The sequence below is a fragment of the Lagenorhynchus albirostris genome, chromosome 3, assembly GCF_949774975.1.
Source record: "Lagenorhynchus albirostris chromosome 3, mLagAlb1.1, whole genome shotgun sequence".
NCBI classification, from domain to species: domain Eukaryota; kingdom Metazoa; phylum Chordata; class Mammalia; order Artiodactyla; family Delphinidae; genus Lagenorhynchus; species Lagenorhynchus albirostris.
Window position 1 is genome coordinate 151,704,426 of NC_083097.1, and position 69,446 is coordinate 151,773,871.

General features: G+C 53.0%; 3 protein-coding genes across 5 annotated transcripts; 2 read left to right on the top strand and 1 right to left on the bottom strand.

The window, feature by feature from the left end:
• Nucleotides 1-16,102: 16,102 nt before the first annotated feature.
• SNCB (synuclein beta) lies at nt 16,103-25,192 on the bottom strand. The gene is made up of 6 exons (XM_060146579.1): nt 24,956-25,192; nt 24,205-24,334; nt 21,338-21,379; nt 21,009-21,127; nt 17,070-17,159; nt 16,103-16,720 (listed from the first exon to the last, which is right to left on the bottom strand). Exons 2-6 carry the CDS (start codon nt 24,323-24,325, stop codon nt 16,688-16,690), a joined length of 405 nt encoding a protein of 134 aa, XP_060002562.1. The 5' UTR covers nt 24,326-24,334; nt 24,956-25,192; the 3' UTR covers nt 16,103-16,687.
• On the top strand, nt 24,932-39,323 carry EIF4E1B (eukaryotic translation initiation factor 4E family member 1B). Its single transcript, XM_060146390.1, is given in 7 exon segments — nt 24,932-25,035; nt 36,204-36,419; nt 36,717-36,818; nt 37,427-37,478; nt 38,445-38,570; nt 38,705-38,844; nt 39,209-39,323. Coding segments are annotated over 7 exon segments (855 nt in total).
• Nucleotides 39,324-41,490: 2,167 nt separating this feature from the next.
• TSPAN17 (tetraspanin 17) lies at nt 41,491-52,405 on the top strand. Of its 3 annotated transcripts, XM_060144260.1 has the most exons (9): nt 41,491-41,714; nt 45,898-45,948; nt 46,039-46,185; nt 46,979-47,149; nt 48,860-48,985; nt 49,552-49,599; nt 50,070-50,186; nt 50,275-50,336; nt 50,818-52,405. In XM_060144260.1, the coding sequence occupies exons 1-9, from the start codon at nt 41,628-41,630 to the stop codon at nt 50,852-50,854; spliced, it is 846 nt and encodes a 281-aa protein (XP_060000243.1). In that variant the 5' UTR covers nt 41,491-41,627; the 3' UTR covers nt 50,855-52,405. The 3 variants fall into 3 exon arrangements, with proteins under 3 accessions (XP_060000243.1, XP_060000245.1, XP_060000244.1); XM_060144262.1 differs by lacking the exon at nt 46,039-46,185; XM_060144261.1 differs by lacking the exons at nt 41,491-41,714; nt 50,818-52,405 and adding an exon at nt 42,111-42,211 and having other exon boundaries at nt 50,275-50,811.
• Nucleotides 52,406-69,446: the final 17,041 nt, after the last annotated feature.

The window sequence follows — 69,446 nt, forward strand, 5'->3', positions numbered from 1 at the left end:
TCAGCCCACCCCATGCAACATGCTACCTAGAAGTTATGCTTTTCTCCTTTAGGCCATGGGTCACAAATTCTGATGCCATAGGAGCCAGGTAGGTAATTTAACTGAGGGAAACAGACTGGGTACAGAACAGTAGGGAGTGGTGGGGACTAAGGCAAAGTGGAGAGCACATGCCCTGTCTAAAGGGGGAGCCATACTCCATCAGCCAAGTACTGCCCTGGAGAAATGCATCCTAGTAGTATCAGTCAGAAGTGGGAAATATAGAAGTTTACTGTAAAATATCCCAATTAATTCAAGATTAAAAAAAAAAAACCAGTATGTGGCCCAAACAAAATATGTCTGCAGATCACCAGTTTATGTCTGTGTAGGCCCTGGGGAGATGGGAATGGTTTACAGTCAAGGAAAGGACACAGTCTGAAATGTGTGTTTTCAAAGGTTGCTCAGGGATGGTGTGGAGGCTGGAGGGGAGGGGCTGCCCAATCATTTATTCAATCTCTCATTCATCTAATTCTTCATTCGTTTACCCAGCCCCTTCTCTGCAACAGTCTAGATGAGAGATGGTACAGCGAAGGTTGTGGGAATGAAGAGTTGGCAGGATTGAGAGGTCTGAGGGAAACTAACAGGAACCAGCTGGCGGTAAGAGGTGATGGTGGGGGTGGCCTGCAGGATGCTGGCTAGGGTGGCGGGTGCTGGACGACAGATCCGGGAAAAGGGGGAGTTGCATTTTGGACAAGCTGAGTGTGTGGTGCCTGGGGGATATCAGGTAGAGGGTCTGGCAGCAGCTGGATCTGCATGCAACTCTGTTTTATTATACACTCAGCGGCCAAAGCAGAGTTCCCAATTCCCCCCAGACCTCTTCCTCCTGCCATCTTCTCCAAAGCCATATTGCTGGTGCTCAGGCCAATATCCCTTGACTTTTTCTCACACCCGGCATCCCATCATAAGCAAAACATAATGGATCTACCTTCAAAATATATCAAGAATTTGGCCACTACCCTGAGCCAAACCTGCACCTTCTCCCACCTGGATTATCCTTGCTTTTTCCTTCACCCCATATAGTTTTTTCTCAACACAGGAACCAGAGGGATCTTAGTAAAACTCAAGGTAGATCATGTCCCTCCTTTGCCCAGAACCATGCAATGTCTCGCCATCTCATACAATGTAGAAGTAAACTCCTTACCATAGCCCACAAGTTCCTGCATTTTCTGGCCCCGTCACTGCTCTTGGCCTTGAACCCACTGCCTTGGGGCCTTTGCACTCGCTGTCTCCTCTGCCTGAAATGCTTTCCTTCCCAACATCTGCATCTCCCTGAAGCTTTCCCTGACCCAACCTGTGTAAAATAGCCTCCTCCACAACACTGGCTGACGCTTTCCATCCCCCTTGCCCCGATCAGTTTTTCTTCATGGTACCTGTCTCCAGCCACCATATTGCATATGTTTGTTTATTGCTCGTGATTTGTCTCTACCATCAGAATGTCGTCTCCAGAAGTGTGGGGACTTTGCTGTGTTTACTGATGTCGTCTCAGGGTTGAGAACGATGACTGGCACATAGTAAGCAAGTGGCTCCCAATAAATATTCGTTAAATGAATGACTGAATGACCTGTCTATGATGTTAGTCCAACCATGCCACTCCTTGGCTCAAAACCCTCCTTGCTTTTTCGGGGGAAGTAAATTGGTTGTAATGTTTTTGGAAGGACATTTATCAATTCATATCAGTTTACAATGCATACAGCATTTGGGCCAGCAAGCCCACCTCTGGGGTGGTCTTGAAGACAGACAAATGGTGCATTGAGAACATGGCTGGTGATGAGAAGAAAACCAGGAAGTGGGTTTGTAAAATGTGGGACAAGCACAGAGGACCTCCCCTCCCCCACAGCTGTTAGAATGTGTGGAGTGATGAGGAAAGATGCCCAAGATAAATTAAGTGAAAAAAAGCCAGAGGATAGCATGGCTAGTGGGATCCCAGGCGGGTAGGCAAGGACAAGGACAAATACACATCTGTAGGTTTATTTATAAAGAGAAAATTTCTGGAAGGAAACCCATGAAACTTTTAGCAGTGATTGCCTTTGTGAAGGGAGACCAGGGATCTGGAGGTGGAAGGGGCTTTTTTTGAATGCCCCTTTGCGACACTTGAATTTTGGTTGTGTGCACATATTTTTTTAAAAACAGGAAAAAAAAAAACTTTTAATGACTCCCTGTTACTTATAGGGTCAAGTTCCAACTCTTCAATGTGCTTCTAAGCCCCTGTGTATTTACTCACCTGCTGGGCTTTATCTTTCATTATGCACTCCATCCCCCAAAGCATGTGTACACACACACACACACACACACACACACACACACACACGAAACCTCTTTGGGTTCAACCATGGGTTCACATTCTTTCCAATCTTGGCCTCTACACACCTTCCCGCTTGGCTCTTATTAAACCTTCAGTCCTCAGTTTAAATGCCTCCTCCTCCAGTGAGCCTTCTTTGCCTACCAGCTTCCTCAGGGTCCCTGTGGCCTCTTGTTCTGCCCCTAACCAGACTCTTGTCATTCTGCTTGTAGCCCTTTACACCTCTGGGTCCCCGCCTAGCTCTCAGGTCCCTGGATGGGGACTCAGCTGGTATTGTTCACGACTGGGTCCCCCAAGCTTTGGGCATATGAGACTTGGGGGGATAAGGGTTATCACCAAAATGGGGGCATGGGGGGAGGGGCAGTTTGCAGAGGATGGTGCGGGACTGGGTTTTGGGAAGTTGAGCTGGGGTGCCTGGGGGACTTATAGGGGAGATAGCCAGGAGGCTGCTGGGAGACAGGTTTGAAACACAGGAGAGGTCTGCTGCAATTCTTCGGATCTGGTTTTCGTCAGCATAAAAATGGCAGGTGTATGGGGAGCTTGGGCTGGAACTGGAAGGAGTCACCAAGGGCTATAGGAGGTGTGCTCTGAGTCTTCACCACCCTTCTTTTCACCCCTGGTAGCTCAGCCCTGGGGTCCTCTCACACCAGCCCCTCCAACAGGCTCCCTACCCCTGGGTGAGGCATGGGTAGTAAGTTGGGACAGCTCCCTGATTTACCAGCTCTGTGACCTCAGGCCAGTCCCATCTCCTCACTGGGGACCCTAACAAACCTACCCCCTGCTCCCACAGGGCTGCAGGGAGAATTAAAGATGAGGGGTGTGCACGTCTCTGCTACTTTAGGGCTGGGCTATGTACATGCAAGGCCTGTTTTTATCTACTCAGCCTGTCAGAGCCCAGCTGTGGTCCCAGGAGGGGGCAGGGGAGGGAGGGCCAGCAGCACAGGCACAAACTGGCAAAACCTCACCCTTGGACATGCTTGATTAACTCAGAGTGCTTAAAAATTTTTTTTAAGGAATTTAGTCATCAACATTTAAAAATTAGAAGGTTTCATGTAAAAATCAGATTTCTAGCTTCTCTTGGAAAACTAAAACTTGGCAATCTGAGCATGCTTCCTGCATGGCAGCAGTCAGCTGGAGCCAAGCAGTGGCTACTTCCTTAGTTGGGGGTACACTCTCCAATTAGCCACCATCTCTGCCCCTCCCAGTGGTGTCCTGGACACTGAGGTTGACTGCCCGCTGCCACTGATCACTGATTTGCACCATCATTCTTCTTATAGCAGCCCTTCATGCATGCTGCCCACCTGGCCGGTAGTCACCTGAGTTTTGACCCTTGACCTAGATGCCAAGAAAGGTGGGAGGTGACCTCAAGCCCTTACTATGCTTATTATGTGCAGATCCCATACACTTTCCAGGCAGATGTTGTGTTCTTATTTTCCAGAGAAGGAAACTGAGGTTCCAAGAGGCAGGCATGGCCCAGCTGGTAACATACCCCTTCCAAAAGTCCTCCTGGAAGAGGCCGGCTTCTTAGTTCTCAGCTCACAATTCTCTGATACGGGATAAGGTCCCGGATTGGGACAGAGAGCCTGGCCAGGGAGTTAGAAAGATGTGGGGTCAAGCCCCAGCTTAGTCATTGACTTGCTACATGACTTTGGGTGAGTTTTTCCACACCCTGAACCTCCATTTCCCAATCTGTGAAATGGGGGAGAGGATGTAGCTATATTTAGTAGAGCTGGCTGAGCCCTGGGTTTAAGATCTGCCAAGATACCATTCCCAGAGGCTCTGCTGCTCACAGTTCCGCTAGACTTTTCCTGGTTCTCAAAGAAGCCTCGGTATCGGCCAGCCTCTTCTCCAAAAGGCAACTCAGGCCTGGGGCCCTACCTCCTCACCTCCCAACTCCCACTGGAACCCAGCTCCATCACTCTCCCACTGTGCGCTCAGCCCTGGACGCAGCATTCTCAGGCTCATTTTAGCACCTGGACTCCACAACAATCTCACGAGGGGGGCATTATCATCCCATTTCACAGATGACACTGAGGTCAGAGGGAGAAAAGACTTGACCAAGGGCACACAGCTGGGATGGGGGGCTCTAATTCAAAGCCTGTTTTGTCTGAATCCAAAGCCTGGTTCTTCCCACTCATATCAGCTGAGATCCTGGACACTGATGCTTGGCTCTTAAGACCCCTTTCTGCTCTTCAGGGTCATGCCAAGGGTCCTCCCAATCCCCTGGACCTAACAGGCAACAGTGTGAGGGAACGTCTAGGAAAGGAAGCAAGAGTGTCCTCCGTGCGGGAACCCGCCTTTGGGAACACCATATGAGCAGATAAGCCTGCGCACTTCTCCCGCCCGGTTGAGGTAAAAGATTGAAATGACCCCCGGTTGTATGGACTGGCTCACCCAGCATGCAGGAGAGCACCTAGGTGGCTTGTGGACATCTGCACCAGCTTAGGCCAGCCTGGGGAGCCAGGGCCTGGCTCCTACCTTCTGCTCAATAACTTGGTGTGCACATGTGCAGAATGCCCTGTGTCTCATGGTGGCCACTTGGACCCTGTGGGTATGCACATGTGTGGCCACATGGCCTCAGAGCCTCACTCATAGGAGGGATGGCCTGGGTATGTGCACAAGTGATTGTGCCCTGCCCCCAGGCAGAGAAGCCCCTGTGAATGCTCACTCAGGCCCAGAGACCTGACCAGCCAGTTATTTTCCCTTTAGGATTTCTTCCCTAATTGGAGCCAGGGCGCCAGGCACCTGCAAACACCTCCTCCCATGGTGATAAGACTGACAAAGGCTTGTGGTACTTCAGCAGGTGTGTGAGAAAGAGTGTGTGTGTGTGTTACAATCCTAGTCTGCTGTACTTCACTCTCTCATCCCCTTGTCTCCTACAACCCTCAGAGCAGCAAAGCTTCCTCCCTGGGGCTGGAGGGGAGATGGAGTCTAGCAAAGGGTGATAACCAGTCTTCCTTCCAGAAATGGCCTCCAGACCATCCGTCCGTCTATCCACAGGAGAGCAAGACTAGACATGCAGGAGTGGGTGTGTGTGTGTGGAGAGCAAGCTAAAAGTGTGTGACGGAGTGTGTGACACGCCTGCTCCGGGGTCCGGGGGTACATGAGGGATACCATGACGTGAATAGGCGCAAGCAGGCCAGAGCAGGATGGCTGCGAGTGCTTTGTGATCGGGGAGTATTGCTGAGTGTGCTGTGATAGGCAATGGCTGGTGTGAGTGTGTAGCTATGCCTGGGTGTGTACCAAAGGTGTACGGGGTGGGTGCACAGGTGACCATGTGTATGAGTCTGATGGAATGATCAAGGGACACAGTGGGTGTAGACCTGTGGCCTCGAGCGGTGAGTGTGTGACAGTGTGTGTGATGGAGCCCCAGCGTGTAGTCCACACTGAGCGTGCGACAGCGAATGTGCTCCATGGTGCCAATAGAGCCACTCGAGCGCCGAGCTCGCTCCAGGGGGAAAATGAATCAACGCGGGCGGACCCCTCCCCGTGGTGGCGGGAAGCGTCCCCTCCCGCACCACCGCGCCAAACAAAGCGGCAGTCAGCGGCGAGGCCAGGAGCGGGGCCGGGGTCTTACAGGGTGGGCTGGCCCGCAGGGCCCCTCGGGTGCTCGGCCAGGACTGCGGACCCACCCCCGCCCCGCCCCTCAGTGGAACCTGGAAATGGACACCCGCCGCCCCGGCCGCGCGCGTATATTCACCCGGGCGCACGCCAGACACACGCTGCGCACGGTGCCCAAACCCCGCCACCCAGGAGGTTCGAGGACCCTGGACAGCGGCTCTGGGGCGGCCGCGAGCCGAAGAAGGCGGTCGACACCGCCCACCTGGAGCGGGCAGCAGGTGCAGGCGCGGCGCTTACCCGGCTGTGCCGCCGTTCCGTCTCCCCGGCGCGCTGCGCTCCGACTCCCGTCACCGCCACCGCTACCGCCACCGCCACCGCCCGAGCTGCCTCGGCTGCCTCCGGCAGGGCTGGCGGGCGGACCCGCGGACTCCGCTACGCCGTCCTCCGCGCCGGCTACGCGCTCCAGCCCCGCGCCCCGCCCCGGGCATGCGCACTGGCCGACTCGCGGCCTCAGAACCCGGGAGGGGGCGGTGCCCGCAGGGAAGCAGGGGCCCAAAGGAGGGAGGGGCGCCCCTCGCCTGCCGCCCCTCACCACGGCCGCTGGGCTCCTGGGTTCCCCGCCCTCCTCGACCTGGTTCCCATTTCACAGACAGGAGACTAAGGGGTGGAGAGGCTGCCTATTTGCTGCGCCCCTGTTGAGGGAGGGGCGCGCTGTCAGATCTCACTCAATCCAGCCCGGTGAACGCTCTCTGCTTGTTTCACCGAGGAGGAAATTGGGGCCCAGAGAGGGGAAGCCGCTTGTCCGCGGATACTCGGCCCCTGGAGCGGGACCCAGGTCTGCGCGATCTCCGAGCTCCCCCTGCGCGGAATTTCCCGCCTCCGCCTTGGCCGTACTTCCGGCCTTCTCCCCCTCACCTCGCCCCGCCTCCGCCCCCTTTGTCTCGCCTCCACCCACGCTCCAGGGAGTGGAGGGACCTGCGTGGTCGGGGGAGCGCCTTCGATTTCCCCGCTACCGGCCTCCCTAGCCGGGGTGCCCGCCCACCTTCTAGTCTGTGCAAGCCGGGTTCTCCTCCTCCTGGGTACCCTCAAGCAAATCATTTCACCTCTCCGAGTCTCAATTTCCCGATCTGTAAGGTGGGACTAACATTAATCACCTCACAGTAAGTGGTCTCGGAAGGATGAAGGAGCCTGAAGTAGGTGTTAAGGGCCTTCCAGCTGAATCTGAATTGCCAAGGACAGGAGGACTTGCTGCCCACCCTGCCTTAACTTTTCTCAGCAGAGAAATTGTCCCCTCCCCTTTGCAGGCACCTGCAAACACCTCCTCCCATGGTGATAAGACTGACAAAGGCTTGTGGTACTTCAGCAGGTGTGTCTTCCCAGAGAAGAAAAAATGTCTGTAATTGCCAAGAGGTGATAAAGCCCTCTCGCTTGTACTGTGAAACCACCTACTAAAAATGGTAACAACTAACGTTAATATAATGCTTATTTAGGGGCAGTGTTTTTATGGTAAAGCCCGCAAGTTAACCTAACAACTAACGTTACCTTAATTTTGTTTTCCGGTTTCATCTAATTTCAATTTCCAATCACTTATAAGCAAGTTAATATTAATGTATTATATCCCCGTTTTTCAGATAAGAAAACTGAGATACTGATGATAAATCAGTTGTCTGCGTTAGTAGTGAAGCTAACTCCTGAAACTTCAAGCTTCACCCTTACTTTCTATTCCTCTCACTTACCTGGTGAATCATAAGTCACCGTGATCGTTAAAAAAAATTTCTTTCTTTTTTTTTAAATCTAGATGGCAAATGAAGAAAAAAAAAAATCTAACGGATGACGTCTTTAGCCAGCATCCCAGGGAAGCCAATAACGGGAGCACAGAACCAATTTTCAGCACCACGGACAACACTCATGCAAGGGCGGCTTCCCCACGTCTCTGGCCCTGAAAATTGCTCATTCATTGCCACAATGGCACTTCGCTTCACAGTTTACAAACCCTATTCTACGCTCATCGTTTCATTTTACTTTCCCTTTTCAAGGTAAACATCATCGGCTCCATGATACAGATGAAGACATCGAGGCTTGGGCAGGTTCACAAGACATGAAAAGTAGCAAGAACGTGGCTGTGATCTAAAAAGCCCCCCACACCCCCACCCCGGGGCAGGGCAAGTGCGGATGGGAGCAGGATCAGGGCATGAGTGAGGAGGCCGTAGTAGCTGCCCAGGTGAGAGGTAATGATGCCTGAACCATTGGGATGGAGAGGAGGGGCCAGATCTGATAACTATTTAGGGGTAAAGTCAACACGTCTACATCATGGGGTGGATGTGAGTGTGAGTGGAGACAGGATTCTGCTGCCCCTCTGAGGTTCTGCCTTGGGGAGCCAAATGGTTGGAGGACAGATACCTGATGAACCCTGGGGAAAGAAGGGACTTGTGAAACAGCCACACTGAGACATCCGAGTCCAAAACTGAGCTCTGAAGTGGCGAGGCCTGGCGACAGACCAGGGAACTGGTGATGGAGGTCAGGAGAGGTGTGTTGGTACATGAGGGGAGAGTATAGGCCAAAATAGGGTGAGACAAGGGCCCATCCTGAGGAACATCAACATTAAGGGAAAAGGAGGCTGCAAAAGAAGAATGAGAAAAAGTGGTCTGAGAAACCAGAAGAAACCCAGGAGAGTGTGATGTCTCAGAAGCCAAGGGGAGAGAACATTCCAGAAGGAGGTCAGGGTAAACTGCATCAGGAAGGCAAGATACAGCCTGAGAGTTGTCCTCTGGACTTGAAAAAAAGATAATGGAAATTTGATGAAAGCATGGTTACTGAAGTGGTGGGGGTGGAAGCCAGACTGGGGTGGGGTGGGGCAGGGACTGATGAGTTAATGGGAGCAAGGAGGTGGAGAGGGCAAGTAGATGACTCTCAAGTTTGGGCTTGGAGGGAGAAAGGGGATCTGATAATCTCTACAGGGGCATTGGAGGCATTCAAGTCCTGATGGGAGGGGGACAGTAGAGAGGGAAAGGGAGATGCCAAGAAAGGAGATCATAATGGCTGGGCCCAGATGCTCAGTGTGGAAGGATAGGATGGGATCCAGCACCCTGGGGCAGCTCACAGACCCTGAAATGAAGACTCAGGGAATATGGTTTATTTGGGAGGTGCAGGGACACCAGCAGGGGAGTGGGAAGGTGACCCAGGAAGGGAAGGCATCCAATAAGAGGTGGTTATCAAGCCAGCTACCACAGTGGGTGAGTGAGGCTTAATCCTGCAGGAAGTCTTGGGAAATGGGGTAAATGCACATCTCAGAATTCCCCTGGCTGAGGGCAAGGGAGCTGGTGTATTTATATCCCAGCATCTGGCAGACATTGGTGAAGAGCCAGCCCATGGGGCTGTGTGTTAATTCCCAAGCACTTCTAGCCCACAGTGCATGTGGACAAAGTGGGTTCCATAGCCCGAGGACAGCTCTTTGATAATGATGCGGGTACTGGCTGTTGGGAGTCCTACTGGTGGGCACAGAAATAGTATGGTCATCTGAGGGGATGTAGTCAAAGCTCTGGCCATGTCTGCTACATGTGCACAGTCAGGGCCTTTTTCCATTGGTGCCCTTTGCCACACTCCAACTACTCTTGTTCCACGGTGACTTGTTGATAAAAAACACGTTTAAAAATGAAAAATTTCAGACAACAAAACAAAACACCTGCCAAGGCGGAGCAGGAGCTCAAAAAGGGCACGGAGTTAGGCAGCGTGGGTTCACATTCTGACTTTGGCAGTTGCTAGCTGTGTGGCCTTGACTGAGGTCTCTCTAGGCCTCAATTTCATCATTTGTAATTCTTAGCTCTCAGAGCTCTGAGGAGGATGCAGGGAGAAAAAAATCCCCAGGGACCAAGCATAGTGTAACACTTGTGGTAGATGCCAGGGTATGGCAAGCCCAGCACTGTGTACCCTTGTCTGACCACAGGACCTCCATTTTCCTTGAGGAACCGCGTCCTCACTCCAGTCCATGTGGTGGAGTGGGATGGACCCACTGCCATTTTTAGGGATGGGCAGTGACCCAGGCCTGGCCAATCACTGTGCAGTGATTAGTTCCAGGGGTAGAAGTAGAGCAAAGGACCACAGCCAGGGCAACTGGCTCTCCCACTTCCTTGGAGCTTTAGGGGGTGCTAAATTGGTGGTGTGTCTGCCTGGAGCTGCTGAGGGTCATCTTTGTCCCCACGTGGAGCGAGTCTGCCTGGGCCCGGACCGTGGCTCATCGGGTTCAGGCTCATACTGTGACAACCAACATGATTGCCCGCACCAGTGTGAGTGTGTGTGCGTGCATATCTCTGGTTGGTCTGCCTCCGTGAAGCCATATACACTCATACACACCAGAAGATAAACAAATGCCTGCAGCTCCTTGGCTGGCGCCCAGGCTGGGGGTGGAATAAACAATCCCAGTGACTTTCTGAAAAGCAAGCGTGTGTGGCAACAGGCACCATGGAGACAAGCAGACTGTACCAGAGCAGAGACAGCAGCCACCCCCCAGTGCCACCCCAGCCCCCCCGCCACACACATGCAAATACACACGCACATCTCATGTTCATATCTACACATGGTTCCGCTTTCAAATCCAGGCACATCACCCTTGGGATCTGGCCCCCATTCCAGCTTTGCTTGAGACTAAAGGCCTTTGAGAAGGTCTAAGATTTCCAGTACAGTGGCATTCCCAGTTCCTCACCCCTTGCGTGGACACTGGTCCTGGTCTAGGCCAAATTTCAGCAAATCATAGCTTCTAGGAAAGGTGTGTGTATGTGTGTGTGTGTGTGAGAGAGAGAGAGAGAGAGAGACAGAGACAGAGAGGAGAGAGAGAGAAGGGGAGAGAGAGAGGGAGGGAGAGAAGGAAAGAGGTGGGAGGGTGGGCAGGATCACATGGCAGGCAATGCCATATAAACCCAACTTTCTGGAAAGTTCTCTTTGCTTCAGAGGTGCACACACAACACACATTCATCTGCTTCTTCAAGAAACACTCACCCAGACCCCTCACCCCCTGAGGCTTGTATGGACACAGCCCTGGATACAAACACTCAGATATGTATCCATCCTCATGCATGCAGGGCATAACCCAGTATCCCCTAGATGGTGGTGGTGGTGGTGGTGGTGTACCATTTACTGACTGCCCAAGTGTTTTACAGTCATCTCTTTATATTTAACCCTTAAGAAAAACCACCTGAGATTGATATTATTATTATTCCCATTTCACACATAAGGCAACAAAAGTTCATAGAGGTTAAGAAACTTGCCAGGGTCACACAGAAAGTGACAAAGCTGGCAGCCAAACTCCTGCCCACACTATTAGCCCCTCTTCATTTAGTCAGATATACATGCAACAGCCATGCGTGCACAGGTGTGCGTGTGTACACAAACACACACACACAAACCCTGCCTCCTCCGTCAGTGCAGGTAACTGATGTCCATGGAGTCATTTTCCTCACCCTGACCTCCTCATATGCACCACTCCCAGACCCACACAGCACTGCCCTGATATTCATGAGAGCCCCTCGTCCAGGCACCTGTGAGCACAGCCTGCTGCCCACAAAGGTCCCCTCCCCACAGCAGCTGTAGGCTCCGGCCCAGCTGGGGGCCACCCTGGCATTTGGATGGGTGACTCAGGCTGAATCATGGCCCAGCTGCTCCTTGGCAGCCCTCTCCCCCACTCTGCCCAGAAAGCCTATTTTGAAGGCAGAGATGGGCCTTGGGTAGCGGACAGGGAGCGGGGCAGTCGGGGATGGGGACAGGGAGCATGGGCACTTGAGCAGGAGGGTCTCTGTGCCCTCCTCTACTCCTCAGTGGTCTGCAGGTGCTCTCAGGCAGCCCCCGACCACGCCCCTCATTCTGCCAGGGAAGTGGACCCTTCTGCCTGGACACAGGCAAGGGGCTCCCTCTCTGATCCCAGGGCCCACTTTGGCTCCCCTGCCCCACCTTTTGGCCCTAATAACAACAATAATAACAATATTTACTATTCTAATTGATCACTCACATGTTACAGTATTCTACAGTTTCAAAGCACTTTCTCATCAGTATTGCATTTAATTCTCTTATTAGTCCTCGAGTGGACTAATAGCACCCTTAGGAGTGGAAATTATCATCCTTACGTTTGAGCTGAAGAAACGGAAGCTCAAAGAGATTATGTGAACTATCTAAGGTCACACAGTCGAAGTGACAGAGCCAGGAACCAAACTTAGGCTTCTTGGTCCAATCTGTGGAAGGTAAGCATTAGGGCTGGAGTTAAGCTGCAGTTGGGCACGGCAGGGCCATGGTGGGGCCACGGTTGGGGCATTGGAAGTGGCATGGGGGAGTGGCAAGGTAGGGGGCCTGCCTAGTGGCTTGGTGTGTGGCAGGATCATGACAAAATTTTTCTCTTTACCCTTCTACAACTAACAGATTATGGAATCATTTATGCTTTTAAATCTTCTTTTCCATGTTTCAGGCCAATGTCCTATGGCTAACTAGTGCAGAGCCATGGAGTTTCTACTGAGAAGTCTTGACCCACAGGACCTTTGCTTTCCAAAGCCTTAGTTTCCTCATCTGAAAAGATGGGCCTGGGCCTCCAGTGGGGCAGGGTGTTGAGAGGCGTGAGTGCAATCATGTGCATCATGCCCTTTAGAAGCCATGAAGGACTTCACAAAAAAGGCTGTTTTTCACATTTTGTTTTATCTTTAAAAAACACCTGTGGGTACTGGGCAGAGGGCAGGTGGGCTTCTGGGAACCTGGGGGCAGTACCAAGAAGGGGAGTGGGTGACAGCTCTTCCTTCCCCCTGCCTGGGCTCGGCCTGGCCTTCCCCCACCCTCAGCCCAGAGCTGGTTTCTAGGCAACAGGATGGATGCAGGGATGGTTCGGAGGGGAGAGAGCTATAAATAGGGAAGGGAGAAAACAAAAATAAAGTTCCAGAGAAGGCTGTGGAGCCACATTACTAAGGGTGGGGGTGGGAAGACAGGGAGGGAGATGGGTGAATGGTGGGGCACAGGGACAGCCCCCATCCCTTCATCAGGAGAGAGGGCAGTTTCAGGTTACCCAGCCGGCAAAGGTCCACAGAATGCTGACATGTGTGAGGAGGGGGTCTCCGTGTGCACAGCTGAGCGGATGGGGGTGACAAGGAGGAGTCAGTTCTGGTTAGAGAACTAGGGGAAGCTCAGAAGAGGGAAGGATTTCAACAGGCAGAGTTGCAGGCAGATGTCCAGGTGAAGGAAAGAAGCAGGCTAAGGAAAGGAAGGTGTGAACCAGGTGGGGTGGGGCTGGACCCACAGATCTCAGAGGCCTGGCCAGGCGTGGCCTCGCCAACCACACACACCGTGTCCACAAAGACGCAGCAGGGCTCTTCCTGTGCTGTGATGCTCGCCCTCCCCAAATTTCCCAGGCCACTTCCTTTTCATTCAGGTTTCAGCTCTACCTCGCCTCCTTAGACGCTTGACCTGACCACGCAATTGAATGCTGGTCACCACCCTTACTGTGTCACATTCTATCACATTGCTCTGTTTTTTTTTTTTGCGGTACGCGGGCCTCTCACCGCCGTGGCCTCTCCCGTTGTGGAGCACAGGCTCTGGACGCGCAGGCTTAGCGGCCATGGCCCACGGGCCCAGCCGCTCCGCGGCACGTGGGATCCTCCAGGACCGGGGCACAAACCCGCCTCCCCCGCATCGGCAGGCGGACTCTCAACCACTGCACCACCAGGGAAGCCCTGCTCTGTTTTATGTTCTCCATAAAACCCAAAATTATCTTGATCCATATATTTGCTGATCCATGGACATGAGTTCTGCCAGGGCAGTGACCTGCAGGGCTGTTCCCTGCAGCCCCTTACTTCTAAGAACAGAGCAGGTGAGCAACACACACTGTCGAATGACTAAATGCACACAACGTGTGGGCAACCTCCATGTACACGTGTGAACAGAGATACACCTGCATCCATATGTTAGCGTGCACACTCAACACCCCCCCCACACACACACAATCTCACTTGCAGTCTCCATGAAATTGCGCAAGCATCTGTTATCTACACTCTGCTGCCTCCACATTTTCCTGTTGTTGGTGGGTTTTGTTTGTCTCTCCTCAGAGCAAGTCCCTTTTGGAAAATTCCAAAGGAACTGGGCTTCGGAGTCAGGCTCGGGTCTGGATGTGGCCTTTGCCACTTCCCAGCAATGTGACCTAGGGCAGGTAACTCTGCCTCTCTGGCCTCCATTCTCTCTCATCCATAAATTGGGGCTAATAAGGAATCCTTGAGGACAGTTTCAAGTGAAATGAATGGAGGCAAGTGCTGGATGCCTGGGAGATACTGGGCACTGGGGAAATGGCTCTGTCCCTGTCCTGAGGGTGGAGCCCATGAGCTGTGTGTGCTCACACAGGCACTCACAGTCAGGAATTCGGTCTGACACAGGGCTGGCATCTTCCGTTGTCACTTCTGGGCTTGTGCCTGGAATGCATTTAAAGTGACCTCTGCAGATGAGAATACTGGTCTCTGAGCAGAAAATCAAGCTCAGAAAACCAGGTGTGTGGCTTGGCACCCGGGAATGAGGAATAAACCTCTTCACAAGCCAGATGGTGAACCTGGTTTGGGCATCTAAAAATGGATATCAGGTGCTGGTAGCTGGCAAGGGGTTGGCAAACTCAAATTCCTCAGAGGTCAGGCAGTTCATGAAAATGAGTGAAGTGGATGGGAGGCACACAACAGGGAGGGAAAGGGACTGTCGCCAACTGGAATCAAATGAAAAATATTTAAACCTTGTGCTATAAAGTTAAACATCTCTATAGGCCAAATTCAACCTAAGGGCCACGAGTTTGCAATCCCTGCAGACTGTGGGTTGTAAATAATGTCTTAATTCAGCCAAAAAGGATCTGGCCATCCTGGAACCCGCACGTTGAGCCAGAGAGTTGGAGCCCACCGGTTTGTTCTCCCTACACACACGTCTGTCATAAGCCTCCTACTTCCAGAAGTAAAGGCTCGTACACTGCAGGCCAAGGTGACCCGAGTGGACCCCGGTCTCCCCCAGCGTGCAAGGCCTTCTCGAGCCAGGCACCACCCCCCGCCCCGAACAACTCAGGGAAGGAGGGGGCGCTGAACACCTGGCGGTTGACTGAATACAGTAAGCTCCTTCCAGCCCTTGGGGCTGGAGGGGAGAAGCAAGGTTTGAGTGGGAAAGGAGGTCGGACCTGGCAGAGAAGGGGCTGGGTCTTCCTCAGGCAAGAATGGGGGTTATTGCGGCAAAGCAGAGCCGGGCTTCCGCATGGGTGAGTCAAGTTAGCCCGCGGCTGCGGCAAAAGAGAGCAAGAGCACTGCATCGTCGGGGGCGGGGCCTATCACAGGTTGGGGCGGGGGAACTTCTGTGCCAATCAGAGCAGTGCCTTCGCCTTGATGGAGGCGGGGCCTCTGCGCAGCAAAGCGGCATCTCCGCCCCCCTACTTCCCTGCACCGCGGCGGTGTTGGGGGCCCTCTAGTGCCAATACTCATCCGCTCAAGGCGCCTGGTCGGCTTCCCAAGATTTCTGCATACCCTTGCTCACCTCAGCCGAGGTCGCAAACTTTCGGACTCCTTTCCGGGAAGGGTGGAGCACTGGTTGCCCGAACTCTGCTTTTTTCCGTGGCAACTGCCCATTTCCCCTCCCCTGGGATGAGTTTTTCTGCGGTGAGCAGGTGTGCGCAGTGGTATGTGCGTATCAGCGTTCTCGCGGGGAAAGGTTTGAGCGAAGCAGCTTCTTCCAGTGACCGCGCTGCTGTTTTCCCAGAGCTTCATCGCGGCGCTTGTGCAACTCTGAGTGCGCGCGCTGGTCTGCACGTGTCGGCCAGCGTGCGTGCACGCTGGTCCGCGCGTGCGTGATCATCGAGGCGCCTGCGCTGCATGCGCCTTGAGCCCGCCGGCCCTGCGCCTTGGCTGCAGCGGACTTCCCTCCGCCCAGCACGCCCAGTAGGAGCTTTACTGTCCAGTAGGTGGCGCCCGAGGCCGCCTTCCCGCCTCCCAGCCCACAGCGTGGCCCAACCTGGGGGGAACCCCTCCATCCAGGTCGTCCCCCGGGGGTGCGGGGCGGGTAGGAGCTGAGGCCAGATGTGGTCAGTCTTGTACCTGGGCTGAGTGTGCCGGGCCCCAAAGAGGGGCGTGGGGCAGGCTGGGACGTGGAAGCCTGTCGGTCGTCCCCATCCGGCGCCCAGCCCAGCCCAGCCCTGCCCGTGCGGCGCCTGCTACAGACAGATTGGCTTTATTCATGGACACCCGGGGGGCGGCCGGGCCCGCCCGCCCGGGACACGCTCACACGGGGGTGGGGGACTCTCCATGCCACAATCACGACACACGACGCCCGCGCTCGGACCGGGCCGGCTGGGGGAGGGGCATGGCACAGCCTGGCTCCTGGTTTTGGTTAAAAAAAAAAGGTTCTTGGGGTCGATGTGGGAATGCAGGTGTGGGGGGGTTCTGGGGCTGCCCGGGGCCCCTCAGAGAGCCTCTGTCGGGGGTGGCGGGGAGCCGCTGCATTCCGACTCGTTTAAAAACACATCGAACATGCTACATCCGCGCAGACACTGGATGGGATGGGATGGGGTGGGGAGGGGGCAACATAGGTGGGGCGAGGCTACCAGCCGTGGCCGCAGCCCCGGCCCTGTCCACGCCCCAGGGTTGGTCGCGGGCAGGTGAGACAGACAGACTCTAACACAGGCTCCGAGGGGGCGCCTCGGAGCGAAGGAAGATCTCGTGTTTTAAGGGGAAGGGGTAGAAGGACAACCCTGGCTCTGGGAGGCGGGGCACAGGACAGGGAAGGGATTGTGCTGCTGATGGGGGGCCGTCCTGGCCCTTACGCCTCTGGCTCATACTCCCGATACTCCTCCTGCATCAGAGGGATGGGGGTGGAGTGGAGAAGAGCAAAAGAGGAAGGGGTTGGAGACCAAGTGGCCAGGCCCGGCCCAGAGACCCCTACCCCTCAAGGAGGAATAGTGCATGTCCCTCTCCCTGGGCAGAAGAGAAACCTGGAAGTTGGGGACATCTGGGATGTTCTGGGCAGGGGTGCCTGGCGCCCAGTGCTAGGCCCCATCTGTCCTCCCTCCCTGTTGCCACCTCTGGTGTCTGGGTTCTAGAAAAGGGGGGCTTGAAGCTCCCAGGCCTAACCTTATCCTGCCAGGAACCTCCCACCCCAGCTGGGGATGCCCAAAGCCCCACCCAGCCTTGACACCCCTCACCTGGGGCGGTTCCTCATAACTCTCCCCTTCTGGCTCCATCAGGGGCTCAATCAGCGGCTCCTCTGCAGCTTCCTGGGCCACTTCCTCTGGCTGCAGGCAGAGAAGAGACAGTGCCCATGAGGCCAGCTGGTAATGCCCCTCAAATTCCTACCTTGGGAAGCTTTTGGTTGTTGGGGGAAGGCTAGGTTTTTTTGGCAATGCAACCAGAATTTTTAATTAAATTGTTTATTTGGAGTGCCTTGGAAGTGGGATGGAGGAGTGAAATTCCTCCAATTATGGCTTGAAGCTGGGGGTGGCGAGGGGGAGAGGGCTCTCCATACCCCTCTCCCCAGCACGTGGCAGCCTCCTGTGCTCCCATCATATGGACTGGGTGGGATGGGGAGATAGATGGCACACTCAGTCACCCATTTATCCCTACCCTCTTTGTGTCAGCTCTGTGAGGGGGTGCGTATCAGGTCCCCAGAGATAACCCTGAAGGGAGATGGAGGCTCAGGGACAGGGCTGAGCAGGGGCTCTGAGCCATTCCCCTGCCACTTTCCACCCATCCCTCCCCCAGGGCCCTGTGTGGCCTGGTTTCTTCAGCTGTTGCTATTTTAAGATAAGCTGGAAGCGACAGCTCATGGTGTTGCTTGGATGTGTGAGCTAAGACTCTCCCCTCCCCACTGCATCTGCTGTCCAGACCGGTGCAGACCAGCAGGCACGCAAATAGGGGGCTGCCAGACACATGGCCAGTCCCCTGTGGGCGAGCACATGTATGTGCACAAACATGGGACTGAGCTGACTGCACACGTGGGCACTCACAGTAACCTGAGGTCCAGGCACGGCTGCACAAGGCCACGTGTGGGGGAACCTGTAGGCAAGGGGCACCCCACCTCCCCCACTTCCACATGTAACCACTGTCCCTCCCTACTGGACAGAGGTGAGAATCTTGGGACCCTGGAGGGCTGGCACCTCTACACTCCAGTTGCTCCGGCTCCATCCAGGCAGCTTCAGCTCCTTCACATTACCTGTCATGGGCCCTGTGGGCACATGAGTTTACACTCCTGGCCTGGCTCACTCCCCAGTTACAGGTGGGTCCATCAAGGCCCAGGAGGGGGGAAGTGTTAGTTTGCCCAAAGTCACCCAGCTATGACCAGAACCCAGGAAAGAAACAGACTATTAAGAATCCTAGCTCTGCACATTATTGGGAAACAAATGTCCAACAACGGTAGAATGGATGTGTCCTCTGTCATCCTATCACACAATGGTTACTTCACCTCAAGGATGGGAAACCACAGTGCACACCACAGCATAGTTGACTCTCACACTTACTGATGAATGAAAGAAGCCAGGTACAGAAGAGCATGTGCTCTAGGATAACATTTCTGTGAAGCTGAAAAACACCCAACTTATTTGTGGTGATAGAAGTCAGGAAGCAATTAGCTGTGTGGGGGGAGACAGGGCCAGGACAAAGGTGAGGAGAGTCAGGTGCCTGGGGTACAAAGGAGACCCTGGAATAAGCATCCTCCCTTAAATTTTGTGCCCCAGATACCTCACTTCTCTCACCCTACTCTTGGCCCCGGGAGTAGGGACTGGGAGGAGGTGTAAGGGAGGCTTCCAAGGGGCTGATGTTCTGTGTCTTGATCTGGGTGCTGGTTACTTGGGGAGAGTTGAATTTGTGAAAATTTCATGGAGCTGCGTGCTTTCTGCATGAATGCTGTACTTCAATAAAAAGTTCACTTAAAAACCATCCTAGCCTGGCCATTCACTACCTCTTTGGCATTAGGTAAGTCGTTTTACCTCTGATCTCAGCTGCCTTGGGTGGGAAATGGGATGGTGTCTCTGCTTTGTATGCATATGGGGAGGCTTCTATGATAACATATGTGAGCAGACTGGGAGGTAGAGACAGAAACTTGTGCCCCCAGCTTGCATGGGCTCTCCATGGGCCAGTGGCCCCAAAGGCCTGGCTTTGGATTGTAAGTCTATGATCTTGAGCTCCCTTGAGAGAGGAGGATTGAAGTGTCAACAAGTGCTGGTAAGAGGAAGGCAGCCTGAGAGAAATGGTTCTGTGCAAGGCCCCCACCAAGCCTTGAGCTGAGAGCTCAGGCCCAGACCTGCCTTCTCTGCATCCCAGCTCTCAGCGCTGGGCCTGGCCCTATGTTGGCACCAAGGGACTACAGTGACATGAACCTGAGCTTATCCTCCCAACCACCTTCTCAGGGGGGCAGTCAGGATTTGTGATCTTGGGCAAGTCATTTTACCTCTCTGAGCCTCAGTTCCTTCATCTGTAAAATGGGCTAATTGTGATGCCTTCTCTACAGGGATGTTGTGAAGATTCAATGAGTGACTCCACATACAATATCTAGAACAGTGCCTACCCACACAAGAGATCAGTGAATGGGAGCAATCACTAGAAACATAAGGATAAGAAATGGGAAGTCACACAGCTGATAAAGTGCAGAGACAGGACTTGAACCAGAGCTTGAGTCAAGTCCCAGCTTTCAGACAGGGGAAGGAACCAACTGTGCAAAATGTCTGGAGTGGAGGGTGCTGTGGGATCTCCTCAGCATGGATACCCTCATGCTGAATGCACTCTGATCTCCTGATCACGCTGAAGAAAGCCCCACCCCCACAGAGGTGGAGTCTGCACTTACACGTGGACAACACAGAGCACCCCATGGGAGGCGTGTCTCTACAGACATCATATAGACCCACAGAGTGCACTGTCCTAGCACACCTATGGTGACACAAGACCTTGGGGGTGCACACAGGCTGACCATGTGATCGTGGTGCCATCATCTCTTACTGAGCACTCACTATGCCATCCAGCGTTTTTACATCAGTAGTTCTCAAAGTGTGATCCCTGGACCTGCAGCATCAATATCAGCCAGGTACTTGTTAAACATGCAAATTCTCGAGCCCCACAGACCTGCTGAATCAGAAATTCTAGGGATGGGACCAACAGTCTGTATTTTAACCTGGCCTCCTGGTGATCTAATACACACTTAAGTTTTTGAGAACCTCTGAGCTACATTATCTCTAATCTACCTAAAAGTCCTCTTGTGCTCATCTCCCGTCTTAGAGGCAAAGAATCAGGCTCAGAGACATGATGGGACCTGCTCAGGGTCACACAGGAAGTAGTGGAGTTAGGATTCAGATCCAGCTCTGTGGGGCTCCAGAGCTCACAGCTCTCACCCTACAGCGTGTCCTAATGAGGTATCTGACTTCCTGCACACGTGGGTAGCCGCCACCACTTGCCTGGGGTAACATGTCTGCACAAATGTGTGACACAGTTCACCCCTCCCCATGGCCCACTTCTGCTCATGCCTGCCTCAGGGCCTTTGCACGTGTTCTTCCTACTGCCTGAAATATACTTTCCACATGGCTTGCCTCATCCCTTGGGTGTCAGCTCTAAGGTCACCTCCTCAGAGAAGCCTTCCCAACTTAAAGTAGCCCCCTCACCCCTTGACTGTCTATCTCCTCACCCTTGTCTTTTCCTCATAGCACATACCCCTGTCTGAAACCATCTTGCTTACTGGTTAGCTTTTTACTGTATCTTCTCCCACTAGAGTGTCAGCTCCATGAATGTAGGAACCTATTCTGTTGTAACCCCTAGAGCAATCCCTCTCTAGCATGAATACTTGTTGACTGAAAAGACATGAGTGAACAATCAGTGACATATGTGGATGAGGCCAAAAGTAGTCCAGATGACTCTCACAATCAGGATACATGTATCCAGCCAGATCTGGGTCACAGTCACGGGGAGTGCCATGCCCGTACACAGCTTCATGCAGACTCATTCTGAGCTGCGTCTAGCAGGGCCCTGCAGAACGTGAGGCAAGGTGGCTTGTGCCCCAGGCTGGCTGGGGGAGCAGGGAGCCTGGTGGCAGGTTTATGGGTGTGCCTGGCACGTGTGTGTGTGTGTGTGTGTGTTGTGTGTGTGTTGGAAGGATAGCTCACCTTCAGATCGGTGGGAAATTCCTCCTTCTTCACCAGGCCTGTGGCTGCTGCGATATTCCCAGCCCCAGAGAACACAGCTCCTCCCAGATGAGATGCCTGCTCCTTGGTTTTCTCAGCCACTGCGTCAGGGAGGGGGTTGGGGGCCAGGGTGAAGCAGGCATAGATGCCACCCTCCTCCATAGTGTCCCAGGGCCTGCCTTCCCATGGAGCACACCCCCAGGAAGCCTTAGGGGTGCCCTCTTCCACCACCCCTCCCCTGCAGTCTCTGGGGGCCAGCCAGATCCCAGGCCAGGGTGAGGACACAGGGCTGAGCAGGGCTGGGCCGGTACCTGAGGCCACTCCTTGTACAACCCCCTCTCGAGTCTTGCTTCCTATGGGGACAAAAATGAGCACACATAAGGGCTCTGAGCCAAGGGAACAGACTCCAGCAAGCACAGCGGTTACAGAGTGGGCAGAGGGACCCAGTCAGCAGTGGGCATCCTGGCCGTTCACTGCCTCCTTGGGCTCCCAAATCCCACAAGTGCCCCCCATGCCTATATCCTCAGGACTTCCAGTTCTCCCCACTCTCTGTCCCCTACCACCCCCACCTGATATGATACCCACACTTCTGGTGGATGTTGCCTGAGCGCCAGCACTGGGAAAGCACTCTACCTGCGCCGGTTCATTTAATCCTCTGCCCAGGATGGGAGCAGATGGGGGTGGAAGGGGGGTGGAACTGGGGGCGGGGAAAAAAGGCTCTGTATTTGGAAAGGTGCCCCTGGTGCCCCTGATGCATAACTGCCCACATCCTACCCGAGGACACTCACATCCCAACATTCCTCGCTCCATTTCTTCTAAAGACCCTCTTCTAACTAGAGTGCAAATCCCTCCTTCTGGTCAAAGTTGGGAGAGCCTTAGATGCAGAATGGGTGTATAAGGGTGACGTGAAGATGGTGACTGACACCCATGGCATTGGCTGGGTCTTTCCAGGAGGGTAGTGACTGGGAAAGGCAAGACATCCTAACCTGAGGTGGTGGGGGGTGGATGCCCTCAGGGGAGTGGGCTGTCTCCCATCCTGAGGATTTGGCAACCCAGACAACAACTGACGGAGCCAGAAACGGGTGTCTGGGCCAGCTGAGGCTGGCAGGAGGAGGGTGCAAGAAGACAGGATTCTCAGGGCTAAGTCCAGTTAGACCCAGAGACGGGCAGGGGTCAGGGGTTGTGCATGCACATCCATTTATTCCTCCCACAAATGCTTGTTGGCACCTGCTCTGATTCAGGTTCCAGGCCAATGGCTCACTGTCAGATGGAGGAAAGAGAAGAGCAGAGTTGGTGCCCTGGACCTCAAGCAGTGGGGAGAGGACTTCCAGCCTCCAGGGGGTGTGTGATGGGGGAGGGGGCACTGCCTGGGTCTTGACAAATGGGGAGCAGGTGGATATGCAGAAAGGAGGCTGAGGAGGGTGTTCCAGGCACAGGGAACCATGTGGGCAAGGCATAGAGAGGTGTGTTTTCAGGGCCTGAGCGGAGCACATCGACGGGGTCTGTGTGCTCGAAGCAATGGAAACTGAGGCAGGGCCACAAAGCACATTGAATGCTAGGCTACAGGGAGCTGAGGCTTTGATGAGTAAGAACTGGGGGTCATCAGGAGTTCCTGGTCAGGGGGAGGAGTAGGAGGTGCCCATCTAAGGGGAAAGGGAGAGGCCGAGTCTGTTAGCAAGGACACGGTGTCAGGGGTGCCAGGGGTCCACAGGAGTGAAAGGGCTGAGGGAGAAGGGAGGAGGGAAGAGGGAGGCCAGAGCTGGGGTCCAGCAGGTGTGGGCTCAAGCCTTCTCCCAGTCTCCATCACCTCTGCCCTAGCTCCAACCACCCTCATCTGGCAACTATGTTACCACCCAGCGGGTCTCCCTGCAATTTGTTCTGTCCCCAGAGGACTGAGGGACTTTCCATACTGAAGTCAGATCCTGTTGGTCCCTGGCTTACAGTCTATCATAGCAATTATAATAATGCTTTGCCCGGGCCTGCAGGGGCCACTCATGAACTGGCTCTTGCCCACCTTTCTGATCTCATTTCCTACCACTTCTTTCTGCCCTCTGCTCTCGAATCCAGTATACTTCAGCCCATTCCAGGGCCTTTGCACCTGCTTTTCTGCACCCCCTTCCCAACCTCCTCATTCTTCGGGCTCAGCTCAGATGTTATCCTCTTTGTTTACCCTACCAAAGTAGCCCCCACCCCAGCCACTGGATGTCAAATCCCACTACTGGAATACTTGGCATCACTATCAGGAGAGCCGGCACCTACCAGCACATAGTAGGTGGTCAATAAGTATTTTTCAAATTATCACAACTCCAAGTCTGCCAAAACCCTGGGCAAGTTAACCAGCCCTCTACAGCCTGAATAGGAGATAATTCTACGGACCGCACAAGTTACACCCTGAATCAGCAGACAGAATTCAGTTTCTTGCCTCCCTTTATGCAAATGATCCTGCAGGCTCCCTCTTTTTTCCCACTTAGGGTGAGACATTTTAACCACTTGGACTTTCTCCTGATGACAGCTGTCAGCTGCAAGGAGGGTGCACCCAGAGGAGAGATGCCAGTGGTGGAACTGCTGGGAGGAGGGAGACCCAGAGAGCGATTCAGAGGTGGAAGTAGCTGGAGAGGAGGGCTGGGAGGGAGCCCCAACAATACTGGGGGGAGCACAGCAAGGGGAGGGGGCATTTTGGAGCCCATAAAGCTTGGCTCAAACTCCAGCTTCGCGTTTTATCAGCTGTGACCTTGACCAAGATAGTTAAACCTCTGGGAAGCCCCAGTTTCCCTGGTCTGTGGATGGGCAGGGAGCATTAAATGAGGTAATAGATGTTATGGATGTATTTCACAGGGTACTTGGCAGAGAGTAAGGGCTCAGCACCAGGTAACTATTAATAATGGGAAGAATAAGGAAAAGAAGGCTGTCTCCTTTGATCCCCGCATTGGTCCCTGGACTTTCAGCTGAACCTCACCCTCACCAATCTTTCCCCCATTCCCCCTCTGGTCAGTCTCATCACTGGCCCAGGTTCCATCACTGGCTATGCCTTCAATGACCCCTGCTGACCCGGCCCCATCTGCTGACTCATATTCTCCTGCCCAGACCCCCCACTCCCTCCTTCTAAGGACCTCGGCTCCACTCCCTGCACCAAAGGACACCAAACCCCTGCACCCCGGAAGCCCCGCCCCTCGCCCACCAACGTAGAGGACACCCTCCTTGGTCTTCTCCGCGGCCTCGGTGACCCCCTGCTTGGTTTTCTCCGCGGCGGCCACGACGCCCTCCTTGGCCATGGACAGGCCCTTCATGAACACGTCCATCCTGGCGGCCTGAGGAGGGCGAACACACGGGCACGGATGTGCTGGCCCCGCATTCTCATCCCAGCCCTTTCGGAGGGACGCTGGTGTCCCCTCCCCTCCCTCCTGAGACCGAAGGCGCCCTTCCGGGCCCGGAACCCCCTCCCGCCTTACCCCCTCCCCAGCGCTAGGCCACAGGGCCGCAGCGAGTCCTAGCGTCCTTGAAACCGGGGACGCAGGAGAGGCCACCGCCTCGGTTATCCGGGGCCCTGCAACCTGCAGCCCCGCGGAACCGGAGTGCTGGGCAAGGCGCGAAGCCCCGGGGTCTGTCTGTACACACACGACAGAGTCACACGGCCATGCACACAAACATACTCCATGGACACGCTCACGTGCACACACAGGACATGCAGGCGTTCAAAAGCGCACGGACACTCTGACACACAGGGGGCACACGGCCGAGGACGCACGTCCACACGGCCACCCAGGCAGTTGCAGACACCGAGCAACAGAGACACATATCCCGGGGCGCACACTGACACGCACCCACCGGCGTCCTCTTTCCATTCTCCAGCCCCTTCCCCATCCCATCCAGTTCCCTCTCCATTCCCAGCCCTTTCCTCAGCCCGGATGCCCGGAGCGCGGCCGCCTCACCTGGATGCGGGTTCCGGGCTGGGGATGGAGCTGCGGCTGCGGCTGCGGCTGCAGCAGCGGCAGGCGGATGCAGGGGCTCGGCTAGGATGGGCTGGGGTGGGCTCGGGGCCGATGGGGGATCGGGCCGTGGCCAGGCGCTCAGTTTGGTCTGCAGCAGGCGGGGCGTGAGCCCTGAGCCGGGACGCAGTAGTGCCCTGGCCTTGGGTGCGTCGCCAGCCACCGCTCGCTCCTAGCGCCCTGCTCGCTCGCGCGCTTCTGCTCTGGCTGGGGCGCTGCGGCAGCTCTGAGCTCAGCGCCCCCACTGGCGGCCGCGCCACCCCTCGGCCTGACTGACAGGGGGCGGGGAGGGTGACATCTCCGCGGAGCCCGCTAGCCTCACGGGGCGGGCCCGGGACACGCCGCTGGGGAACCCGGAGCGTCGTCAGACTCAAGTCCTGCTCCCAAGAGTCTAGTCTGGTGAGGGAGAAAATGCGGCGTGCTGAGTAGGGACGTGCAGTTGGTTTTAGAGTTCAGACCTGTTTGGATCTCAGCTGTGGTTTTATTAACTGTGGGACCTTGGGCTACTCAGCTCTCCTTTCTGAATGTCAATTTCCTCTTCTGTAAAATACGGATGGTTCATTCAATGAACGATTATTGAGCGCTTAGGTTCCAGGCAGGTTTGAGGCTGGAGAGAGACAGCGGAAAAGGAAAACAAGGTCCCTTGCTCTTCGAAGTTTACGGTGGTGAGTTTCTGTGTGTGCAGAGATGGGTCACAGGACAGAAAATAAACGTCAACACTTAAACCAAACAAGGTTATTTCAGCTTCTGAGAAGTGTCATGAAGATGATGAAATGGAGATGAACCAGAGTTACTAGAGGAGGGGCACTTGAGACCAACTGGTCAGGGGAGGCCTTTGTGAGAAGGTGAATGGGAGCAGAGACCCCAGAGAGGCGCCAAGGCCAGGATGCTTGAGAGCAAGATCCATAGAGAGCGAAATGCAAGTGCAAAGGCCCTGAGGCAGGGCTGTGCTTGGGAACAGATAAAAGACTGAAGAACCAGGAGGGAGGGAGAAGGAGGTGGACATGATGCTTTTTAGTGTGGTTATGGTCTGGATTGTCAAAATGGCCATAGAGTGCCAGGCACACATAGGTCCTTAGTTGGTATATGACAGAATTATGCCCAAAAAGCTGTGGTATCCCAGAGGAAGGGGACTCTGACAGCTCAACGGAGTCAGGGAAGGCTGTACAGAGGAGGTGACATCAGAGCTGGGCCTTGTGTGATTTCATCTGGCAGACAAGGGAGGAAGGGAATATTAGGCTGTGGACACAGCATGGGCAAAGGCACTATGGTTGGAAATGCAGGGTGTGTGAGAGGGCAATCAGGAACCAGACTACGCAGGGCCTGGAAAAAAAAATGTTCCCAGATTGCTGGTAGAGCTGCAAATTGTCACATGCTTTTTGGAAGGTGATTTGGAAACATTTACCAAAGACATAAATGCATGCTCCTTTGGAGCCAACAGTTCCTCTTCCAGGAATTCATCCCTTGGATCTCTACTCATACAAGCACACAAAGACATTTGTGCAAGGATGTTCACTGCAGCCTGGTTTATTGTAGCAAAAAACTGAAAATAATCTAAATGTCCCTCTGTAGAGGACTGGCTAGTTAATTGTGATTCATCCACTCAGTGTGACTCTGTACTGCCATTAGAAAGGATGGGCTAGACCCATGTGTACTGATATAGGAGTGTGACAAGACATGGTGTGAGGTGAGAGAAGCAAGGTGCCAAACTGTAATGTGTGGAGCTAGGCAATTAAAAAAAATTATTTTATTGAAGTATAGTTGATTTACAATGTGTTAATTTCCATTGCACAGCAAAGTGATTCAGTTATACATACATATATATATATATATATACACATTCTTCTTCATATTCTTTTTCATTATGGTTTATCACAGGATATTGAATATAGTTCCCTGTGCTATACAGTAGGACCTTGTTGTTTATCCATTCTATATATAATAGTTTGCATCTGCTAACCCCAAACTCCCAATCCATCCCTCCCTCACCCCCTGCCCCCTTGGCAACCACAAGTCTGTTCTCTATGTCTGTGAGTCTGTTTCTTTTTCATAGATAAGTTCATTTGTGTTATATTTTAGATTCCACACGTGAGTGATGTCATATGGTATTTGTCTTTCTCTTTCTGACTTTACTTCGTATGATAATCTCCTGGTCCATCCATGTTGCTGCAAACAGCACTATTTCATTCTTTTTTATGGCTGAGTAATATTCTACTGTATACATGTACTACATCTTCTTTGTCCATTCATCTGTCAATGGACATTTAGGTTGTTTCCATGTCTTGGATATTGTAAATAGTGCTGCTATGAACATTGGGGTGCATGTATCTTTTCGAATTAGTTTTCTCCCACTATATGCCCAGGAATGGAATTGCTGGATCATATGGCAACTCTATTTTTAGTTTTTTGAGGAAGATCCATACTGTTTTCCATAGTGGCTGCACCAGTTTACATTCCCACTGACAGTGTAGGAGGGTTCCCTTTTCTTGTGGAGCTAGTCAATTTTGATACAAGGAAAATACATACACTCACACAGTTATATATAGACACCTTATATATAAATATAGACATCTGGATATACAAAGAACACACCTGCAAGGACTTCCAAAACACTGTTAACAGTAGTTGCCCCTGGCAAATGGGATTGAGAGAACTCAGGGAGAGAAGCTTGTACATTTCATTACCTTCCTTCTTGTGCTGTTTGATTACTTTTCCTTGAATAGTATTTTACTTGTGTAATTTTAAAAGCTGGCATGGGGAACAGCATGGCCTCTCATCATTGAAACTGTCTCCTTCCTATGTCTGGGGGATCCCGCACCTTATGAGGCAGAGCCCATCTCCCCACTCCAGGAGCTGACGATGCTTTCCCAGCTTTCCTTGCTGCCAGGACATGTGACCTCAGCCCCAGACTTGGAACCTGAACCTAGTGCCAGGAAGAAGCAGGGAAGGAGGAGAGTCTGCTCTGGTGAAGACAGGTGGTGGTGATGGTGGTGGCAGTTCCTGCCAGGGACCAGGGGCAGCACTGCTTTTGGAAGCATCAGTCACCAATAGGGCAAGCTGTACTGTCTGTACTCAGCTGTAGCATCTGGGGAGTCTTCCTGGGACTGCTTGACAATGTGATTTGGCCATCATTCCAGGCTGCATGGTCTCCAAGGGGACTCTGGCTTTCCAGGAGAGTTTCTGAGCTTCCCACTAATGGATAATAAACTCCTTATCTGCTTAAATAAGCCAGAAGTGATGTTTATGACTCTTGACTAAGATCCCCTGAATGTCAGATGAGGAAGGACCAAGCAGTAGGGAGGAGAGAGGAGGAAGAGAGAAAGAAGACCATACAAAGGGTGTCTGTACTCCCTATTTTAGGAATTGGGAAGTCACTGAAGGATTTTAAGTACAAAAGAGACCTAAATGAGACTTGCATTTTATGGGGCCCAAATGGAGGTGGGTTGGAGGGGGACACTGCTAGAATCAGCAAGAGCAGTGAGGAGGCTGGGTCAGAATCCACTGGAGGAATGATGAAGCCTGAACCAGGGAAGCCTCGGTGAGGCTGGAACAGGACTGGAGGGGAGACATGAGCATCACTGAGGACATAACTTATTAGATGTTGGGGAGGAGGGAGTGAGATGAGTTCAGGAAGATTGCCAGGTTTCTGGCTTGGACAACGGGGTGAGTGATGCTGCTGCAAAATGAAATAGGCGTTGAGGGGGTGGGGCAGCTTTGGGGGGTGATGATGAGTTTGTCTGGGGCACACCGAATGTGCAGGACGAGGAGTCCAGCTGAGAGTTGGACATCTGAGCCTGGAGCTCAGGAAGTCACTCCAGGCTGCCTTCAGGTATTGATTTGGGCCATGGTATAGTGGGAAATCTTTAATACATGGCTTTCCAAGCAGGGAAGCCCCTTGATTTGTAGAGTTTGCCCATACCCGTGGTGTAAATTCTCCTGCTGTGGTTGATTTCAAGATGTCACTGTGATGTCTCTGAGCATTTCCACCATTCAGATAAAATAGATAAAAAATAATCTTAAAAGCATAGATAATAGTAAAATAACTAGGAAGTTATGTTTTGAGTGTTTATTATCTTTGTTTTGAACATATTTATACAATCATAAATTTATATAACTTAATTTTTAATAATGGCCTTAACACCTGGCTCACAAAATTCCTGAAACTTTGTTCTCAGGAGCTGGTCCAAGCCAGCCCAGTACACCATTGGATTTGTAGTCATCTGCATAGAGGTGGTGGCTGGAGGATGCAATTGCCCAGGAGAACAGGTAGAGTGAAAAGAATGGAGGGGCCAGAACGGAATCCTGATTTACTGCAAACTTCCTGAGTTCCAGAGCCCAGGGAAAGCCTGAGAAGGAGCAGCACAGAGAGGAGGAGAAACTGGAGAGAGCGGTGACAGGGAAGCCAAGGGATTAGAGGACAAAATGTTACAGGGAAGCCAAAGCAATGAGCAATAAAGAATCCTCGAATGGTCAGCAAGCAGTCTGTGGGGGAGTTTAACAGAAGCAATAGGAGGTGCTGGGAGTCCACGAGGGAAGAGGTACCTAGGGAAAGCCTCCAGAAGAAAGTGACATTCAAGCTGGGTTTTGAAAGATGAGAAAGACCTTACAAGTGGTGGTGAGCTTTCCCAGCAGATGATCCAGCAGGTGGAAAAGTCCAGAGTGTAGAGGGAACAGAAAACAGGTTGAAATCTGAATCAGGTGGGAAGTTCATTTGGCTGCTAATCAGAAGCTTAGGCAAAGCAGGTGTTTATTCTTTCACTTAAAGAAGTCGTACTACTGCAGTAGGCAGTCCATAGTTGGTGTGATGACTTCACAGTCCTCAGGGACCCAGAATCCTACCTTCCTGTTCTACCATTCTTAGTACCTGGATTCCACCTTCAAGGCCCCTTCAACGCCCAGGGTGGCTGCTTCAGTTCCAGCCATCATGTCTATGTAGAAAGCAGGAGGAAGGGAAGTAGGCTAAAAGAGTACCTGCCAGTTTTCTGTCTCTTTCTTGAGTTTTCCCAGAAGCCAACAATTTCTGTCTACTTCTCATTGGCTACACCTAGCTGCAGGGAGGCTGGAAAACTGGTCATCTTGCTGGGCTTATGACTTCCTAGAATCAAAGTATGAGAAGGGGACAATGGTCACTGGTGAGCCACTAGCAGCTCTGTCCCCCCTCCCAAAGTTTTGCCCCCAACTTATTATTTTTAAAAACTTCAAACATAGAGAAAAGTTGCAAACATAATACAATGAGCAAAAACTTCAGAAAAGTTGCAATATTAGCACAATGAATACCCAAATATCCTCACCTACATTTGCTACATCTTTGTTTCTCTCTCTGCATATGTGCTGTCTCCAGAAGAAGGTGGCATGGTTACTGGGCCACTACTTTCTAGCACAATGGATTCTTTACCCCATGTCACATGACCAGCCCCCCTTTAGGGCATAGGATGGCAGAGCACAGGCCCCTGTGTCTCCTTCTGGCCAGGCCCTAAACCTGTGAGTTCTCGGGGCCCTCTCTTTGTTTCTGTTCTCTCTCCCCACTGGAAAATGGGCCGCTCCACTCCTCTCTTTTCTCTCCCCTTCTTAAGAGTGTACCAAGGAGCACAGCTATTGAAGCTTCTGGAGAGGAAAGGCTGGGAGAGTGTGAAGAAGGGTTTGGGAGAAAATCCCAGCTGGAGCAGCAGGTGCTCTCTTAAGAGAATCCTAGGGATCCCAGCTTTGCCTGGGTTCTGCAAAAATCCAGAAGTGTCTTTGTAACTCTGAGCGTGGTGCCTGACAGTGTGATTGAACATTTACCAACATTATTGCTGTCCGGCCCTCAGGATGGGGAGGAAGACAGGCAGGCGGGATTAGGGTGCTAAGAACAGAGCGGGGGTGGGTGGGTGATACTGAGTGAACATCTGTGTGCCAGGCACTACATCATTAAGCCCTAAAATCAATCCCTTAAAGCAGGCACTTTCATTCCCACTTTACTGATGAAAGAGCTGACACCCAGAGAGGGAAAGTCATGTAACTGGTCATTGGCCTCTATTCTTTTCAGTCAGTTTTTCCTGAGTGCCTACTCTGTTCCAGGTACTGTTCTAGGTACTGGAGATTCAGCAGAAAACAAGATGCATGAAGTCCTTGCTCTTCTAGAACTTACTATTCTAGAAGGAGGCAGCAGACAATTAACAAATGAACTAGTGACCAAATAAAATGCCTTAGATTGTGTCCCTTTTGTCAAAATCAGTGACATTCACCTCGCTGAATCTAATGGTCAATTCTCCCACGTGACTCTGATTTCTGGGTACTTGCTCTGAGCCAGGCCCTGCTCCAGGAACTGGAGAACAGAGTCGTGAGTAAAAGAGGCCCTGGGGACCTTATATTCTAGTACCAGAAAGCAGATGATGAGTAAAATAAATAAGTAAAATATAGGGTGTGTCAGGAGGTGATAAGTGCTTGGAGGGAAAGCGAAGAAGAGAAAGAGCATGGGGGTGCTGGGGTGAGGCTGAGGGTTTGACCAGTTAAATGCAGTGGGCAGGGAAGGCCTGGCTTGAGGTAGGAATTGAGGGAGTGGCCAGAGTAAAGTCCTAAGGCAGGCGTGGGCCTGGCACGTTTGAAGACCTGCAAGGTGGCCAGTGTGGTGGAGTGAGGGGTGGAGAGTAGCGGGGAGGGAAGGCTGAGAGCTGGTGGGACCTTACAGACCCTTGTAGTGTGAGCTCAGGAGTGATGTGATCTAACTTTCCTTTTTAAAGATTTCTGTGTAGGGAGTAGATTGTTCTTGGGCCAGGGTGGAAGCTGGGACCGGTTTGGATGCCATCACCATAGTACAGGGAAGGTGACAGTCCACTTGGGCTAGGGTGGTGGCAATGGAGATGGAGAGAAGCAGCTGGATCCTGGATGTTTTGAAGGTAGAGCTGAAAATGGGTTACAAGAGAGGAGTCAGGACCAGTCCAGAATTTTTGTCTGAGCAGGTGGAAGGATGGAGAAGATTGTGGGAGGAGCAGGTCTGGGGACAGGGGAAAGTCAGGAATTCAGCTTTGGATGCAATAAGCCTGAGCCAGATGCACATTAGATGCCCAGGTGGAGCTGTGAGCAGGCAGCTGGATGTGCTCTTTGGGATTTCAGATTGGGGCCACAGGTGTACCATACTCGTCACATTCAATGCCCGAGACTGGGTGAGACCGTGAAACAGCAAGTGTTGACAGATCAACACTCTGTCAACACTTAGTCCTGGGGCCTTCCAAAGCAAAGAGGAGGAACCATCAGCTTTGTTCACATCTTTAGCCCCCATCGCCTAAAACAGTGCCTGGCACAAAGTAACTGCTAGGTCAGTATTTTTTGAATGAATGAGTGGTGCTAAGTGCTAAGAAGGAAATAAAATGGATGCTGAGTTAAAGAGTATATGGGGGACTTCCCTGGTGGCGCAGTGGTTAAGAATCCACCTGCCAGTGCAGCGGACATGGGTTCGATCCCTGGTCCAGAAGATCCCACATGCCATGGAGCAACTAAGCCCATGCGCCACAACTACTAAGCCTGCGCTCTACAGCCTGTGAGTCACAACTACTGAAGCCCGCGTGCCCTAAAGCCTGTGCGCAACTACTGAGCCCATGTGCCGCAACTACTGAAGCTCGCGCGCCTAGAACCCACGCTCCGCAACAAGAGAAGCCACCACAATGAGAAGCCTGTGCGCCACAACAAAGAGTAGTCCCCGCTCGCCACAACTAGAGAAAGCTTGCACACAGCAATGAAGACTCAATGCAGCCAAAAAAAAAATAAAATAAAGTACATGGGGGAGAGTGGTCTACTTTAGATAGAGTGGTCAGGGAAGATTTCTTTGAGAAGGTGGAATGAGTCAAGCCCTGAAGGACAGGGAGAAGTCAGTCATATAAAGAGTTGGGGAGAGATGTCAAGGGCAACGTCCCTGAGGCAGGAACTAGACTGGCCTCTTGGAGGATCAGCCCTGTAAGCCTGGATCGTGCAGGAACTTGCAGTCCCAGAACCTAGACTTTGGATCACATCCTGGGTATCCTGGAGAGGTTTAAAGAGAGGAGTTAAGTGATCAGACTGATTGTTTAAATAATCCCTCTGAGCCACGTGGAGGATGTTTTGTAGGGAGGCAGGAGTGGAAGCAAGGAGAGTGTTAGGAGAGAAAAGGCAGTGGCCCAGGCCAGAGATGGCGATGCTTGCTGAGGTGAGGGAGGGAGAGTAATGGGCAGATTCAAGATATTTTAGGAACAGAATGGCAGGATTGGGATTCAAGAGCCTCTACTTGTTCAACCCCACTGTGAAAATGTCCTCCACAGACAGACTTGGGAGGGCCTGGGGTAGGGACCAGAACCCCATAGGGCTGGGGGGGTTTCCTCCTGGGGTCTCTTCATAGTCACCCAACCCCAGACTCCCGGGGCTGCCCCACGCTGGAAGACATGGAGGATGGTGGGAAGGGCTGCTGTGGCTGCTAGGATCATCCCATGCCAGGCTCTGGGCCAGGACTCTAAGGCAGCTAAAACCATGTCTGGCACTTGGAGAGGGTCCTTTCCCCCTTTTTCTCCATCAGATCTGGATTCGTGATCTCTCCCCAAGCCTGGCCCTCCTCCAATGCTTCTCCTGTCCAAAATTCTTCAACATTCCTCCCATTGAGAGGTGGGATCATGTCCCTGTTGTTGAATGTGGGCCCTGGGACTCAAAAAGAGTACGCTGGACATAAAGCTGTGCCAGGTTTCAGGCTGAGGCCTTAAGAAACTGGCAGCTTCTGCCTCTCATCTCTTGGGACATTGGTTATGAGAACCCAGCCACAATGCTGTGAGGAAGCCAAGTGGTCACATGGAGAGGCTGCATAGAACTGTCCCAGCTGACACCCCAGTTGAGGTTCCATCTGTCAGCCAGCAAAGACCGCCCCACTGTGAGTGAGAAGATAGCCCCAGCCCCAGCCTGTAAGCCACTCCAATCGATAGGGCTTTGGAGTAGAGATGGGCCATCCCTATCGAGTGCTACCCAAATTGCAGTTCTGTGAGCAAAATAAATGATTATTGTAGCTTTAGGCCACTCTGTTTGGGGTGGTTTGTTATGCAGCAACAGGGAGCTGGGACTTCATGCCCACCTCTCCAGAGCCTATCCACAACCAAGCACTACTGAGTCTTCCTTCTAAATACATGTTCTCTTCATCTTCCCTGCCACCCCATTTGTGACCTGGACAGCTACGTCAGCATCCAAGTAGATCTCCTCCCACTCGCTCTTAATTGCACAGGGCCTGTTTCCTGCACAGCAGCCAGAGAACTTGCTAGAAAGCCCATCTGATTACCTCCGCAGCCCCTCTGTACCCACTTGAAGCACCCAATGGCTCTCCACTCTCCTAAGATCAAGACTCACCCCCCTTGCCCCCTTTAGGCCTCAGCGACAGTGGTGGTCTTTCTTCTCTTCCTCCAGTACCTCACGGGCCCTTTGCTCCAGAGCCTCTGCACGTGCTGTTTCCACTCCCCGAGATGCCCTCCTCCACCTACCTAGTTAATGCTTGCTCAAATGTCACCTCTTCTGTGAACTGCCTCTGAGTCGGTGGTTCTTGAAACGGGGTCTCTGACCAGCATCATCAGGGAACTTGTTAGAAATGCCAATTCGCAGGCCCAAGCCCTGTGCTAAGGCATCAGAAATTGGGAGGCAGGGCCCAGTGGTCCGTGTTTAACAAGCCCTGCAGGTGATTCTGATCCATGCTCTTGAGAAGTGCTGCTCTAAAGCCCTCAGCGCAGGTCATGGATTTTGTCTTCTCCCATCTGTGAATTCCTCTCCTTCAGAGGTCTGCATTTATGATGACACAGGTCTTTGTGAGATTACCTGATGCCTGGCTCCCCTGATAGACCAGAGCACAGGGGACACTCATCTTCTGCTCCTCACTGCCTCCTAGGCCTAGGCCTGGCGCACCCTGGAGCTTAGGGATGTGGGTTGAACAGATATTAACTGTCGGCGTCCAGGTGGTCATGGGCTTCTCTGGCTGTGGGGTAGGGGAAGGGACTGGTCCCTTACAGAGCTGGGACCCTCAAAGTGGACAAGGGGAGGGTGAAAAACCTTAAGAAGTTTGGGGAGCGTTCAGCCCCTGCAGAAAAGGCTGCTGTTCAGAAGGCAGGGAAAGGGTCTCCCCAGCCAGAGCTTTCCCTCCCTCCCTCACCTCCCCAGTCCCTCCTCCACCCTGGGGTAGCCCTCAGCTGACTGCTATTGACCACTGAGCCAGGCCTTGTTTTGTGGGCTTTACGTGTTTTATATCATTTAATACCTAAGCTTCTGCGTTGTGTATCATTAACATTCCCATTTTATAGAGAGGGAAACTGAGACTCAGTGAGGTTCAGGTACTTGGCTGAGGTCAGGGCAGGGAGGACTTGAACCCAGGCTGTATGACAGGTGCACTGGCCCTCGCCATCCATGCCCAGGTGGAGAACACTCAGATGGCCCAGGAGGTAGGAAGCAGGAGTGCAGTGGGCCGGCAGGCCTGTGTGGAACCTTACTTGCTCTTCCCTAAGGCAGCGTCCGCTGTAGCAGATTGGGAGAAGGAGGCCTCAGTGTTGCCAGACCTCTCTAAAATTTCAAGAGCAACCAAAAATGTGGATTTTTTATATCCTCCTTGTTTCTAAATAATCACATTAGAAAGAAAACCCTTAGGTGCTTCCAGAGACCAGATAAATGCCTGTGTCAGATGACACTGATGGCGAAATCGAGGGGGTGAATGACAGCAGAGCCAAAAAGGAGACACCACAATGTGTGTATAAGATCTCGGACCTGGCCCCGCCCTGCCCCCCTCCCCCATTTCAGAGTCACAGCTTCTGCCATGTCTGGGACGGTCCGCTTTAAATTCAGCGTCCACCCTTGGCGGAATGCAGTTTCACTAAGGGCAGACCCCTAATACTGACCCTTACCATTGTATCTCAGCCCCCAAATGGCCAGCACCATGTGGGCGGAGGCTAGGTCTGCCTGGTCACAGCTGTATTCCCAGCCCCCGGGCTGCTCACTAAATGCTTGCTGATGGAAGTAATAGTGTAAGCCCTTCCCGCTCTGAACACCCCACTCCCCAACCCCTACGCTGGCTCCTCCCAGTCCCCTGTCCTGGGTGAGCGGGGCGGGGCGATGGTGGGTTAAAGGCCGGCAGCTGGGGACCCCCTCGGATGCTGGGTGCCCGTGGAGTCCAGGCTGTAGCATGGCTACCGCGCACTCTGTAAGTCCACCCGCCCGCCCCCTTGGGCAGCGAAGGCTGGGGCTCACCGCCCACCTTGACTTCTTTCTTTGGTCGGGCCAAAGAGGCTGAGGGTGGAATCCAAAAGTGGAAGAAAGAGAAGGAGGAGAAAGAGAAAGAGGAAGAGGAGGCAGCAGCGGGGGTGTGGGTGGGTGAGGAGGCTCTGAGGAAGGCCCGGGCCGAGGGCCCCGTGGAGAGCAAGCTGGAGTTGTACCCACTGCTGAACAGGTAGGCCCTACTCTTGGCCTTGGAATCACTTCCTCATCTGGGAACGGCCAGAGCTGGCCTAAGACTTGGGCTCTGGTGGCCCTTCCAGCCTTGACCCAGCTGAGATTCTGGGTTAAAGGCCCTCACTTATCCCCTGGCCCTTCAGGATAACTGGCTCCAGTCACCTTGGGTGGCCTGTGCCCCAAATCCTATCTCCCTATTTGCCCTTGGAGGGACAGGGCTTCCCTGCCAACCTAGCTGCTGCTGGGGGTGGGCAGGTGGGTGCACTCTGCTTCCTCCTGGCCCGCCCTCCTCCAGGTGGGCTCTGTGGTTCTTCAAGAATGACTGCAGCAGGGCCTGGCAGGACAACCTGCATCTGGTCATCAAGTTTGACACCGTGGAGGACTTCTGGGCATGAGTGTCTGTCCCTCATGGAGGAGGCTGGGGCCATGGGGTTCTGAGCTGGGGATCCTTCGCAGACCCCACCCCTCCAGGGAGCTGCTTTCTACACAGCTTTCCCAGTCTTCCCTGGGGCCTTGCAGCATCTGCTGAGGACTGGGGCTTGGTGGGTTCTGCAAGGAGGTGGCGGGGGGATTGGGCTGGGGCACATCCCCCCCGAAGCCTCCTTGGGACCCAGGGAGAGAGCCTGGGAAGTGGGAGAAACAAGGAGTTGACCCTGACTCTGCTGCTCCATGCTTTGTGACCCTGGGCAAGTTCCTGCCCCTCTCTGAGCTTGTCTCAGCCACAAACTGAGTTTTAAGGCTGTCTCAGTGTCTGTGGTGATCCAGTGAGGAGATCTGAAAGGTGCTTCACAAACCCTAGAGGTGGGTGAGAAGGTAGGATTCGAAGGTCTGGGCAAGTGGGGATGGAATTCCTGGCAGGGGGCACCGGTATGAGCAAAGGCTTGGAGGCTGGAAGGTGGGTGGAAAGCAGTGGGGTCTGGTAAGAGATTGAGGGGGTCTGAGGCCAGTTGGAACCAGGCTCTAAAAAGCCTGGACTTTCAGCCTGGGGTGGGGGCGTCTCTCCAGGATGTACAATAACATCCAGCTGGCCAGTAAGCTCTCTTCCGGCTGTGACTACGCCTGTTCAAGGTAAGCCCTGCTTCCCCACCCCCACCCTGTCCCCAGGGCACAGGGGGGCTGATTCTTCCCAGCTTCCTCCCTCACAGGCGTTTGGGGGTGGGGTGCCGAGGACAGCCTCCCTCAGAGTCAAGTATAATTTCAGATCAGAGGACCGCTTGGCAGAAGCATGGACAGAGTGTCAGACCTGAGCTGTACCTTGAAGGACAGGGGAGGGGGATGAAGGGGGAACAAGGAAGGAGTCTAGGTTTCTGGCCTGGCTCCTTAACTAGGGAGGTGCATCAGAATTGCCTCAGGACACTCATCAATGTCCAGGCCTGTCCCTGGAGGTGCTGTGCAGTGGGGCCCTGACATCAGCATTTAAAGATTTTCCTTAGGTGATTTGTTTCCAGCAGCTGAGCCTGGAATGTCTGCCTTTGGCCACACTGGGGTTGCCCCAGATGCTTTCTTTTTTTCTTTTTTTTTCTTTTGCGGTACGCGGGCCTCTCACCGTTGTGGTCTCTCCCGTTGCGGAGCACAGGCTCCGGACGCGCAGGCTCAGCAGCCATGGCTCACGGGCCCAGCTGCTCCGCAGCATGTGGGATCTTCCCAGACCAGGGCACGAACCCGTGTCCCCTGCATCGGCAGGCGGACTCTCAACCACTGCGCCACCAGGGAAGCCCCTCCCCAGATGCTTTCTTAATCACCTCCATTTGAACTCTCATATCAAGGAACTTGGTTCAGTATGGGAGATAAACACACATCCACGCAAGGCTATGTGAGGTGACAGATGTTGAGGCTTAGGGGCCCATGGGAACTCACAGGAGGGTCTGGGGGGCTGAATGGCTGGTAGAACCTGCTTGTACAGGAGGGATGAAGGCAGAAAGGTCTTGGCCTGTGGAGGCCTACTGAGGGGCTAGAGCAGGACCTGGGGAGGTGGCCAGGCCCTCACTTTCCTCTGAACAAAGGGAGGTGGTTGATCTGCAAGCCTGCCTCCCAGGATGGCATTGAGCCCATGTGGGAAGACAGCAGGAATAGGCGGGGTGGCCGCTGGCTGGTCAGCCTCTCCAAGCAGCAGCGCCACAGTGAGCTGGACCACCTATGGCTGGAGACGGTGAGTGGGGGACTGGGCGGGGAGGCTTCCCAAGGGAAGGGGCTGGGCTGGTGTGTAGCGGTGGTCTCAGGGTGGTGGGGGCAGACTCTGTGCCCACCAGGAAGCCTCATCCTCCTCCTTTTTTTTGGCTCCAGCTGCTGTGTTTGATCGGGGAGAGCTTTGAGGAACACAGCCGGGAGGTGTGTGGGGCCGTCATCAACATCCGAACCAAGGGGGACAAGATTGCCGTATGGACGAGGGAGACAGAGAACCAGGAGGGCGTGCTGCGCATTGGGTGAGGGGTATCTCTGGCACAGGGTGGGGGCTGGGTCTCTTCTAGGAGAGAAGGGGAAAGTGGTGGAAGGGGCGTGGTTTGGCCTGCAAGGGAGACCTCTGGAACTCTGCATGCTGTCTCTCCCTTCTTTCTTCACCACTTGTGTAAAGGGTGTGGCATCTCAATTTCAAACTGTTTCTTAACAGACCTCTTTTCCTTTGCACTAGGCACATTTTGGGTTTCCACATGGGTAAGACAAATACAACAGGAGTTACTGTGGTTGGAACCAGGGTAGGAGCTCTGAGCAAAGGACCCAGGGTCCCACATTATCTCCAGGACCCGCTGCTGACTGCCTGTCTCCTTTCCTCTCCCACTTACCTCCCAGGCATGTCTACAAAGAGCGCCTGGGACTCTCCACAAAGACCATCATTGGGTACCAGGCCCACGCAGACACGGCCGCCAAGAGCAACTCCCTAGCCAAGAACAAATTTGTGGTGTGAGGGGACCCTGGCACCACTGCCCATTTGGCTGCCCCTGAGCCTCCCACTGCTGTGTGTGTGTGTGTGTGTGTGTGTGTGTGTGTGTGTGTGTGTGTGTGTGTGTAAAAGGGGCTGGGCTGGGGGCAGATGGCATGGTTCTCACCTATTCTGGAGTGAATACGAACACTCTTTAATGTGAATTGGGGCCCAGGACAAGGGGCAGTTCTGGTGGGGGACCCAATGTGAGGGACCAGGGCAACGGAAAGGTGGAGGAAAGCCTGGGCTTGTTTCACCCTGGGGGTTGGGTTGGGTAGAGTGGGGTGAGGTGAGTTATTGGTGGGAGGAGGGCTCAGCTGCAGGTGGAAAGATAACAGGAGAGAATCCTAGGATCCAGGACTTACTCCGTGCTCCCTACCTCGGGGAAAGAGGCTAGGTAGCCTGAGGGCCAGGCTCTTCCATTTTGGGGGAGGGGGCTCAAGGCCGCTGACCCAGAGCTGGAGCTCAGGGACAGGAGTGGGGGGCTCTCTCGATTGATCACTCTGCTTTAAAAACTTTTATGGATTGCCTCTCATCAGATTTGTAGCCTTGGAGCCTGCCCTGTATCCCACACCTCCCCTCAGCCAGCTGTGCGTGGGTCCCTAGAGGGGCGGGAGCGGGGGAGGGGGCGACTGATGAGGCCCTGGCCCAGGAGAGGTGGTCAGGCCTTACTATGGTTCTGCTAGACGATGATTAACTGGAAGGTGGTGAAGCTTAAGCCCCTTTCTGTTTCCTAAATAAATACTTTTAAACAAAACCAGAATTATTTTTAAAGAGGACTCTAAAATTGAGTAAAATTCAGGCCCCCCAAACCTTGATCTGCTCTAGTCCTGCCTTGAGAGGGCTCATGTGAGACACCCCAGGTACCAAGGAGCCTGATCAGGGTGGAAGCTGGTAGGGGGGAGAGGGGTTAGATGGTGGGCGGGGGGCTTTAACCGCCAAAGGGGCTTGAGCCAGAGGATGCAGTATATGCCCCTGGCAAAACTGAAGGGGCAGGGAGCAGCAGGAGTGGCCCGCACAAGACCCAGGTGTCATCCACTCTGAGTTTGAACGAGTAGAGGTAGAACTGAATTTCTGGGGCTTCCCTGGTGGCACAGTGGTTAAGAATCTGCCTGCCAATGCAGGGGACATGGGTTCGAGCCCTGGTCTGGGAAGATCCCACATGCACGCAGAGCAGCTAAGTCCGCGAGCTACAACTACTGAGCCTGCACTCTAGAGCTGGTGAGCCACAACTACTGAAGCTCGCTCCGCATCAAGAAAAGCCAGCCCGATGAGAAGCCCACGCACGGAAACTAGAGAAAGCCCGCGCGCTGCAACGAAGACCCAACGCAGCCATAAAAAAATTTTAAAAAAAAGAATTTCCATCCAGTGATGAGCGCTTTTTTAAAAAATTTATTTTTATTGGAGTTTAGTTGCTTTACAATGTTGTGTTAGTTTCTACTGTACAGCAAAGTGAATCAGCTATAGGTATACAAATATCCCTCTTTTTTGTATTTCCTTCCCATTTAGGTCACCACAGAGCATTGAGTAGAGTTCCCTGAGCTATACAGTAGGTTCTCATTAGTTATCTATTTTATACATAGTATAAAGTGTTTATATGTCAATCCCAATCTCCCAATTCATCCCAGCACCCAAAAAGCGCTTCTGATTGGACTCCACTGTAATAAAACGTCCTGCACGTGTGCTAAACACCATCCATATAACCATCCTCCTCTCGCTCACCAGCTCAGTAGTTACTCCTCTCTAGGGATGGGAACAGACGGCAAGGCCGGGGATTGGGGTGGCGCTGGTCCTGAGCTTTGCGGTGTGGGGGGAACTAGGGGTCTTTCGTGTCTGCGACTTGCGGCGCCCTCAGCATCTCAGGTTGGTCTGAAGGACGCTGCAGCGGCCAGCGCATAGGGAGGAGTCAGGCCTAGAGGCTAGCCTCCGAGAGGGCTGAGTCGGGCTGTGGGGAGGGGCCTGTATGGGGGTGGGGTCCGGAGGGGACAGTCGGGAGACTGGGCTCCAAAGGGGAGTAAGGCTGGGGGCGGAGCCTATGGAGGGGGCGGAGTCAGGCCTAGAGGTGGGGCTCTGAGGGGGACCAAGCAGGGGGCGGTCCGGGAGCCTAGGGCGGTCCCTGCGGGGCGGACCCTGGGGGGCGGGCGGGGCCCGACGGGCGCTCTGGGTGGCCGCAGCCATGAAGCCGCAGCCGCCGGGCTAGGCCCCGGGCGGCTCCAGCCCCGGGCGGCCCGCGGAGGGCTGGGCCCAGCCCCCGGCTCCGGTTCCCGGGCCGGCGGGCGGCCGCTCACCATGACCGGCAAGCACCAGCACTTCCAGGAACCCGAGGTCGGCTGCTGCGGGAAATACTTCCTGTTTGGCTTCAACATCGTCTTCTGGGTGAGAGCGGGGTGGGTTCTGGGCCCTGTGCTGGGGATGGCGGGAGAAGGAGGCTCAGTCCCCTACTAGGGGGAGACACTCTCTGCCACAAGGGCTTGGGACCGTCCCCCCACTCCTTCCTCCCATTCGCACCTCCACGCCCACCCCCAGGACCACCCAGGGGAACTACGAAGAGGCCCGGATTGCAGGGGACGGGTCCCAGCCACTGCGGTAGTGGCGGGGGGAGGGGGGGGACAGTCTTCCGGGGTCTTCCCGAGGCCCGGCGGAGAAATGGGAGGTGTTTCCGTGAAGACCCCACGGGCACGCTTAGTGCGGGCGCCCCCTCTCCCTCCCAGCCCCTTTGCTACCCGGGGGTGTCAGGGATACGCGGAGCCCCACCCCTGGTTTTACCCGTAGGGATGAGAGCCTCCTCGAAGGACGGGATCCCGTCTCCTGCCCCTTTACCTCTCCAGTACCTGGGCCTGCTGCCTCGCCTTAAGCTCCTACAAAGGGGGAGGGTAGGTCAAAGGTCGAAGCCCCACCCCCACCCCAAAGAGGCTTGCGGGCAGGGAGGGCCAATCGCCCTAGTTCTCGGCCGGGGACAGGGGATATTTCCTGATGAGAGGCCAGGAGAGCTGGCCCTGGGGAACAGAATTCAACATCCACAGCTGACCAAACCGAGGCTCCAGGGCAGGGCTGCCCCTGCCTGGAGAAGGGAGCTGCTGGTGCCCCTCCCAGGGTGGCATCTATAGCCCTGGGCCCTGCCAAGTCATCTTTCCCTTCTCCCTCTTCATCCCATATCTCCAAGGCTACTTGCTGCCTCTGCAGTCTCTGCTTCTGACGTCTTGGGTCAGAATGCCAGACCCATTCAGTTTTGTTTATCAGGACTCAGTGGCACTGCCCTTTACCCACATGCTGCTCATGCAATGTGGGTGTCCTTTGGCCCCAGCAGTGCCCAGCCTCGAGGGTGTGAGCCATGTGCAGAGAGCACTAGTCAGGGAAGTCTGGGGCTCTGGGTGAAGCAGGCCTAGCTGTGAGACAGTGGGCAAGTCACTTCTCTCTGGGCCTTAGCTTCCCTGGCAGCGAGTGGGTGATAATGAAGCCTGCCCCTCAGGACTGTTACGCAGGTTAAATGAATTATAACTTACTGTATTCTTGCAGCTACTTTATTATCTACATTTTACAGGTGAAGGAACAGGCACAGAGAGGTTAAATCTTTTAACCCAGAGTCACACAGCCAGTAAGTGCAGAGTCAAGGTGACAGCTCAGTGGGCAGTAGATGGAGGTGAGGCAGAGCATTAAGCAGAGGGAACCCCCCTCAGATGTCAAGGGGCGAGAGGCATGAGAGACCCAGGCTTGTTCCAGGGTCCTCCAGGATGGGGAGCCCGAGTGTGAAAGGCCCCAGATCTGGGGCAGAGAGTTTGAGTTTTATGTTGAGGGCAGAGGGTAGCACTCAAGGCTTCAGTGCTGGGTGATGGGTATGTTCTAGCTTCTGTTTTGGAGGCAGATCTGCCTGGCTGACATGGGGAGGGTGAGTGAGGGGCAGGGTTTGGAGGTAGGGAGACCAGGGAGGAGGGCTGGGGCAAAGTTGGGGTGGTGGCAGGTGGGAAAGGTGAGGAAGGCTCCAGGGTAAGTTATGAGGCTGAACTGACAGGACTGGGCCACTTGGGGGTTTGGTTTTGGGTCAAGGTGGCCTGAAGGAGGTACCTGTGAAACAGGCCCAGAGATTTTTTTATTTTAATGGAAAGCAGACCCTTATGTTACCCTGCTCAGAACCTTCCAGTTTTTTCTCACTAGAATACAGTCCAGACTCCTCCCCGTGGCCCACAGCACCCTGTGGTGTCTGGCCTTGCTGCCCTTCAGTTTGTCCCTTGCACCGCCAAACATGATCTTACCTCTGGGCCTTTGCCAGTACTTCCGCCTAGAATTCTCTTCTCTTCAGTGCACCTTTTCATCATTCAAACCTCAGCTAAAATGTCACCATGCTCCCTAACTGAAACATGACCCCACTACCCTATTAACTCCCCATTTCATCACCCTGTTTGATTTTCTTTAAAGGCTCTGTTGGTATCTGAAATTACCTTGTTTGCTCACTGTGGATTTCCCCCACTGGAGTGTAAACTCCATGAGGGCTGAGAGCTCATGTGTCCTATTCCCTGATGTATTTCTGGTGCATGGAATGGATCCTGGGACATGGAGGCGTTTGCAGCAGGCAGGTGGACTAAGGGCTCTAGAGCCGGGGAGAGGTTTGGGTGTAGATCAGGAGATGCCAGTGTCACGATGGGGTGAAAGATGAGTGTGAGAAGAAGAAGGGTAGAAGGCTGAGGTTGGAACCTGGTGGGGGAGGGGGGTAGCCATGTGCATGGCGCAGGTGAAGCAGAGCACTGTAGGAGGGAGGCTGAGAAAGGGCAGGAGGAGGAACGGCGTTGCGTTAACCATGGAGAGGTTTGGGAGAGAGAAAGTACTGATCATTCACCTAAAGGCCACGGGCGGGTCAAGTGGGATGAGGCAGGAGAAGTGATGTTTGGTTTCACATCCCAGATCCAGTGTGGGGGAGGGAAGGAAAAATATTTCTAGAAAAGAGTACAGCAGTGGGAGGAGCCTGGGGTTGGAGAGGGGAAGGTGCTAAAGGTGGCAGGTCAGGGGTGGAGCTGACTGAGGCTCTGTGCTGAGGGGAAGGAGCCTGTAGAGAAAGCAGGTGGGAGAGGGAGGTCTGAAGAGGTGGGGTCGCAGCCTTGGGCTTGGGCCAGAGGGGCACTCTCCCTCTGAGACTAGATGTCCTGCCCGGGTTCAGGCAGCTGCCCTCGATATCCAGGGCTCTTCCTAGTACGGAAATGAGGTGGGATACTGGGTGGTGTTTAGAAGGCCTAGGCTGGTGCCACTCTGCTGATACGGGGCTGAATTGGGATTCCCTGTCATTTAGGGGTCTTTGGCTGTGAACTACAAACGTACTCTGCCAGATAGAGGTTGAAAGGGTGGGACGGGAGTGAGGCGGCAGTCACAGAGTTGCAGGGCAGCAAGAGGACCAGACTTGGGAGGGGGCAGAGAGGATGCCAGGAGCCTGGAACCCTAACATAGGCCTGGGGTGAGAACAGAGGCTCAGGAAACAGCTGCTGCCACTTGGTGGGACTGTTTTGGCCATCCTCTGCTCCAATTCTGAGTTCCAAGAAGGGGCCCGCCTTCGTCTGTCTTAGGGCTGGGGACGGTTCAGTCTTCCAAGCTGTGTCCTGTGGGAAGAAACACTGAGATGCATTCTTGGGAAGATTGAAAGGACCCTGAATGTAAATTGATATAGCCACTATGGAGAACAGTATGGAGGTTCCTTAAAAAATTAAAAATAGAACTACCATATGACCCAGCAATTCCACTACTGGGCATATACCCTGAGAAAACCATAATTCAAAAAGAGTCATGTACCAAAATGTTCATTGCAGCTCTATTTACAATAGCCAGGACATGGAAGCAACCTAAGTGTCCATCAACAGATGAATGGATAAAGAAGATATGGCTCATATATACAATGGAATATTACTCAGCCATAAAAAGGAACAAAACTGAGTTATTTGTAGTGAGGTGGATGGACCTAGAGACTGTCATACAGAGTGAAGTAAATCAGAAAGCGAAAAACAAATACCATATGCTAACACATATATATGGAATCTAAAAAAAAGAAAAGAAAAAAAATGGTCAGAAGAACCTAGGGGCAAGACGGGAATAAAGATGCAGACCTACTAGAGAATGGACTTGAGGATACGGGGACGGGGAAGGGTAAGCTGGGACAAAGTGAGAGAGTGACATGGACATATATACACTACCAAACGTAAAATAGATAGCTAGTGGGAAGCAGCCGCATAGCAGAGGGAGATCAGCTCGGTGCTTTGTGACCACCTAGAGGGGTGGGATGCAGAGGGTGGGAGGGAGACACAAGAGGGAAGAGATATGGGGACATATGTATATGTATACCTGATTCACTTTGTTATAAAGCAGAAACTAACACACCATTGTAAAGCAATTATACTCCAATAAAGATGTTAAAAAAAAAAAGAAGAAAGGACCCTGGATCCCATTTACAGCCCTTTCCCCTCTTTCTCTCTTTCCCCCTGGCTTCCTGAAGACCCTGAGCAGTAGTGGGGAGGGGGCTCTGCTGGGGGTGGGAAAGGATGCTGGTGCCCCAGCCCTCAGCTCTTTGCTGCTGCTCCTGCAGGTGCTGGGAGCCCTGTTCCTGGCCATTGGTCTCTGGGCCTGGGGTGAGAAGGTAAGGTGGTGGGGTAGGGTGTGGGGCTGCTCTGGGTCAAGATGGTGGGAGGGCCAGCTCCCCCCATTTGCCTCTGCTCGCCCTTCACAGGGTGTTCTCTCCAACATCTCGGCGCTGACAGATCTGGGAGGCCTTGACCCTGTGTGGCTGTTTGTAGTGGTAGGAGGCATCATGTCGGTGCTGGGCTTTGCCGGCTGCATTGGGGCCCTCCGGGAGAACACCTTCCTGCTCAAGTTTGTGAGTGCCCTCCCACTGGGGACCCCAACCTCCTCCCACCCACTTCTTGCATAGTTCATGCTTAATAATGATAGTTTTATTATTATGTTATTGTAACAATAATCACTAGATTTGTATTCTCCACGTTTATAGTATCCTTTCTGTTGTACGGGACCGAAACCTAGTGGCCTAAGCTAAAAGGGCCACTAAGAAAGCCCAAGGGCGTGTTAGCTGCCAGCGCATTTGGATCCAGCAGCCACCACAGTGTCACTTGTCCTAGTCGCTCTGTTTCTCAGCTCTGTCCCTCTGGGTTGGCTCCAGTCCTCTTGGGGTGGAAAGATGTCCGGGAATGGGTGGGTGCTGGCTTCAAGCTGCCCTCCCAGGAACTCCTGCTGGAGGCTGAGTGAGGCTCTCCCTTCCCAACCATTCTGCCCAAGTACTTCAACTGCATCTCCTTAGTCCTGATTGGCCGCCTCTGGACCAATCCCTGTGGTCCCAGGGGAGGTAATGCTCTGATTGGTGGGATCTTGACGCATGCCCAGTCCTCTGTGTGGGAGTGGGAATGGGGAAAGAGGTGGAGGTGGCTCTTGTGTAGCAGCAGAAACTGAATGTGTGTGTGGAGAGTGGTTTCTCAAAGACAACAGGGTAGGTAAGAACAGCACTATCTTTTTTCATCATAAAACAATACTAACATGATAGAAGGTGGGGACTCTGGGCTGTCTTGGGTCAGGGTGCAGGAGGTTGGAGCCCCACCCAGTGGCAACCCCAGACCCTGTATCTCTGACCCCCACTGTCTGTGTGCCCCCAACCCCAGTTCTCCGTGTTCCTTGGCCTCATCTTCTTCCTGGAGTTGGCAACAGGGATCCTGGCCTTCGTCTTCAAGGACTGGATTCGAGACCAGCTCAACCTCTTCATCAACAACAATGTCAAGGCCTATCGGGATGACATTGACCTCCAGAACCTCATTGACTTTGCTCAGGAATACGTAAGTCCAGCATCCAGCTCTGACCACATGCAGGAGGCACGTGCTGGACAGATGAATGAGGGAGAAAGCTCCCTGTGTGCTGGGTCTGTTCCCTCGCCCACCAGGCCAGGCAGGCCCCAAGGAAGCGAGCCAGGAGGGCCCCTGTCTGAGAGGAAGCCAGCCACTCGTGATCTCCATGTGCCTAGCCCTGCATGGTCACAACATTGGGGAACAGAGGCCAGAGGATCCAAACTGGCAGCTCCTAGGCCAGGCTTACAGAACACTTAAAGGAGGAAACGTGGCATAAAAATATAGATTTCTTCTTCTACTAAACTGGGCCCACAGTATGGGCTGGTGCTACATTGCCACTGCTCCCTTTGCTGGTAGAGGGACTGTTTGCCCCGTCCCCGCCACTCTATTTTATTATACCTGTCGGCCTTCTTCCCTCATTTATATTATTCGTTTGGCCTCTGAACATATTCGAGTTTGAGACCTGCCCCCCAGAAGCTCTGCCCTCAAGCTTGCAAACCTAACCCCTGTGAAGAAGCAGTCAGTGAACAGTTCACAAAATCCTAGACACCTCCCGCCTGCACATTCTCACCCACTCACACACGTAGTCACACACACTCAGAGTCATACTCCTTTGGTGCCATCCACCCCAAGAACTGCTCTGGGATCCAGAGGTGAACCAGAGCCGGTGCCTGCTTTGAGGAGCTCTCAACCCAGGGTAGAAGTAAACAGAGAGGCAGGTGGTTAGGATGTGATTTATTTGTTCATTCAACACAGAATTGTTATGGACCTATTCTGTGCCAGGCTCTGGGCTAGGGGCTGGGGATTCAGAGGTGAAAAAAGCTGGGACCTGTGTTTGTGGGGATGGTAGTCTGGGGGAAGAGACAGATGATAAAAGAGCAAAACAAACAAATGTGTGTGTGTGTGCGTGTGTGTGTGCGTGTGTGTGTAGAATTATAAACTGTGGTAAGGGCTGAAATGGGGAAGCTCGGAGAAGGCGAAGGCCTCTTGGGGGCAGCCTTGGGAGAGGAGAAGGCCTCTCAAGACCAGCCTTGAGCTGGTCCCTTGAGGGCCAGCTTTTTAGCAGCCTGTGCCATGTCAGTGAGTTAAGGCTGTGTGCTCCTGTCTCCCCACTAGATCATGAGCTCCCTGCTTCATTGCAGCCCCACGATGTGCTGGGTAGGGGTAATGGTGATACAGGTGCTGACAGCAGCATCTGTAATGTGGAATGGGATCATTGTGAGGGTGGCAGGATTGCCCTCCTGTCCCGGCAGAGAGGAAGAGAGAAGGTCTTCTGTAAAAATCGCTGGGGCAAGTGTGGGGAGACAGGTCACAGATGTGGGGTTCAGTGGTGCCTTTCCCCACAGGGTTTGTTGAAACTCGAACCCCTCAAGGTGGCCTGGAGGAAGCCACAGTCCTTGGGCCACCATCCCTGCCCCCTCCCTTCCTTTTCTCAGCCTCTCTTGGACTAGGGGACAAGCTCAGGAGCCCCTTCCTACTCCACCCAGCCCCCACCAACCCAGGCAGGAGCCTCAAGCTGCTCTGGTGGCCCTGGGCCCAGGCCTGGCCTGTCTGTGGCAGAGCTACCCGCCTGCCTGGCTGCCTCTAGGCCCCCTCCCGGCCAGCCCAGCCCTGTCTTCCTGCAGCCTGGGCCTGTCCCCAAACAGGATGGGGCTCCTGGGCTGGGCCTGGCTCACCTGGGGTTCTTCTCCCACCCACTAGTGGTCTTGCTGCGGAGCCCGAGGGCCCAACGACTGGAACCTCAATATCTACTTCAACTGCACTGACGTGAACCCGAGCCGGGAGCGCTGCGGGGTGCCCTTCTCCTGCTGCGTCAGGGACCCTGTGGTGAGCGGGGCCTGGTGAGGATGGGTGGGCCTCGCAGTTCGCAGGCCCAGTCTGGGAAGAGCCCATCCCCAGGCTGGCTCGACTCCACCCTGCTCTGGGGGCTGTGGATGTGGATGTGGGGGGAGGTCAGCTTACATAGGAGTAGCCCTGTGGGCTGGGGAGTTTGTGTCCATGGGCAGTGCTGAGGCCTGTTGGCTAGGGACTGCTCCTCTTGGGCCACCATGCTGGGGTGGCAGGGTTGGGGGTTCTGACCCTTTTATGGCTTTCTTTAGAGCAGAAGCTTCTCTCGGTGACACCCCTCCAGTCACAGTGCACAGGGACAACAAGGGCCAGGTTTCTTCCCATTCTTATAAAACTCGAGCAGTCAGGGTTCCTAAAACTGAAGCAGTTCAAGCTGGTGTTGTGGCCATGCGCCCTGGCATCAGGGAAAGAGGTGCACGGGTCCCAGCCAGCCTAGCTTAAGGAGCGGTGGACGCAGCGGAATCCACTGTTCCATCTGCTTCCCCTGAGACCCCATGGATGCCCCCCCCCCCCACTGAGTTGCTCACTGGCCTGTTTCTTCTCAGGAAGATGTCCTCAACACTCAGTGTGGCTACGATGTTCGGCTCAAACTGGTGAGAGGGGAGGGGACAGGGCTGGGGGCAGCTGGGGGCCCTGGGATCGGAAGGGGGGGTCCCCTTTAGGCTCTAAAAGGCCTCAGGGATTCGGGGGAGGGGATGCTGAGTCCTAGGAGGCACGCGGGGCTTGGTACTGCCAAACACAAGGCAGTGGACTCCACTAGAGGGAGAAAACAGTAAGACATGGATAAAGAAATACGAACAATAATGTGACAATTTCAGCTAAGCTTGGAAGAAAATAAAATCAGAGAAGTGATGGGATTGGGGCAGGGCAGTCAGGGAAGGCCTCTCGGAGGAGAAGGCATCTGTGCTGAGACCCCGATGAGAAGGCCCTGTGGTGGAGCTCCAGGCTGCAGGCACTAAGGTGTAAGGTCCTGGGCGGGGCTGAGCTTAGCAAGCTGGACTGAGATGGGGCCTGCAGTGGTGGTGGGTGGGCTGAGCTGAGCCTGGTGCCCATCTGTCCCTAGGAGCTGGAGCAGCAGGGCTTCATCCACACCAAAGGCTGCGTGGGCCAGTTTGAAAAGTGGCTGCAGGACAACCTGATCATCGTGGCTGGGATCTTTGTGGGCATCGCCCTCCTCCAGGTATCACTGTGGTCCTGCATGCCCTCACTCTGCCCTTTACAACCTGCCCTGCCAGTGGCCTCTCCCTCACCTGCTCTCCGTCTTACAGATCTTTGGTATCTGCCTGGCCCAGAACCTCGTGAGTGACATCAAGGCAGTGAAGGCCAACTGGTGAGGCTGCCTCGCTGGCCATGGCCACTCGCCTGGCTGACCCAGGGACCCCCCCCCCGCAACTCTCCCCATGATGGGCAAGGCTGCAGGAGGTGTTTCTGCTTGGACCTGAACCCCACATGGGGCTTGCGTGCCTCTGGGCTGTGCACCTATGGAGAGAGCTGCATGGCTCTGCCCGGGCTGCCTGTCCTGTAGCTGTGTGCACGGAGGGTGGGTGTGGCCAGTGGGTGTGCACAGGGAGCTGCCATCTCAGCTGTTGTTGGGTGGTTGGCTCTCCAGGGGACTAGGAAGGGCACAGCTAAGAGGGGGCAGGCCAGGGGGTGTGGGTTTGGGGCCTGCTGTTGCGTGGGACACAGCCTCACGTATCTCAGAGCTCTCTCCACTAGCTGTGACCTTCACCCTGCCAGGAGCCCACTTCAGCCTCAATGTCTCAGACTCTAAAATGGGTCCAAGAATTTTCTCTCCCTTGCTTGCCTCTCAGGATCAAACATGATGATGGCTACAGACTACTCAAATAAACAAAACCTTGAAAACCACTGGCTTCCGCCCGGCATCTTGAAGGTTCTGTCAGCTGCAGGTTCTCAGCAGAGCTCTCCATCTTGGGCCCCAGCCTGGAGCCATCCGCCAATGTGTTTTCTTGGCCTGGGTAGTATATACATTTGAGCCAACCTGTAAAACTTGGTGTATTTCACATAAAAGTCCAGACCCCCAGCTTCTTGTGAAGATTGGCCATCTGGCCACAGCAGCTCTTGGGACATCGTCTCCTGGGACATGTGCTTCCTGTTCTCTGAGGGACCCACCTGGCCTGTGCTGCTCACCCTGTAGGTTGGGGTTGGCCTCCCCACTGCTGTAGGGTTTTTCCCTGCAAACACTGCGAGGCTGCCGTGGGCTAAGCCTGGGGCGAGGCACCAGGATGTGAAGAATGGGGAGGCTGGACCCTGCCGTGAAGAGGCCACACAGCCTAGGAGGAGTCCAGCCACACTGGAGACTGAGATGGGTGCTCAGGAGAGTGGCTGAGGGGTGGAATGGAGATCAGGAATGTTTGGGGAAGGAAGTAGTTGGAAGTTGAAAACTTGGCACACATGGGGTTGGGGGGAGCCTGCTTTGGGACCCACGGTGGTTGACGCGGGCTCACTTGGAATCAAATCGAAACTCTTCATGGAGGCCTGCAGAGCTGCCTCATGGCCACCAGAGGGCGCACCAGCAAGCTTTGCCTGGGTCTGGCTGCTTCGTCCACACCTCACTCTGGTACAGCCAAGTGCCTGGTGTGTCCACCCAGCTTACCAGTGCTTTGGGTTCAGGGAATTTGAGAACTTTGAAAGGAGCAACTGGCTCAGACTTGTGAAGTCTGCTGCTCTCAGCTCTGCCTCTTAGCTGCATGAAGGGGTGTGTGTAGAGTGACTGCCGCACCCATCCCTAGGGTGCCCTTTGTGGATAAAAGGGGGGATTTGGGCTGGTTCACAGATCTCTTACTCAGATGCTCTTAAGGTTGTATAAATGAATGAAGTAGGCCTTTGACTTGTGAGATCTTTGCAGTGCAACTGACTTTCCTACTGTTCCTGAAGACTACACAGAGAGACATTGCTTTATGATGAAAAATATTTGGACCATCAAGTTGATAATGGCAGCTGACCTTGAGGTACAATAGAGTGGTGGGGACTGGCAAAGCACAGGTCCCCATCTGAAGTTGGTGGTTGTCATTTAGTTGTGGCTAATTGCTATAAAGTGGGAATGCAGATCTAATGTCAGAAATCTGGAGAAGCCAGAGATCCAGGCTTTTATGTGAAATATTCCTATTTTTAAGGTGTTGACAACTAATGAAAAAAAATGCTGCAAGCCCAACAAAAGAGGAGGGAGCCAGCTTTGGCCCCTGTGTCACTACGGTTCCCTCTGGGATAATCACCCATTGGGGTCCTGGCTGCTGTGCCATTCAGGGGTGCTGGGAGCTGCTGCCAGGAGGGGAGGGTGTGGGGTATGCAACCAGCATTGTAGCTCCCAGACACAGGCTGGACAGTGTCCTGGGGTCCCTGACAGGTACCAGTGGAGTACAATAAATGCAGCTCACAATATTGTGCACGTCTTGAAATTCTTAATTTCACAAGCTTTTAGTTTTCATTTTCCCCCTCAAACCTCACAACCCCCTTGTGAGGTGGAGACTCTTCTCCTGATGAAGAAACTGGGCTCAGAGAGGGGAGCGAGTTGCCCACCACGCAGCTGGGGGAGGCACCCAGATCTGAGCCTTCTCGCCGGAGTTCTGCACCAGACCCGTCCTGCCTTTCTGATGCATTTGGGTGACACCTGCACACTTGAAGTGTGAACCAGTAAGGGACAGCAAAGGATCGTTCCCCAAGCATGAGTTGAGCTTCCACACAGGGGCCGGGGATGTAGAGGAGAGAGAAGGGCAAAGTCCCAGCCCTCGTGCTGCATTCTCGTGGGGGAGACACAAGTAGGCAAATAAGCATTTTTGTTAGTAATATAATCTATGAAGAAAATAAGAGTGATGAGCTAGACAGTGATGGCTGGAATGCCTGTGAGAAGGGACCCCTTGCTGGGGTGGTGGAAGAAGTCCCATATCTGGGAAACTCCAGGGGAACAGTGTTTCAGGTTTTGGTACCAGCTGCCCTAGAGGCCCTGAAGCTGGGTAGGCTTGGCATAAGGGAGGCTGGGGTGCTGGAGAGGTGCGAGTGAGTGAGGGGCAGAGGGCACGGACAGAGGGAAGTGGTGGAACCAGGATATATTTGGAAATAGGACTGATGAGATGCATGGGAATGACTGGAAGGAGTAGTCGTGAGCTTGGCTGCGGACCCAGAGTTCTCCAAAGCTCAGTTCTGCTACAGGACATCCATCCATCCATCCACTCAGGCCCTGGCTGGAGGCTGGGGTTGCTGAGGCAGCTCAGACTTGCCCTTCCCCTCCCAGAGCCCATGGTTTCCTGGTAGAGGTAGTGGTGCAATGTGTATGTGGTGACGAGCACATGATGATCACTGCACGTGGCGTTTCATGCTGGTGAGAGACAAATCTTCTGTCCCCAAAGGAGAACTTGGAGCAGTTATTTTCCTTGGACTGAGGAGCCCTTACCCAGATGGGACCTCTCCGGATGTGTAGAAAACACAAGGAAGCTTATAAGCTACCTACTGCCCATCACACTAGGATCCCTGGGACATGGGGACCAAGGTCACCCTCCCACCCACCGTCAGGGACACTGGAGGTGACAGGGGTGGGCATTGTCTTGCAGCCTGGGAGACCCTCAGGAGCCACGGGCCTACCTAGTCTAACCAGAGGAGAGGCTGCCAGCAGCTCCCCTATCATCTTGGCAGGAGGGCATCTTCTGATATCAAGCTACCTTGTGCGTGGGGGGAGGACGGGGGAAGAACTGGAAGGGACAGATTGAGCCGGACCATTGAGCCCTTGGATCTCTGGACGAGGAGGTCAGATGGGCTATGGAGTCCGGGGCCAGGGTTCACTTCCAGAGGGTGGCTGGCGCATGCCTTGGAAAGAAACACTCCTGGCGGCCACCAGAGGGCACCAAAGCGCAGCCCACGCAGGCAGCAGAGTCAGCTGTGGGCAGAGAGGGGCTGTGGGTCGTTGGAGGGAGGTCCGCGTGGCTAAGCAAAGACATGCCACCTTCCAGAGACCTGGGGGCCCACCCTGTTGGTACCAAATCCAGACCTTGCCACCCTCTGCTTTATTCTCCGAGGACTTAGAGCAAATGACACTGCCTGCCCCACAGATGCCTCTCCCGGTGCAGTGCTCAGGGAGACCTGAGCCCACCTTCCCATCCCTGAAGGCGGTGATGTCTGCCAGACAGAGCTGGGAAGGGGGTCACTTTCTCTAGGAGGTTGAAGCGACATGCTCCAACGCATACACCTCCATTCGCTCATTCAGCCAGATTTACTGAGCACCTAACTGTGTGTCAGACGCTGTGGTGGGCACCCGGGATACATAAGGGAACAAAACGAGACCCCCATCCTTGTGGTGCTTACAGTCCAGATCAGGGTTGGCAACCTTTGTCTGCAAAGGACCAAATAAATATTTTAGGCTTTCAGTTCATACAACCACTCAACTCTGCCTTTGTAGCAGAAAGCATCTCTTGACAAGACGAACGAATGGGCTTGGCCATGTTCAAATAACATTATGTGGACACTGAAATTTGAATTTCATATAATTTCCATGTGTCACAAAATACTATCCCTCTTTTGATTTTCAACAATTAAAAAACATAAAACCATTCTTTTATATATAGCTCTGGAGCTGTGTAAAAACAGGCAGTGGGCCAGATTGGCCTCACACACAAGCTGGTATAGCCGTCCCCCACTGCCCCCTCCCCCCAGGAAGGGAGAAGACCAGGCACAGCGAGCCTCACTGCTGTGGAAATATGAGTGAGCAAGGGGCCTTGGGAGTGTAGGGGCTAGGTCAGGCCTCGGCACTAAAGAGGGTGGTCAGAGGGAGCCTTGATGAGACAGCAAGATAGAGCAATGCCTTTTTATATTAACTTTAAATCATTTTGGTAGCACAGGTAAAAATAGGAACCCAGTCTACTTAAAAAATGGATGACTCTGAGGTCCCCTTACTGCCCTATTCTATTCCCCTCTCCTCTCCCTGTGATGTTGAAGCTGTGAGCTATAGATCCCTCTGGACCACTTACATTTTAAAAATTTCCTCCTCATATTATGCACTCAGAGACAGTGTTCAGCATCGTGTGTATGTGTGTTAAGTGGCGGGATACTGTCCGCATCTTGCTGGGCTAGCTTTCCCCCCACCGCTCCCCACACACACACCAGTGATGTGTTTTGAAGACAGAGTCACATTTGTGCATGTAAAGCTGCTTCATTTCTCCACTTCGGGGGTGTTCCCTGCGGGGATAAGCCATGTTTTGCCTCTCCATCCCCTTCCTTGACTGTCCATGGATAGTGGACAGTCAAGCTCTTCCCACTTTGGGGCTCTTTCCGCCACAAGGCTCTGGTGAGAGACACAGCCGGGCCTCCTCTCCTGGGGTTCCAGCTGGAGCAGCCTCTGTTCACTGCACAGGACGAGGGCTACAAGGGAGGGTGGCTCGAAGTCGGGGCTGATGGCAGAGGTGGGCCCAGCAGGTCCCTTCCTGTGCCTAGGGGCATCATTTCTGCTCCTCAGCCCAGGCACCGGCCTGGTAGGCTGCATTACCACAGATCTGGGACCTGGAACTCAGCCCATCAGAAGTGTGAAAGCCACACAATTAGTCCCTTGGCACTGTGAAGGCTGTTGCCACGGTAATGCCTCCCTGGTCCCTCGTGCAGCCATGCAGATAGATGGGGACATCAGCCTCCTGCATACAGAGGGGCCTGCGCTGTGGCCTGAGAGAGGGTCCTGCCCTTGATCGAGGCTGTTATCTTAGGCTCCTGGAGGCCTGGATGCACCTGGACACCTGAGTCCTGCTTCCAGGAATGATCCTCTAGGAAGTAGCTTTCGAGGTCTGCCTCCCACTAAGGCCAAATGCTCCCCAGGCTGCTCCAGCATGCCCCATCCCTAATCTATGGGCATCTCCTGGGAATCATGCCTTGCGGGGGAGTCCCAGCAGAGGGACCACATGGAATTCCAGCCAGCTCACCCATCAGCCAACATTTGCCAGGTACCTTTGTGTGCCAGGCTGGGAATTCTGCAGTGGCTCCAACACAGTGTCTGCCCTCAGGGGGCTCATGGTCTGGTGGGAGATGCAGACAGGTGAATCACCAGTCTTCATGAGTGATTTATTTGTTTGAATAGATGGTGCAGGCATGTGGTTAAAAACTGTAAACTGAGTGGAAGTCTCTGTGCAAATCTTCCTCTCGCCCCTGTCTCCCGGTCTCCTGCCCCTCCCCGGAGGCAGCCACTGCTGTCAGCCCTGTCCACTTCCCTGGAGATGGTCTATGCATTCAAAAGCAGATCTCCTCAAGAAACAAAGCCAGCCAGAACCCAATCCACATCCTGCACCACTGGCGGCCTCTGTCTGCATTTTTCACTGACCAGCATTTCTGGGAGATAATTACATATCAATATGTACAGATCCACCCAATGCTTTTCAACAACAGCAAACCCATAATAATAGCAAGAACTTATACTTACTCTGTGCTGGACGCTCCTCTAAGCACTTTATTTATATTAACTGATTGACTCCCCGCAATAGCTTGGAGATGGGTGCTCTGCTTATCTCACTCCACCGGCAGGAGGTTGGGGATGCCCATTGTGTGACGTGGCCTGAGTGACTCTCACCACCCCCCTGATGGACAATGTGGAGGACATTTCCAGGCAGTGAGCACTCTGGTACTTTTATCTTTGGGCACTTGTATCTCAGACGATGAATGCTTGGAAGTGAATGGCTAGGTCAAAGGGCAGGTACATTTTGAATTTACATAGCTATTGTCAAATTACCCTCTGAAGAGGTCACACTCGGTTACTAAGGTGGCACCTGCCCCTCCTGCTCTGGCAGCGAGGGCTAGCACTGCCTTTATCCACCTTTTCTATCTTTGCCAATCTGATAGAAGAAAACCATCTCTTCTCATGGTTTTCCTTTGCATTGCTCTTATGAGAGAGGTTGAGTGTCTTTTCAAACAGATCAGTACAATCTGGTAGAGTCAGAATTACACAGAGCGAGGTCCAAAGGGGCTAGGAGCCAAGAGGCTGGAGTGGTTTTTCTGTCAGGGGTAAGGGTAGAGGTGGTCCAGGAGCGTTGCTGGTGATGACATCTGCACTGGCCCTTGGGATATGGGGTAGACACAGGGAGGGCATTCTTGGTAGAGGGGAGGGTCCGAGCAAAGGCTCAGAGGGCTGGGCAGCAGGGACACCCGAACAGGCCAAGCCTGAGAATGCACCTCTTCTCATCAGTGTCACCCCTACTCCCTGAGTCCCGAATCCCCAGCCAGGCTGTTTCTTCTGCTCCCACACACAGCTTGAGCTAAACCATGGTTCCTGGGGTCTCTGCCCCAAGGGAGCATCTTCCAGGGACCCTAGAGGGGACCTGCCCCACCAAGCACTTAGTAAGTAGCCTCCCCTGCCCCTCCCACCCATGCCCACCACCAGCTGGGTGTGCGTACATCCTCATTAGAACGGTTCAGTGGCCAGTACTGGTAATTGATCTCCCTCCAGCCCAGTATGGACAGTAGCTAATGGGAATGATTGGGGAGGGAGTTGCCGCTGAGGGACGCTTACTCGGAGGCCCGCACATGGTGGAGAGGCAGGCAGGAGATGGAGATGCAAGGCCTTCAAGTCAGCTGGGAAGTCTGCAGCTGCCTCTGCCCACCCCTCCAGGCTGCCATCCGACCCTCAACCTGACCCTGGGGCAGGATTAGCACACAGGTGGGCAGAGGGGCTCTGGAATTCAGCTGCCTGCTGGGGTGGAGGCAGGGGCCAGTCTTGGAGGTGGGATTGGAGTTCTGGGAGGGCATCCTAGGAAAGCTATGAGTGCTGGGGCCCAAGGTAAGGCAGGGTCCCCAGTTAGTCGTGTGTGGAGGAGGGACCAAGACACTCCAAAACCGAATTGGCCAGCCATAGATTCCATCGTACAGTCAGTCAACAAATATTTATTAAGTGGTTACGGCGTGCCAGGCACTGGGTAGCTGCAAAGTGACCAGAACAGTCAGGATCTTCTTCATGGGCGGGGAGATGGACAGTAACTAGGAAAATACTTCATGTGGTAATAAATGGTGATAACTGCTCAGAAGAAAATAAACAGGGTTACATGACAGGGATGCAGGATGGAGTGCTACTTTAGGAAGAGGGCTGGGGAGGCAACATGTGAACTGAAACCTGAATGGTGACAAAGAAAAGCACTCCAGGACTTCCCTGGTGGTGCAGTGGTTAAGAATCCGCCTGCCAGTGCAGGGGACACGGGTTCGAGCCCTGGTCTGGGAAGATCCCACATTCCACACAGCAACTAAGCCCATGCGCCACAACTACTGAGCCTGCGCTTTAGAGCCCGCGAACCACAACTACTGAAGCCCGAGAGCCTAGAGCCCATGCTCCGCGACAAGAAAAGCCACCACAATGAGAAGCCCGCGCACCTCAACCAAGAGTAGCCCCCACTCGCTGCAACTAGAGAAAGCCCGAGCACAGCAATGAAGACCCAACGCAGCCAAAAATAAAATAAATAAAAATAAATTTATAAAATATAAGTAAAATAAAATAAAGTGAGGTGCATTTAAACAAAAAAAATCAAAAGAAAGAAAAGAAAAGCACTCTAGGCAAAGGGAACAGGCAGTGCAAAGGTTCTGAGGCAGAAATGAACTTTGGGTGTTTGAGAAAGAAGATGGAACCAGTGTGACTGGAGCAAGTCCAGTGAGGAGGAGATGAGCTGAGAAATCGGCGGCAATAAAGTAAGGACGATCATGGTCAAGGCCAGAAGCCCAGTTGCCAGGTGTGTGGGGTCATGGTGAATGGCTCCCCTTTCCTGGTGGTGTTGGCCACATGCAAAGACAGAGAGAAAGGTCTGCCCTGGGGTCAGCATGGCCAAGGAAGTCGGGCTTGGGAAGACCCCTGTCACTCTCCGGTCATGTGCCTGCAGACTGGGGAGGGGCAGACTTTCAGTGGTGTCAGGGCCAGCCTCAGCCTGACCTAGAGGAGGCACAGAAGCCTCGCTGGCCATTCTGGGACAAGGTATACTGTCTCTGCTGCGTGTACGGCACAATGACATTCTGCATCATCTAACTTCTGGCTGACTTGAGCTACAACTCAGGTAACCCTTCCAGCAACTAACAAATATATTAATGAGTGTAAATGTTAAAGGATAAAGCTTAATAAACTCCCAGAAGCAGGTTGGAGTCAGCCTGGCAGGCAAGCAGGAGCACTCTAGAATTCTTACAGAGTTTTAGACATAAAACCCATGTATGTTTTTTATAGGCAATGTAAGCAGTTTCCATGGGTTAATCTTGACTGTTCTCTTGATTTTTGCCATGAGTGCCGACTTCACTGTAGAATGCCCAAGTTACTGTTCCTGTGGGGTTGAGGCATGTCCTGGACCCACAGTGGGCAGGTGTTTGCAAACCAGGAGAGGGGATTTCACATGAAAGAACCACTCAGACTAGTACTCATTCTCTAAAGGCATGTTCACACGCCCATATCCTTGCTGAGATTGTCCCCGCAGCCTACAATGCCATTCCCCTCATTGAGGCTGGTCAGTTTCTCACATCCTTGAAGGAACTACTCAAATGCTCCTTTAGCCCCTGCCTCCCCTCTCCTAGAGCTTAGTGTAGTATAGCTTTTGGATTACAGAAAATATGATCTAGAAAAAGCATTTGATAAATTTTAAATCAATTTATGCTTATTTTTAAAATCACAATTTCTTAGCAACTAGAAATAAAAGAGTTCCTTTAACCTGATAAAGGGCATCTACCAGACATATAAGACAAATGTTATACTTAATGATGAAACATTAGTAGCAGGAATTGGACAAGGATGCCTAGTATTGGCATTGTAGTGGAGTCCTAGCCAATGCAATAACACAAGAAAATAAATAAATGTAAAGAACAGAAAGCAAGAAGGACTTCCCTGGTGGTCCAGTGGTTAAGACTTCGCCTTCCAATGCAGGGGGTATGGGTTCAATCCCCAGTCGGGAAGCTAAGATCCCACATGCCTTGGGGCCAAAAAACCAAAACATAAAACAGAAGCAATACTGTAACAAATTCAATGAAGACTTTAAAAATGGTCCACATCAAAAATCTTAAAAAAAAAAAAAAGAATAGAAAGGAAGAGACAGGGCAGGGACCATCTCTTTCATCTTGCTTCCAATTAAGCAGATACTTAATAAATGTTTGTTAAATTGAAGAAAAATTCAGTGTGTTCTCAAAGAAGTTTCTTGAAGGAGGCAGGAGCAGAACTGATCCTCTAATAGCAAGAGTCAGAGAAAATTCACTGGTGCTCATGAAGTTCCATCATCATGGTGCTGCCAGAAAGATAGAAGTATGATGTTTCCCTGAGACCAGAAGTGAGTGAGAGAGCTCTTGGGATGCCAGGAAAAGACTTAGTTATGTCCAGGAAAAGTAGCTCTGGCTTAAGGCAAATTGGGTGTTGGGTACCTACTGTCTCTGCCTGGTCCCTGTCTCTTCCCCCATCTTCTGGAAATAGCACCTGAGTTATCTTTTGGGGAGAAATCTCCCCCACCCTCAGTCCGTGTTCTTCAAGGGGAGTAGGAACAGAACCCAGGCCTGACCAGTCAGCATGTTCCATCCCTTTGGCTGTGGAGGGTTGGCAAAGGACATCTGTTCCTGAATGTTTGCTGATAACAGAGATACTCCCTCTCCTTGGTGTTCTGGGTCTACTGGTGACCACCTTCCTGCCCATGGTCCCAGAGTGAAGCTGACACAGAGAGAGTCAAGAGAGGGAGATCAGTCTTGGCCTGGTGACCATACTTGATCCCTAGATCTAGTCATGTCTGATGGCAGAGCTTTCCTGCTCTTTCCAATGACACGAACAAATAGCACCCCGACTTTTTTTTTCAATTTTTAAAACAGTTGACTTCAATAAAGTACATATTTAAAGTGTGCAATCTGACCAATTTTAACATGTATACACCCACGAAATCATCATCATAATCAATAAATGAACACCCCAAATCATCATCCCCAAAGTTTTCTCAGGATTATTTGGAATTCTTTTCTCCTGTCCTTCTCTTCACCCACAAGAAATCACTGATCTACTTTTCCTCATTATAGATTAGTTTACATTTTCTAGAACTTCGTATAAATAGAATCATACAGTATGTCTGGCTTCTTTCATGCAGCATAATTATTTTGAGATTTATTCATTTTGTTACATGTATCAATAGTTTATTCCATTTTATTGCTAAGTAATATTTCATAGTGTGGATATACTATTCACCTGTTGTTTCCAGTTTTTGGCTACTTCAAATAAAGCTGCTATGAGGGACTTCCCTGGTGGCGCAGTGGTTGAGAGTCCGCCTGCCGATGCAGGGGACACGGGTTCGTGCCCCAGTCCGGGAAGATCCCACATGCGACGGAGCATCTGGGCCCGTGGGCCATGGCGGCTGAGCCTGCGCGTCCGGAGTCTGTGCTCTGCAACAGGAGAGGCCACAACAGTGAGACGCCCGCGTACCGCCAAAAAAAAAAAAAAAAAAAGCTGCTATGAAAATTTGTGTATAAGTCTTTTTTTTAATTGAAGTATAGTTGATTTACAATGTTTCAGGTGTACAGCAAAGTGATTCAGTTTTATATATATATATATATATATATATATATATATACACATATATATGTGTATATATAGATACATATAGTCTTTTCCAGATTCTTTTCCTATAGGTTATTACAAGATATTGAATATAGTTCCCTGTGCTGTCCTTGTTTTTTTTATCTATTTTATATATATTAGTGTGTACCTGTTAATCCCTCTCCTCCCTTTCCCCTTTGGTAACCATAAGTTTGTTTTCTATGTCCTCCCCTGCCCCACTGCTCTGCTTTTTGTCTAAGCTGATTTGAGTTGGGTTTCTGTCACCAGCAACCAAAAGAGTTCTGACTGACACAATGGGAATGAGAATGTCTGGGTGGGAGAAGCTGAAGGTCTGCATCATACATGCTGTCTCACAGGGGTGAGGTTTGGGGGGGGCAGTGCAAACAGCTTCCAAATGGAGCCCAAGTCAGCATCCCTGCCTCTTCCTTTATTCTGTGCTGACCCTTCCAAGGGGGCTGGCCCCAAGATCCCAAGAAGAATGGAAGAATGATCAGATATCATTTTTGGTAAGTCGTTTTTATAAACTCAACTTCATTGAAGTAAAACTTACAAACAATAAAATGCACTCATTTTAAGTGTATATTTCAATGAGTTTTACAAATGCATTGCCCTGTGTAACCCCCATAACAATTAAAATACAGAACATTGTCATCACCCAGAAGGTGCCCCATGGTCCTTCCTGGCCAGTCTCTGCTCTTCCCCCAACCAGACAACTACTGACCTACTTTCTGTCACTGCAGGTTAGATTTTTTTCATATACAGTCAGTCCTCAGTATTTGCAGATTCCATATTTGAGAACTCACCTACTTGCTAAAATTTATTTGTAACCCCCAAATCAACTCTCGTGGTGCTTTCGTGGTCATTTGTAGACACACGCAGAGGGGTGAAAAATATAATTCATATGACGCCATTCCCAGCTGAGACTGAAGAAAGCAAGGCTCTGCTTTTTGCTTCAGTTCCCACTGTAAACAAGCGTTCTCTTTGCAGGTTATTTAGTGCTGCGATTTTTGCATTTGTTTTTGTTTGTTTGTTTTTGGTGGTGGTTTTGCTGTTTAAAATGGCCCCAAATGTAGTGCTGAAGTGCTGTCCAGTGTTCCTCAGTGTGAGAAGGCTGTGATGTGCCTGATGGAAAAAATACGTGTGTTAGATAAGCTTCGTAGAGACGTGAGTTACAGTGCCTCTGGCCGTGAGTTCAATGTTAATGATTCAACTATATGTATTAAATAAAGTGTCTTTAAACAGAAACACACACACAACAAAGTTATGTATTGATTGGCTGACGCACATGTGACCAGAGGCTTGCAGGAACCTAACCCTGTGCGTATTCTCCCAGGAGCGATGGTTCAGACTCACAAATTCAGTGTTTGCAGTGACTTTATAGAAGAATGAACCTCTGTGTTTGAGATCACACAGAGGCAGCCTTTTGAGTCTGGCTCTGCCACTCAGCATAATGCTCTGGAGATGCATCCACTTCGTTGTGCGTAGCCATAGTTGTCCCTTTGCTGCTGTGTAGTATTCCATCATGTGGACACACAGTTTCTTTATTCATTCACCAGTTGATGGAGCATCTGGATCGTGTCCAGATTTTGGCAATTATGAATAAAGCTGCTATGAACTGTATGAACGTACAACTCTTTGCGTGGACATATGTTTTTATTTCTATTCCAAGTATTTTCACATGAGCAAATCAATGTCATAGTTGCCTAATCCTTACAATAACCCTGACAAGCAGCCTCATTTTATACACAGGAGGATAGGAGCTTAGAGCTTGGTGGCCTGCCACAGGTCACACAGCTCACAGCTCCTGCCCCCCAGCCAGGCTGCCTCTTCCCTGGTGGAGACCTGAGGGTCCCTAGTCAGTGTTGGCCCCATGCTGGGGTTGGAGGGATCTTGGCTCTGTCACTGTCTCTCCATGGGCCTTGGGCTCCCCAGCTACAAAATGTGCAGTTTCAGTCCCCTCCAAGGAGCCCTCGCTCTCCAAGTCTGTGATCTTTACCCTGTGGGGAATCTGAACAACCGGGCCGGGCCCAAAGCAGCCCTTGGGAGGCCAAGCCAGGCAGGAACCAGAAATTCAGAGTCTGGGTGGCTTGGCTTATTAGCTTACGGTACTTGAGCTGCCCGAGTCCACGCCTCTTGCTAGAAGTAACAGTTCCAGTTTTTTCTCTTGGGGATTCTCCTCCTCCATCACATGCAGCCTAGTGGGGACTGTCCTTCAAGGCCTTACCCTGGCCAAAGGAGGATTACCTGCCCGTCTCTGTGCCAGGGCTTTGAGTCCCGAGCAGAGGGAGGCCTGACACAGGGACGGATAAGTGGCCTGAGCAGGCTCTGAGCTGCTGTTGATTCAGTAAGCTGCCTGACAACTTCCCAGGGCAACCCGGGAACTTTCTGTTGCCTGTAATCAGTGAGCCCTGCACACCATGATTGCTATTCCCCTCCCTCATGAACCTGCAGCCTTAGTGCGGGCTTGGCTCTCAGGAGACGCTTCCTCTGGATTTCCCTTGGCTTGAGGAAACCCAGGAGAGGGCGTCATGTATTTGGGAGCGAATGGCAGAGGAGGGGTCCCAGGCTTGGGGAGAACTCCCAGACTTGGGTCCTGACTTGTCACTCTCCCTCTGGGGCTCATCATCCTTATCTCTAAAAAGGGCACCCCTACCCCTGTTTCATTCATTGTCAGCAATCCACTTCCTACGTGCAGGCGCTGTCCCTGGTGCTGGAGAGATAGGGTGAGGAGATGACTCAGATAGGCCCCTGCCCTAAGAGGGGACAGACAATGAGATGTCACAGTTGGGAGAGATGATGGAGCAAGTCCCAGTGCCTTGGAAGTCAGCTTGGGGCTTTGTCCAGACCTTGGTCAGTCTTTGGACCAGAAACTGACCTTGGCTACCTTGAGCAAGGGGATTTGGAAGGAAAGGACAGAAATCAGGGCAGCACAGCGGATCTAAGCAGTGAGACCTTCAGGTAAAGTCTCTTCAGGGGGTGGCCATCAGAATGAAAAATTCTGCTGAAGAGTCAAAATCACAGACAGGGGTCTGCCTAGCCTCACGGGCCTGTGTCAGTACCCACCAGGGTCTCTTGATTGACAGCCGCCAGGACTCCCTGTGGTGGAGAAGGGCTGAGTCCTCAGGAGCTGCTCCCTGCAAAGTGGGGGAGACACAGGGAAGGCAAAAACCACCAGTGTCCCCTGGTTGTCAGGCAAGGGCTCATAAGAGGCACCGAAAGTGCTGGGGGAGCTGAACTGTAAGCACATAAGGGTTTGGTATGTCAGGGCTCAGAAGGGGAGGTGGCCTCACCTGCCCCCACCTACGGAGTGACCGCCCTTGGGCAGGGCTTCCCGTCTGAACCTGGGAGGGCTCCATGCGTGTTTGGTAAATGCAGGTGGAATGAATGAAACTCTGCGCACGTGCCTAGGTCGAGAGGGTGCTGCAAAGCCAGACCCACGTGGCCCCTGCCTCCCAGGATTGAGTCCAGCAGTGGAGACAGATGTGCCCTGGACTAGAGATAGAACAAGACATGGTCACTGAGGCGTGTGGCGAGTGCCAAGGGAGTGTCCGGCATGGGTGCTCAGCCTAGACAGGAGGTCAGGGGCTCTCAGAGGAGGTCTGCGTGGGAAAGCTGAGAGGGTGGTTGGAAGACTGTGGCAGAGAGGGAGCGCATTCCTGGGGGACCCTAGTGTTTTGTTCTGGGGCCTGGCTCTGCCCTGTGGGCCTTAGAGGGAGTGGGGGGTATGGGCAGACAGGTGCAAAACTGTCCAGTGGGTGAGCTGGGTGGGCGGGGCAGGGGAAGGAGGTTGGGTGTGGGAGCATGGGAAGCCTCGGACTGGGGGAGAGGCGCGAGGAGACGGGGGCTGCAGTTCCCTGCCGGCTGCAGAGGACACCCCAAGGTTACCTTGGCCTGTGGCTCCGCGGCTCGAGCCACTGCCAGCGGTGACAACGGCGAACCAGCAGCCTCTCCGAGTTTTATTATCATTCAAATGAGGACGTGGATAGGTATTTCATTTGATTGGTAGAATAATAGGAGCCATTTATCTACCTCCTCTCAACCTTTCATATCTGTTTCACTATTTTATGGGATCGCATACATCATAGTAAAGGCAAAAATGTATTTTTTTCCCCCTGACTTGGCTCTGGGTGGGGGGGCAGCAGGGATGGGAAGGCGGCTCTCAGAGTGGCTGGCAGGAACTCAAGGAAATGAAATCGAAAAAGACTATTACCGGTGACAGACAGTTACATCGGAAAGGGAATAAGAAACTCCCCAGTGCGGGCGTGGATGAGGAGTTTTAAATGGAAGATGTAACAGCCTCCAGCTCCGGGTCCAGCTAGAGGGTGGGACTGCAGGAAAGCCTTAGGGATGGGGGCAGGCGGGGAGCCAGGAGCGAGGCTGGCACAGGGGGCATGTGGCCCAGCTCTTGGAATTCTTTGTCTCTCTTCAGCTATGATAAATTACACATGTCATACAAGGATCAATTCTCCTTTTGAAAAAATTAGAACATTCCAGGTAAAATCCACTGTGACCACCAGTCCCAACCCCACCCCTTCCTCCCCTTCCCCAGAGGCAACTACTAAGGATTTTTTTCCTCTTGAGTTTACAAATATACAAAGATACCTTAAAAGAGGTAGTACTCTTTTGTGGATTTGTTTTCCTTTCTTAAGTGGTATCGTACTGCATCATGCAGCTTCTTGTGTTTTACACTCAATATGTTTTCAAGCTCCGTGTGAGTAGACCCACGTGGGTCTCGATCCTTCCTGGAATTGCCAGGTCGTTCTCCCTTCCATGACTAGCCTGTCTTTTAGCCACCCAGCGACCCCTTGACGAACACTTGGGTGGCTCCCAGCTTTTCACAATTACTAACCACGTTGCAAGGCTCCTGGCACCTGGGCCAGTTTCTTGAGGGCAGGTGAGCAGTGAGCTCACTGGTGGAGAGAGGCATGCTTTTTCAGGTGGAGGACGTCGGATGGATCACTGCCCAAAGTGTCCCCACTGTGGGGCTCCAGCCGACTGCCCCCAACAGCCCCCACCTCCTGGGTGACGGCGAGTGAAAGTGCATGGAGGGTCATGTCTTGGCTAGAGGTGGGCGGCAGAGCAGGGAGCATCAAAGACCTGGATGGACTGGGCATCAGGGTGGAAGGGAGGAAGCTGACCCCAGAGCTCCAGGCGTGACCCCACAAGGTAGGGGCTGGATTCCAGGCAGGCACGCAAAAGGCCATCAGGGTTGATGCTGGACATGATGGTGGGGCCACAGGCAAGTGCTGGAGGGTGGGTAAGGGCGGAAATCAGAGGGCACTGGGTGGGTGGCAGGGTAGCTGGCCAGCAGGGCCAAGGAGAACAGCTAAGGCGAAGCCAGAGTCTGTGGACAGTACCAAAACACAAGGCAGGGGGTGGGCAGCACAGGCATAGAGGGGTGCTCCAGGGACCCTGGCTCCCTGTGGGCAGCACAGAGACACGAGGGTCCACGGAAATGTAGGAGACCTTAGCTCAGGCCCATGGATGTGGGCTGAGGCTCCCTGCTTGGGCCCCATCCATAGGACAGCATTTGGGGCCCTGCCCTCAGGGATGTGGGAGGGGCAGTTAGGGGAATGGGGGCAGCAGCCTGGTGAGAACTAGGCTCTCTATCCTGGGAGAAAGACTCAGGTTCCAGAACTCTATGGAGTCCAGTTGCAAAGATTACAAGGGAGAGATGCTCTAAAAAAAAAAAAAAAGACACAGCTTTTTGAGGTATAATTCACATACCTCATACTTCATCCATTTAAAGTATACTATTCTGTGGTTTTTAGTATATTCACAGATACATGCAACTATCATCACAATCAACTGAGAACATTTTCATCATCTCCAAAAGAAGCCTTTTAGCTATCATCCCCATGTCCCCCCAGCCCTAAGCAACCAGTAATCTACTTTCCATCTCTGTAGGTCCTCCCGTTCTGGACATTTCGTATGAATGGAATCACACACTATGCAGCCTTTTGTGTCTGGCTTAATTCACTTAGCATAATGGTTCATTCATGCTGTGACATGTGTCAGAACATTCTTTTTATGGCTGAATAATATTTCATCGTATAGAATGACCACATTTGGTTTATCCATTAGTCAGTTGATGGACATTTAATCGTTTCATCCCACGTTTTTTGGATTATTATGAATAATGCTATAAACAGTTGTGTACATGTTTCAGCATGGACACATGTTTTCATTTCTCTTGGGTACACACCTAGGCGTGGAATTGCTAGGTCACGAGGTCATTCTGTGTATAGGAGCTGCTAGACGGTTTTCCAAAGAGGCTGCACCACTTTACATTGCCACCCACAGTGGGTGAGGGTTCCGATTTCTCCACATTTCTTGCCAACGCTTGTTATTGTCTAATTTTTGGATTCTATCCATCCTAGTGGGAGGAATTGCCTTTTGAGGCAAATTCAGAAGCTGATGGCACAAGCTTGGTGCACCTCTGGGCTCCAGGACCCTCCAGAGATTCCCCAGCTCTCTCCTGGGTTGGCTTCACCTCAAGCAGACCCTGGCAGCATAAGACAGGTTCAAGCCACTTCCTGAGCTGACCTTGGAGCCTCCTTCCCTCAAAGGCTCCAGAAAGGCTCTATAAGTCAAGGTTCTCCAGAGAACAGAACAAATAGGATGTATATAAATAGATATAATTTGCATATTTATTATAAGGAAATGGCTCATGTGATTATGGAGGCTGACAAGTCCCAAGATCTGCAGGGTGAGTTGCCAAGCTGGAGACCGAGGTGGAGTTCCACTAGTCTGAAGGCTGGCAAGCTCAAGACCCAGGAGGGGCTGATGTTTCAATTCAAGTCTGCAGGAAGGAAAAGGCTGGTGTCCCAATGCAAAAGCAGTCAGACAGGAGGAATTCTCTCTTCCTCGGAGGAGAGACAGCCTTTTTGTTTTTTCAGGCCATCAACTGATTCAACAAGGCTCACCCACACTGGGGAGTGCAATCTGCTTTACTCGTCTACTAATTCAAAAGTGAATCTCAATCGTAGGGAAGATGGTGGAAGAGTAAGATGCGGAGATCACCTTCCTCCCCACAGACACACCAGAAATACATCTACACGTGAAACAACTCCTACAGGACACCTACTGAACGCTGGCAGAAGACCTCAGACCTCCCAAAAGGCAAGAAAGTCCCCATGTACCTGGGTAGGGCAAAAGAAAAAAGAATAAACAGAGACAAAAGGATAGGGACGGGACCTGGACCAGTGGGAGGGATCTGTGAAGGAGGAAAGGTTTCCACACACTAGGAAGCCCCTTCGCGGGCGGAGACTGCGGGTGGCGGAGGGGGAACGCTTCGGAGCTGCTGAGGAGAGCACAGCAACAGGGGTGCGGAGGGCAAAGCGGAGAGATTCCCGCACAGAGGATCAGTGCCGACCGGCACTCACCAGCCCGAGAGGCTTGTCTGCTCACCCGCCGGGGCGGGCAGGGCTGGGAGCTGAGGCTCGGGCTTCGGTCGGAGCGCAGGGAGAGGACTGGGGTTGGCGGCGTGAACACAGCCAGCAGGGGGTTAGTGCACCACGGCTAGCCGGGAGCGAGTCTGGGGAAAAGTCTGGACCTGCCGAAGAGGCAAGAGACTTTTTCTTCCCTCTTTGTTTCCTAGTGCATGAGGAGAGGGGATTAAGAGCGCTGCTTAAAGGAGCTCCAGAGACGGGCGCGAGCCGCCGCTAAAAGCGCGCACCCCAGAGACGGGCATGAGACGCTAAGGCTGCTGCAGCTGCCACCAAGAAGCCCGTGTGCGAGCACAGGTCACTATCCACACCTCCCTTCCGGAGAGCCTGTGCAGCCCACCACTGCCGGGTTCCCGGGATCCAGGGACAACTTCCCCGGGAGAACGCACGGTGCGCCTTCAGGCTGGTGCAACGTCACGCCGGCCTCTGCTGCCGCAGGCTCGCCCCCCACTCTGTACCGCTCCCTCCC

What these genes read in the sequence shown, in the direction of transcription:
- SNCB (XM_060146579.1), bottom strand. Translation starts at nt 24,325, where the DNA reads ATGGACGTGTTCATGAAGGGCCTGTCCATGGCCAAGGAGGGCGTCGTG. An exon ending in AATTTCCCACCGATCTGAAG is followed by an intron (nt 17,160 to 21,008) that starts GTGAGCTATCCT and finishes CTCTGCCTGCAG; the next exon opens with CCAGAGGAAGTGGCCCAGGA. An exon ending in GTTATGAGGAACCGCCCCAG is followed by an intron (nt 16,721 to 17,069) that starts GTGAGGGGTGTC and finishes CCTCTGATGCAG; the next exon opens with GAGGAGTATCGGGAGTATGA.
- TSPAN17 (XM_060144260.1), top strand. Translation starts at nt 41,628, where the DNA reads ATGACCGGCAAGCACCAGCACTTCCAGGAACCCGAGGTCGGCTGCTGC. An exon ending in GCTTCAACATCGTCTTCTGG is followed by an intron (nt 41,715 to 45,897) that starts GTGAGAGCGGGG and finishes CTGCTCCTGCAG; the next exon opens with GTGCTGGGAGCCCTGTTCCT. An exon ending in AAGGCAGTGAAGGCCAACTG is followed by an intron (nt 50,337 to 50,817) that starts GTGAGGCTGCCT and finishes CTTGCCTCTCAG; the next exon opens with GATCAAACATGATGATGGCT.